The sequence below is a fragment of the Mauremys reevesii genome, linkage group 3, assembly GCF_016161935.1.
Source record: "Mauremys reevesii isolate NIE-2019 linkage group 3, ASM1616193v1, whole genome shotgun sequence".
NCBI classification, from domain to species: domain Eukaryota; kingdom Metazoa; phylum Chordata; order Testudines; family Geoemydidae; genus Mauremys; species Mauremys reevesii.
This window is the reverse complement of record NC_052625.1, coordinates 54,953,328-55,024,070: the sequence shown is the minus strand read 5'-3', so window position 1 is coordinate 55,024,070 and position 70,743 is coordinate 54,953,328. Positions and strand designations below refer to the sequence as shown.

At 43.9% G+C, this 70,743-nt stretch overlaps 1 protein-coding gene and 1 non-coding gene across 2 annotated transcripts; one reads left to right on the top strand and one right to left on the bottom strand.

The window, feature by feature from the left end:
- Positions 1–12,634: 12,634 nt before the first annotated feature.
- Positions 12,635–12,798, bottom strand: LOC120402489. Its single transcript, XR_005597270.1, has one exon. It is a non-coding gene; the product is annotated as a U1 spliceosomal RNA (small nuclear RNA).
- A 2,010-nt stretch (positions 12,799–14,808) lies between these two features.
- Positions 14,809–52,907, top strand: ACBD3 (acyl-CoA binding domain containing 3). The gene is made up of 8 exons (XM_039532164.1): positions 14,809–15,132; positions 31,076–31,217; positions 32,025–32,165; positions 33,521–33,679; positions 36,674–36,848; positions 38,435–38,624; positions 47,524–47,808; positions 50,928–52,907. The coding sequence occupies exons 1-8, from the start codon at positions 14,877–14,879 to the stop codon at positions 51,131–51,133; spliced, it is 1,554 nt and encodes a 517-aa protein (XP_039388098.1). The 5' UTR covers positions 14,809–14,876; the 3' UTR covers positions 51,134–52,907.
- Positions 52,908–70,743: the final 17,836 nt, after the last annotated feature.

Sequence of the window (70,743 nt, the reverse complement as noted above, 5' to 3'; positions counted from 1 at the left end):
CAGAAGCATCCTGGGTGTTGTGGCTGCACCTGCAGAGCTTAAAACCCAAGCTCTGTTCTGCTCTGGGTGGATGTTAAAACCCTGATAACACTGTCAAAGAGAGCAGACAAAGGGCTTGTCTATACACAAAAGTTGTTCTGCTTTAAGCATGCTGGTATAGTTAAAGAGGTACAACCCCTCTAGTGTGGACGCAATTATACTGGGAAAAGGTGCTTTTATATTGGCCAGTGGTTCTCACAGTGGTACGGCTGACCCTTTTCACACAGCAAGCATTGGAGTGCGACCCCCCCCCACCACTTTATAAATTAAAAACACTTTTTTTGTATTTAACACTATTATAAATGCTGGAGGCAAAGTGGGGTTTGGGGATGGAGGCTGAGAGCTCACGACCCTCCATGTAGTAACCTCGCGACCCCCTGAGGGGTCACACAGTCTCCAGTTTGAGAACCCATAGCTATTCCCGTATGGGAAGGGCAATAAGCAATACCAGTAGCAGGGGCGGCTCTAGCCGCGTGCGCGGCGTGCGCGAGTGGGGGCGTGTGGTGGTGGTCTTGGTGGTCGCGGTCGCGCCGGTGGGTGGACCCCTCATGAGCATGCCTGGGGCTGGTCTGGTGGTCCGCTCTGCGTCCTGCAGGCTGCAGGCATGCCTACACGATGCTCCACCGAACGACCAGCGGACACTCCCGCGGCAGGTCCACGGTCCACCGAGCCCCGGGACCAGGGACGACCCGCAGGCATGCCTGCGCGCGTGGAGTGAGCCCGCGCCGCGCCCTCCACGGCACACCGCCCCAAGCGCGTGCTTGGCGCGCTGGGGTCTGGAGCCGGCCCTGACCAATAGGCACATTCATACCAATATAACTGCATCTACACTATGTATCACTATTTGGGTAAAAAAAGCACACCCCTGACCAAAATAGTTATATTGGCACAAAAAACTTTGTATACTAGGCTGAATATTGCAATAGCATGGACTTTCACCAATATCTTTGGTCAGCATTCTCCCTTCCTGCACTATGGTGCAGCGGACAGTTGTGTTCCTCCCCAGAGGTGGCTGCATTTCAATGGTGTTCTATGTATATAATTTAGGAGTTGCTTTAGGATCCTTGAGCTGAAGGGTGCTAGAGAAAGTTACTGCTATCAAAGAGCAATTACACCCCTTGCACAGCAGATAAGGTTTTGTTCCCAAGAAAACAACAGACTGCTGCTAATGAAAAGTGTGTCTTATGTGGTGGGGTCTTGTTAGCACAGCCCTGTAAATGAGATTTAGAGTAAAATTTTCAAAATCCCCTAAGCGATTTAGGAGCCTAAGTTCCAGTGCCTTTTGATGAGATTTAGGGTCTGAAGTGCCTAAGTCACTTTTGAAAATAGGATTTAGGCTCCTTAGTTACCTGTTGGCCTTATCTACATTGGGGTTTTAGCCACTGGTGCGGCTGCAACAATGTATGATTTACACCAGTGGCTAACACTCCTGCTTAGATAAGGTCTAAACTGAAGGCAATGAAAGTGCAACTGACCCTCACAGAACTCATCCTGACACTCTTGTTCACACGGAGAAGTATTTATTCTACCAGTAGTTCCACTAGTAAGCTCTTTCATGAGAGTTTGGCAGAATCAGGGAATGGACACACACACACACTGAAGAATAAGGGAATGTTGTGTCAACAGTGCTGGGTTAAAACTGAGTTTGTAGCCACATGCTCTCGGGGAACTGGTGCACTGCTGGGGTCCAGTGATCCATACAGAATAGGATGGGCGGGGAAGCTAGGCTGCTATAGAACTGTAGAACATGGAGGGGGAGGGTTGCTTGGTTGGTTGTTTTTAGGACACTGGGAATAAGTTTTGTGCATTCAGTAATCTCCCAGCCAGAGACTGTTCTCATCCTCCCATCTTCTGTAGATTGTTCTGAGGCTGGCATTATCCTCTGATAAACATGGGCTCCATCCTGCAAGGCGATGAGCTCTCTCCGTTCTAGTCCCACACCTGGCAGGCATAGGGCCCAGTACTATGATGCTCCTCCATTTACCTCAGTCTCAAGCATTGAGGCACCAGAATGGCTTCCACACTCCTCAAAATGTGACGAGTAAATCATTGCCTGTGGGGACTGGTTGTCCTGAGAAGGGAAGACAACTCTATTGACATTCTGCAGCAGTGATAAGGGGAAGGTGTCTGTCTTGTACAATGGCCACAGTATGCCAGAAGTCTTGGCTTCTGATCCCATGTCTGTGACCCTCCACACTGATCAGGGAACCTATTTGACCTTTTCCGTGCTCTTATGCAGGCTTTGTATGTAAACTGGCGATTCAGAAGGATGGTCAGATTAATTGTCCCTCCACTATTTAGGTTTGTCTACACTGTAATTGGGAACGTGCCTCCCAGCCCGAGCAGACAGACTTCTGCTAACAGGGTTCAACTATCATGCTAAAAATAGCATTGTGGACATTATGGCATGGGCAGTGGCTTGGTCTAGTGGCATGAGGCCAAGTGCACCCAATCCCCTGGATCCTAGCTCAGGTGGCTAGCCAGAGCCACCACCTCTGCCGCAACAACCACACTGATATTTTTAGCACGCTACCAGTGCTGCTTTATGGCTTCATCTGTTCTTGTTTTGTTCTATTCTGTACAGGTTCTCAAACTATCCTAATCACTGTAGTACTTGAGCACCTTCCAATAGCATGTGAAATAACATGGCAAAGGCCACGTCTATCCTAGGAGTACGGTACTGGTATACGATACGGGCAAAGTGCCCCTAGGGTGAATGCAGCTATAGCAGCAAAGCTGCGTTTTGTACCTATAGTAAAACCACCCTCTGTGAGCAAAACAAGACAGTTTTGCCAGTATAGCTGCATCTACACTAGGGTCCTCTGCTGGCACAGCTATGTCAGCCAGGGATCACAGCTCATCACATCCATGACCAACATAGTTATGGCAGCAGAAGTCTGTAGTGTAGACCTGGCCTAACATTTGTCAGATGTGGTTCATTCACAACAAAATGAAATTCAACAAAGACAAATACGAGGAGCTACACTTAGGGAAGAAAAATTGGCGGCAGCAGCACTGCTGAGAAGGATCTAGGAGTTGTGGTGGATCACAGCCTCAACATGAGTCAGCAATGTGATGATGCTGTTGCAAAAAAAGCAAATGCAATTTTAGGTTGTATTAACCGAAGCATAGCATGCAAATCATGGGAGGGGATAGTACCGCTCTACTTGGCACTGGTTAGGCCTCAGCTGGAGAACTGTGTCCAATTTTGGTCACCAGTGTATAGAAGAGATGTGGAGAAATTGGTAAGGATCCAGAGGTGAGTGACAAAGATGATCAAAGGGATGGAACACAAGCCATATGAGTAAAGGCTGAAGGAACTGTGTATGTTTAGTTTGGAAAAGAGGAGATTGCGGGGGGGGGGGGGGGGATATGATAGCAGTCTTCAAATACTTGAAAGGCTGCCATAAAAAAGATGGAGAAAAGTTGTTTTCTCTTGCCACAAAGGGCAAAGCAAGCTGCAGTGGGTTCAAACTACAGCCTAGAAGATTTAGATTAAATCTCTGGGAAAACTTCCTAACTGTAGGAGCAGTAAGACAATGGAACAGGCTGCCTAGGGAGGTTGTGGAAGCTCCTTTTCCGGAGGTTTTCAAAAGGAGGCTGGATAGCCATCTGTCTTGGATGGTTTAGCAACAGCAAATCCTGCATCTCGGCAAAGGGTTAGACTAGACGACTCTTGCAGTCCCGTCTGACCCTTTGATTCTGTGATGCTTTCTAGCTTACAGTCCCCGGGGAGAGAATTGTGTGTGCAGTGTAGGGTTTTGTTTTAATAGCGTTTTTTTTAAATCTGTGCAGGAGCTGCTAGTTCAGACTGCAGATGTGCTCTACTGCTCAGCTGTAGATGTGTTGCTGCTCTAATGCCATGCTGGGAGGGGTAGCGTGTTCTCTTAAAGAGGGACATCTTCTGGCCAGTGAAGGGCGGTGTTAATGGAGCAGCATGCACACGCATACAGAAGTGACCACACATCTTTCAAGGGAGGATCTCAAATTGCTTTGCAAACATTATTTCACTAAATCTCGGCACACCTGTGTGAGATAGGGTGTCATTATCTCCATTTCACAGATGGAGAAACTAGAGAGCACTGGGTGGTTAACTAACTTGCCAAGGCCACTCAATGAGTCAGGAACAGAACCCAGGTGATCTGACTCTTGGTTCCCTGCTCTAATCATGCAGCATGTTGCCTCTTTTCACCTTGTTGTCAGTCCTCTTTGATGGGTGGGGAATTATGATCCTTTAAGAAGGAAAAAGTGAGTCTTGTCAAATGCTTAGTGCCCTTCATTTTTTATTTTTATTTTATTTAATGTTTCCCAGGAATTTATTCGTGTTTATTACTGCAACAACAAAAATAGATGAAAGTTGGTGGGGAAAAACATTCATAATTTTTCTGGGTAAATATCGGGGTTTATTTTGGTGGATGGAAGGACGAGGCGGGGGAAGTATTAAATAGACTGAATTCCATTCATCAAAGCATTAATGTAGTTTGCCACAGAACTAAAACAGGACTCAAAACACAATGCCACCTCTGCGTTTAAAGAAAACTATATATCTCTAATCCCCACATACAACTTTTCATTTGAATAAACAGTTTACTATTGCAGACTTAGAACTATTAGCCTATAAATATTTACATTTAATTATTGGGCCACACCATTTGCACTGCATACACTCAACTCCATCCTTTTCTCCTGTTGTGTTTTTTTTTAATAACTTTTTTGAATACTTCCGTATGTTCTGAAATGTATTCTGATACAGATTTTCATTTTCTTCCCATTTTAGTGTGTCAGATCTTTAAACAGTTATCCGCTACACATTTCAAGCTGTGAGGTGGTGGGCGTGAGATTCATCAGTACGTTCAGATATGCACACACTTCAGAGCTTGCGTGCGTGCCTGTTCGTTTTTTGTGCGTATCTTCTAGACTAATCCATAGCCTTACTTCAACAGGCAGCTTTTCATATACACACAGACTAATGTATTATCAGAATACATATATCTCATGCAATGTATTGTATTTTCCTAATAAAACAAGTTATTTTTAATATATATTTGAATGATACAAAAGAAGGGTGAAAACTGGAAAAAAACCAAATAATACGTTTTGTAAAACCTGGGATTTTTTCAGTAAAAATTGGTTTAAACTGAAAATGAAAGGACTTACTAATGCTGTAATTGGTGAGGAGGAGGGGGTGGGGGGAAGAAATGTTGGTGCCAATTGCCTGATCAGTGTGATGGAACTATCTGGTACTTGACTCATTCAAGTTCTCCTACTGCATTTCCAAAATTTTACTGCTAGCTCCAAGATCTTCTTGTCATGTCCTCATGCTGCTTTCCATCACGTTTGTGCATATTTAATTGCCCGATCATTGCATTCCACCAAGTCACTCAAGCAGCTGGCACTGCAGGAGATGCCCCATCTTTTGAGGCGCTCTGCCACAGTCCCAGATATTGGGGCCAATGAAGTAGCCCACTTGATCATTGCGTCTCTAGACTGTCCAACTCCAGTGTGGAGTCAATTAAAGCAATGCCTTATAGTCCAGGGCTAATCTGCACCGGGTGGTGGATGCTTGACTGGGAACTGGATCACACAGGCTACAGGGCCTTGTTTGTCATAACTGACCCCTTGTCTGTTTGTGTGACAAATCGAGGGGTTTAACGGTGGCAGGAGAACTTTGTCATGACTTCAGTCAACTCAGCATCAATGTTATATCATATAGCGGATGTCTTGGATCTGTGCATTGCCTTATGTGCTCAACTCTATTAGCAACTTCCCAGCATATATCAGGAGGAGCAAGGATGTAGAGGCTGTTGATGTGGATAGACTTAAGGCGTCCTGTAATATAGCAGCAGGCAGTGGTAAGTACAGAGTCTAGCTTCTTTGTGTGAGGGGATCCTGCCCACACTACGCAGGTGTATTCAGCAGAGGAGCAGCAAAGTGCTAATGCTGTTGATTGCAGAGAGAGTGGGTAACCAGTTTACTGAGAGTGTTGTTTTGCATTCTAACCTTAGCTTTCTCAATGTGGGCTCTAAAGGAGAACGTGCGGTTGAGAGTAACACCAAGATATTCGGGATTTATGGAGCGAGTAAGTTCCGTCCCAGCCCAGCTGATACTGAGTTTGTATTTGGCCTTTGTTTTTGAGCTGGAATGCACTGACTTGTGTCTTTGCTGGGTTTGCACATTGTTGTTTGGCGGCGTAATACCTTTCTAGGATGTTATGTGCATTCACCAGAGTACACTCTCTCTCACACCAAACTCCTTGTGTTGTGTGGTGATGCAGAGATAATGCACCTTGTGCCAGTGTAGCTTGGCTGGTTGTTTGTGTCTATGTTAAATAATGTAGGTGCTAAGACTCTATCTTGGGGGAGGCCATCTTTCTGTCATTGTCATTGGCTCTGTTTTCCACAAAAGTTCATGAAGAATTTTCTATTCTCTAGTGTGGTCTGCATTAGGTTTATGAACTGGTGGTTCTTTGTCACCATTAGTACCTTGGCAAGAAACTTACAATGATTGACTGAATCATAGGTGGCTGAGAGATCAACAAACACTGCTCCCAATCAACCCACCTTCAATATGTTGTGTCAAGTTCAGAAGCTGTCCAGTCCATCACTGACCTGGGTGAATGCCAGCCTGTTCACTGATAAGCAGTGGTTCAATAACTTGTGTAAGGTGACATGACCATAACCACTCAGACAATTTTTAAAATATCACACAGGAGTGAGATGGGTCAAAGGTTTTTGGGGCTGGATGGTTCCATACCAGGCTACAAAAGGGCTGCTAGCTTGGTTTGCCACCAGATTTTCGGTATCTTGAGCTGGATGAGAGAGAGATTGAACATATTTAGGAGCCACTTCCATGTGTGAGGGGTCGACATTTTTGATTTGTTTGGTTTGGATGTAATTTAAGCCTACTTCTTTTCCCATTTTCAGGGAACTGATGCCAGCGTCCAGTTCCTCCATGGTGAAGGGTGCTGTAAGATCTAGATTGCTGGATGTATCCAGGGGCATTTGCCTAAGTGATGACTAGTTGGTGGTAGTCTGCTTAACCTGCCTATTGAGTAGCATTTGGTGGGCAATCCGACCAGTCAAGATGTTGAAATATCCACCTATCTTTGTATTGTCAGAGAGTCTGTGTATGGTCGACCAGGCTTTTTTGCTGTGTGTGTGTGTGGAGTAATGCTGAGAAGCACTTTTATTTCCTACTGGTGAGAACATGGTCATCTATGGCTGACAAAATACTGTGGGGAGAGCAAAATGTTTAGTAACTTGACTATGTAAATACAGTAATTGAAGGATAACTAGTCGGGTGAAGCCACTTCTCAGGTTTTGTCTGCACCAATGTTTCTCAACCCATGATTTGTTTTATAATTATATGGTCAAAATGCAAAAGTAAGCCATTTGTCAGTAAGAGGGTGCTGTGACACCTCTATGCTTTTAAGTTTGATTTTGTAAGCAAGTCGTTTTTAAACCTGGGGGTACACAAAGCAAATCAGCCTCCTGAAAAGGATACAGTAGTCTGGAAAGGTTTAGAACCACTGGTCTGTACTACAGAGCCTTGGCTGGAATAGCTATGTTGGCAGAGCCCCCTAATGGAGATGCAATGTATGTCAACAGAAGCACTTTTCTGTCAGCAGAGTTGTCTACTCTGGGGGTTTTGCAGGCATAGCTATGTCAGCTGTGTCTGTGCGTGTGTCTGTGTGTGTGCGTGTGTGTGCTTTTTTCACATCCTTCACTGACGTAGCTATGTCGGCAAAACGTTATAGTGTAGAACAAGCCTCAGTTTACAGAGAAGAAACAGAACTAGTGTTGAATGGATGAGAGCCAGGATTGGTTGTACTATCCATCTCCATTGAAAATAACAAGGAGTCCACATGCCCTTGCAGTCATTTTACTGGAAAGGTAAGAGCTGTTAGGCCCCCAGCCAAAGGAGAAGAGGGAGGTTCACTGCAGTAGCTAAGAAATGTTTGCTAATTTTTACTTGCCTGAAAGAGGGGGGTGGGGTGTATAGTATAGACTCATAGACTTTAAGGTCAGAAGGGACCATTATGATCATCTAGTCTGACCTCCTGCACAAAGCAGGCCACAGAATCTTACCCATCCACTTCTATAACAAACCCCTAACCTATGTCTGAGTTATTGAAGTCTTCAGATTGTGGTTTGAAGACCTCAAGCTGCAGAGAATCCTCCAGCAAGTGACCCATGCCCCATGCTGCAGAGGAAGGCGAAAAACCTCCAGGGCCTCTGCCAATCTGCCCTGGAGGAAAATTCCTTCCCGACCCCAAATATGGCGATCAGTTAAACCCTGAGCATGTGGGCAAGACTCACCTGCCAGCACCCAGGAAAGAATTCTCTGCAGTAACTCAGATCCCATCCCATCTAACATCCCATCACAGACCACTGAGCATACTTACCTGCTGATAATCAAAGATCAATTGCCAAAATTAATTGCCAGAATTGGCTATCCCATCATACCATCCCTTCCATAAACTTATCAAGCTTAGTCTTAAAGCCAGATGTCTTTTGCCCCCACTACTCCCCTTGGAAGGCTGTTCCAGAACTTCACTCCTCTAATGGTTAGAAACCTTCGTCTAATTTCAAGTCTAAACTTCCTAGTGTCCAGTTTATATCCATTTGTTCTTGTGTCCACACTGGTACTAAGTTTAAATAATACCTCTCCCTCCCTAATATTAATCCCTCTGATATATTTATAAAGAGCAAGCATATCCCCCCTTCTTTTGGTTAGGCTAAACAAGCCAAGCTCTTTTAGTCTCCTTTCAGAAGACAGGTTTTCCATTCCTCGGATCATCCTAGTAGCCCGTCTCTGAACCTGTTCCAGTTTGAATTCATCCTTCTTAAACATGGGAGACCAGAACTGCACACAGTATTCCAGATGAGGTCTCACCAGTGCCTTATATAACGGTACTAACACCTCCTTATCTTTGCTGGAAATACCTCGCCTGATGCATCTTAAAACTGCATTAGCTCTTTTAACGGCCATATCACATTGGTGGCTCATAGTCATCCTGTGATCAACCAATACTCCAAGGTCCTTCTCCTCCTCTGTTACTTCCAACTGATGTGTCCCCAATTTATAACTAAAATTCTTGTTATTAATCCCTAAATGCATGACCTTGCACTTTTCACTATTGAATTTCATCCTATTACTATTACTCCAGTTTACAAGGTCATTCATTCCTGTATGATATCCCAGTCCTTCTCTGTGTTAGCAATACCTCCCAGCTTTGTGTCATCCGCAAACTTTATTAGCACATTCCCGCTTTTTGTGCCAAGATCAGTAATAAAAGGGTTAAATAAGATGGTCCCCAAACTGATCCCTGTGGATAGTATCAAGCACTATAGCCCAACCTTTTCCAAGAGAGGGGGTGGGCAGAGATGAAAGTAAGCCAGTACAGTGTGGTACAGCGCATCGGCAAGAGCCAGTACACAGCTGACCATACTGGCAGGGGGCAGCCTCCCCAGACCAGCAATTTAAAAGGGCCTTGGGCACCAGGCAGGAGCAGCTGGAGCCCTGGGCCCTTTAAATTGCCGCCAGAGCCCCACTGCCAGAGCCCCAGGGTAGTGGTGGCAGCTGGAAGTCATTGGCCCTTTAAATTGCCGCCAGAGCCCTGGAGCTCCTGGCCACCTCCGCAGCTACTGTTACCATGGGGCTCTAGCAGTGATTTAAAGGCCAGGGCTCTGGTGGTGATTTAAAGGGCCCGGGGCTGCCACTACTGTAGCTGGAACCCTGGGCCCCTTAAATCTGTATTTGAAGGGCTCCGAGATTTAAAGTCTTCTGGTTGAGGCCCCACCTCTTGCTTGGGACCCAAGCCCTGCGTACCTGTAAGTCCTTTAAGATACTTTCACCCTTTGGGGGGAGGGAAGCCACTAAATTATCACTCAGCCATATTATGTATACTTGTATGGTGCTTTGCAGTCAACTCTGAAGAAAAAGTCTCTACCCTGCAGAGTTTATAATCTGAATTTAATTAAAAAGAAAAGGCTACAAAGAAACAGAGTACAGGAGAAAAGAAGAAGCAAATGCAAAGAAAAGAGTAGGGAAGACATGTTTGAAAGCTGCTGTGTCTGGTACCAAGTGTTGTGTGGAGACCCCAGACACCAGAGTGAGTAACTAATATCCTGTTGCCATGCAATCTAGGAACGGACCCCAAAGGCTGTGAAACTTTTCAGCCCTGGCCAGCACCAGAGAAGTGGGCACCTCCCAGGAGACTGTGGAAGCCAAGGACTTAATGAAAGAGGAGCTGTCTGCATTTACCATGAAGGAGATTATAGTAGTGTTGTCCCAGCAAAGCCACTTCAGATGTTCTCTTGACAGCCCTTTTCAAATCCTGTTGATGGATGCTGTAAAAACCCTGCCATACAATCTTCCTTGATGGTCCCTCCTCCTCCTCTATGAGCAGAGATTTATTCAGATCTTTCAGGGCACAAACATGAAATTCAGGTTAGTCAATGAAAACAAGTGGAGGTGTCACGCCCCTTCTCAAGCTAACCCTGAGCCAGCACAAATGTGTCTCAAATCAGCAACTATAGGTGCTCAACACTTCAAGGGTGGAGACCATTTCCCTGGCTATTGATTCACAGAGTTGTTTCCGAGACAGACAGACAAACTATGCACTTGCTAACAATATTCATGTCAGTACCCGCTACTCCGTAAAGTCAACTCTATCAGAGGAGCTTCTTGCCTTACAGGAGTGTCCCAATGTGGTTAAAACATTGTTTGATCTTGTACTTGTTTAGCAAACTTCCTACCAGCACTAGCAACATTAGGCTTGTCTACTCTAAACGCTACAGTGGCATAGCTTCCCCCAGGGGCAGCTCTGTTTATGGCCGCCCCAAGCACGGCAGTCAGGCGGCCTTTGGCGGCATCCCTGCAGGTGGTCCGCTGGGGACGCAGATTTGACGGCATTTCTGCGGGTGATCTGCCGGTGCTGCGCCTTCAGCGTACCCGCCGCGAGGCTGCAGGACCGGCAGACCTCCCGCAAGCCTGCCGCCAAATGCTGCCTGACTGCTGCCCTCACGGCAACCGGCATGCTGCCCCAGGCACGCTCTTGCTTCCCCACTGCAGCTGTGCCGCTGTAGTAATTCATTGTAAACACTACTACATAACCTGGCAGGAGGGGTTCTTCTGTCAGCATAAGGTAATCCACCTTCCCAACAGGCAGTAGCTAGGGTAGACGGAAGAACTTCAGTCAAGCAAGCGCTGTCTCCACAGAGCATAGATCAGGCCATAGGAAAGTTTTACCAAAATGACTATGTCAATAACAGGTGTGGTTGTTTACTGACTTAGTTATGTCAGCAAAAGCCGGGGTAGAGCTTATTTCACATGGCCAAAGCAGACTAAACTATACTGGTATAAACAACAAGGAGTACTTGTGGCACCTTAGAGACTAACAAACGTATTTGGGCATAAGCTTTCGTGGGCTAGAACCCACTTCATCAGATGCATGGAGTGGAAAATACAGTAGGCAGGTATATACACAGTACATGAAAAAATAGACATTCTGTTGGTATAACTGGGTCTACACTAGGGTTCTTTTAAGAAAGGCCTTGGTGTAGATAGTTCTCCAGCTCCAGCAGCCACATTCTGCACTGTGTAAATTTACCCCATCTGTCTATGTTAAGGGACGTGGTATTGAAAACTTTTGCCAGAGCCTGAAAGTCATCTACATAACAATGGTGATTCTTCTGCACCTTGTGAGACCATTTTCACTAGGGCAAAGTGATAGGGTTACCCAGACATTGCCTCTTCTTTGAGCCTCCGTCCAGGCAGATTTTTCAAATAACAGAAAATGTCTTGGATTTTTGCAGAGTAGTCGCTGCAGCTCAGAAAGAGCCCCGCTTGGTCTGCTTCCTGATTAGTCCCGCCCCTGAACTGGCAGCTGATTGGTCCATTCCCCTGCAGCCACAGCTGCTGGATCCCACCCACCTAGGCCCCAGCTCCCAAACCTGGGGAGGGGATCCCGCAGGTAGGTGCTGACTGGTGGCTGTCTGTCACTGCGTCCTGGGCTTGCATTAGCTGCCATGCCACTATAACAGGGAATTACACTGCCCCCCACCTCCAGTGAGTCCCCCTGCTGCAGGTATCCCCTCCAGCTCCTCCACCTATACTCCTCCTCTAGCTCCCCCTCTCCCCTTCAGCCTCTCTCCTCCCATAGTGTCCTCTTTTGGGGAACCTGAAATATGGTAACCCTAGGAAGTGGATGCAAAATGCTTATCTGGTAGTGTTTTACACTCATTTTGCATTGACCTAAGTGAGTACATGAGCAGGGCAACAGTAAGACTGAACAGTGCTACCACCAAAATAGCTGCACTAGTGGGAATTTTGTCCTTGAATTTCCTCCCTAGAACCCAGAAAGGACTTAGGGTTGTCAACTCTGACTGAAGCTATTCCGGGAGATTTTTTTCCCCAACATGACATAATGTCATTTTCTTAAAATATCCTATTAAAATCTCCTGGATTGCTTTCAGTAGTCGCTGGGAGATTAATGCCAATTCTAGGAGACTCCAGGCCAATCCTGGAGAGTTGGCAACATTAAAGATTCTTAGCTAGTTTGCTCTAGCAGAGCTGACATATTTTTTTTTTCCAGGGGAAAGCACGAACGCAGTCCCCCACTACCACAAATTATGCAGTCATGTTTCCCGCATTTGGGGAAATCGCAGGGGTCAGCACACTCACAGTGCAATGGATGAGCCTCACTCTGGGAAAACCACCTTCATGATCATGGTATCTCCTCTACCAGGTAAGTACATATTAAATCACAGGAGTACTTCATGTCACTTCTTGTGGGGTAAGAGGAGGTCTAGACCCCTCCTCTGTTAGAAATTACTGGATGAGTGGAACATAACCCCCTTCCTTGTAGGAAGGTACAGACTGGTGGAGGAGCCAGTGTGTTCATTCTGACTGCTACCTTTAAATACAGGGCTTTCTTCTGCTTTCCCCCAATCCCACTGTCAGGAGAGTCATTTGGTGGAGTGATGCAGTCTTGTACAAAGGTATTTGATGGGATCTTGGGATGGAGGATGGGGTGGCTGGTCCCTTGATATAAAGCACCTAGTGAGCCTTTATCTATTATCTGTTTATATAATTAAATCACTTCTTTTGTGTTACATCTTGTGTTTCCAGGACTGTGCTTTTCTATGGATGCCCCTGCTGTTGCCCCCAGACCTCTCAGAGACTCTGATCTCTTCTGCATTTCTTTTTCTCTCCAGGATCAGTGATTACTAGAGCCGAGGGCATAATGTATTTGGTGGATATAGCCTTTCTATGCTATTTGTGAATTAGCCACCAATTGCTAATCATTTCCTCAAATGTATAAACTATTTGGAATTATTTTGTCAAATATTTATGGCAAACATTTATTAATTGTAAGTGCTTGGTATATGAAATTTGAGTTCTGTTATTTATGGCTGACTGGATACATAGCTGTCCGGGCAGGTTTATATTCCCTGACTGTATGATGTAACGTAACTATTAGAATTTTGGTGGGTTTTAGCAAAAAATGTGCATGTCCACGAATTGAAAAATTCACCTCAGGAGAAAATTCTCACCAATTTTCTAGTGCCAGTAGCTTCCTAAACTCTTTCATAATGTGAATCTGCAGCTTAATACCATATTGCATAGACACTTCTCCTTCTCTTTATAATTGGGCAGATCCCCATGTCACACAGTTGCAATTGCATAACATCTGCGGGGCACCTACAGCAATTGTTCACATGGAAGTGTAACATTAATAATTCCTCAATGTACTTTTACTTTCTTTAATGTAATTTAGCAGCTTGAAACAAAGGGGCATTAACTCAATGTGACCAGTAAACACTCAGTAGCTAGTTGGAGGTTCACAAACTACTAAAAATTGTAGAAAGGAGACAGAAGGGTGCATCTTCACTAGGAAAAAAGGGTGTCGTCTTCCCTCATGTCAGCTAACCCAAGATAAAATCCTACTGAAGACAAGGCACTTTGTACTTTTAATGAGGTGGCAGGTCCAGGTAAATTTTAGGCTTTCTTTAGTCTTTACCTTGACCTCCTAATGTGGGAAAACTACAAATCGCTTTGTCTTCACTAGGATTTTATCTTTAACTAACAGTGAGGTAAGAACACAACTTTTTTTCCTAATGTAGACAAGGCCAAAATGAGCAAGGAAACAAACTTATCTAAGAATGCAAAAAAGTATTTCTTCCCCTTTGGATAAAACATGGCAAACCTGACACGTCCAGTCACAAATTCAGTTACTTTTACACTGAGGATGTGTTTTACAATAAGGACTTCAAAGTTTCTTACACCAGACACTTAGCTTAATTTTTAGAAGGCTTAAGTCCTGCAGCTGCTGCTTAATAAAATATGTATGAAACACAAACACCGTGAATCAAGCACAAAATGTGGCAGATCAAAAACCTGAAAACTACATTTTATTACACTTAGTTAATAGGGTAGTTCAGCTATAAAATCATCAACAAGAGAAGCTGGCTCTGACGCTGACATTTCAAACTTGTAAAGCGCAGTGTACACACGTGTCACCTGTACTTGCAAATCAACTAATGTGCCTCCCCCCCCCGTTAGCTCAAGGAGAGCGAGCGCAGCTTCACAGGTAGCACAGGCAGTAGGTGGGTGACAGGGCGCCGAGAGAACGTTTGAAAGCGGAGATGGAACATCACCCGCCCCAACTCCCCCCACGTAAACATTCACAGCAGCCCACGCCCCATGGAGCGGGGAGGCGGGGCCCGCGGAGCCGCGCGCCGGCGCCGGAAGTTCCGGGTCGGAGGGGACCGGAAGTCGGGACGTGGCCGCCCCGCCCCAGCCGAGCCGAGCCGGAGGCCGAGGGAGGGAGGATGGCGGCGGCGGTGGTGGCGGCGCTGAGCTCGGAGCGACTCGAGGTCTCCATAGACGGGCTGACCCTGAGCCCCGACTCCGAGGAGCGCCCCGGGGACGCCCAGCCTCGGCAGCCGGATCCCCGGGCGGGGAACGCGGCGGGGTGGAGCCGGCCGGGCCCCGGGCCCCCGGAGGAGGCAGCGGCGCTGAGTCCGGAGCAGCGCTGGGGGTTCGGCCTGGAGGAGCTGTACGGCCTGGCCCTGCGCTTCTTCAAAGGTGACTGACCCCGACCCGGGATCCCGGGCTGCCGCCGAGCCCCGCCGCCTCCGGCCGGGTGGCCCCCTCCCGCGCCCCGGGGAGCGGCGAACGAGCTCGCTCCGCGCCCCCACGTGCGCTGGAGCCCCCGAGCAGGGCGCGCGAGGCGCCGGCCGGGTCCTGGTTGGTGGGACCGGAGCCGCGGCCGCAGCTTGGCTCGGACTCGGAGCCTTTGCTCACCACTTGGCCCACGGGTGATCCCTACTCAACACCTTCTGGGGCGGGCCGGGGCCGGGCCGGTGGGGCACGGAGACAGCGAGGAGCCCAGTGCGCGCTCGGGCGGGGGGGAGGGCGGGCAGCCGTCTGACTTAGCTTGGACTTAAAAGAAAACTACCGGTAATAGCATCTGTTGAGTGTTTCTTTGTAAACCCTATTCCTAACACCTCAGGTTACCACTCTAAATATTGTAACACTAGAGAAGGAAAGAGGCTACGCTATAGTAGTAAATTTATATTAATAAGGATTGTAACAAACTTCTAAAACTGAGGCTTTTTTTTACTTTTTTTTGTTTGTTTTGTTTCATGTTTAAAATGAAATTGTAGCAGCAATTTTATCTGTATATTAGGGACAGAAGCAGTACTGGCTCAAGACAACAGGCACTACTGGCTCATATTTAGTCCTCCAGCTCCTGGGGTCATGTGATGTGTTGGAATTTAAGTTTTAACTTTGTTTCTCATCTGCATGATGCAAAGAGAACCTTGAAAATGTGGACTGAGAATCACGATCTCAATGATGGTGCTTGAGTTTGCAGACAGCCGAACTATTGCTCTGAGGGCTATGAACTGCCCCATGCATCTCAAAGGGGTGTTAACTCAAAGGCTCACTACTCTGGGTGCCCTGTGAACATTGTCCCAGGAAATAAAGTATGGCTATGCTACACACTTATCTTCTTGGGTAAGTACTGGGGGACCCTTGATGGCACCTCTGCCTGTCTGAAAGATAGAGATGAGAGCCCTGTTGCCATCTTTATTGCTCCCAAGGGCAGAGGTTCTATCTTGGGGAAGAATGTAATTCTGCACAAGTTCTTTATACCATGATCATCACCATAGTATCTGAGTGCCTTCCAGTAGTGCATTAAGTAATGTGACAAACATCTGTCACATGTTTGTTCTTTCATCCTCTCCCTGGGGGGAGGTGTGTGGAGTGGAGCGTTTTGTTTTGTTTTGTTTTGTTGTTTTTAATAAAATGTTACTATATGTTAGAGAAGGCAAGGTCAGAGAAGTACTCCTTGCACATAGAATGGATGGTGGTGAAGTTTGTGGCGGTCCTTAGTTCCTGTGTGAGTTCATGGTTTCATGCTAGCCCCCAAGAAAGCTCTGTCTTCTGGACAGATAAGCTTTAACCTTATTGTACAAGTTCCATTGTGCCAAAGGAATTAAGTTGTTGAATACAGTCTTCATCCTGGAGCTTTATTGCTGATGCCCATGCATCTCTTCTAGGGGCCTGTGTTCTGGGCACTGCATTGCTTTAGGGGCTGGTCTTCACTAGGGACTTACATCAACTCATAGGTCTCTCAGGGTGTGAAAAATCCAAATCCCAAATATGTAGCTATGTTGACCTAACCCCATGTGTAGATAGTACTAGGTACCTGCACCCACAGGTGAACACCTCCCATCAGTGTAGGTAGTGTCTGCTGAACTGAAGCACTGCTGCAGCTGTAGTGTTTTAAGTGTAGACATACCCTCAGTCTGACCTGGGGAAGGAGATGTAGTTCTGCAGTGTTTTTCTTATTAAAACAATAACAAGTAGAGGCATTTCCTTAATTCTTTAAAATATGAGAGGCAGACAGTTTTTATCTAATTGTAAGTTTGCATGAATTGGGAATCAGGACTCCTGGGTTCTATTCCTGAGTCTGTCACTGTCACTCTGTGTTGTCTGGGACAAGTCATGTAATCTCTGCCTTATTTCTACCTGATAAAAAGGATATAATACTTAACAGGGTTCTTGTGTGGCTTGTTGAGCACTTTTTAAAGTACTTTGAAACTTGTGTGGAAGGTACCTTATCTTTGCCTTTCATTCTTGGCTATGGTTTTATTACTCTGCGTTTCCCCAGGCTATTTAAAAGACATACTGTAAAATCATACATTGTGAACAAGCTTATGTTTAAATCACCAAATGTAGTGCATCAGTTTAAAACTATTTGTCAACTTTTCCACTTGTGCTTCAGTTATTTTTTCGAAGAAAGGTAAATCAACATGCTTTAATGGTTATAACTAAATAGAACTTTTGCGCTAGGTTTGATGCATCTTTTGCTACCTAGGATGGTACACTATAAATATATACATTTAAGCAATTATATAGTTCAGTATTTTCACATTCTTATTAATTGTACATTTTAGTATGTTAGAAAATGGTGAAAGATGATTTACTAGATAATTAACATTTGGCTCATGATTTGTGTCAAGCTGCATTAGGATGGTAACTGCAATTTAATTAAACACAGAACAGCATATAAAATGTATTTTATTAAACATAACAAGCCCTTAATACAGTACATAGCCTATTGTGCCATATTTATAAAGCTTGACCTAAAAAATTAGATTTTCCCCCCCCCTCCACCTGATTCTTTGTATAGGAAAGCAGCATTTAAGTCCATTTTTGATGGAGGCTCCTGGATTCAGCATATTTATTTATTTTTATTTAAATGTTTTAAGAGATTATAATAAATTTATGCCTTAACAGCATTTTAAACAGGTTTATGTAGAGAAAAAACACTAGAATTTAAATAACAAAAAACTTTGGTTTTTATCCACCCTGTGTGTTACTGCTAATGGCCTACTGTCTTAAAAGTGATCTCTCTCAGAAAAAGACACTTATTTATGCTCTTAGGTACTGAGTACATTTCTCAGTTTGGACAATGGAAAATTAATTAAGCCAGTATCATTTTTGTGTTTAGTGTCTGGTTTCTTGTGCTGCAGTGTTTGAACTTTCAATATTTTTCTTGTTGGCCTTAGGTTTGTAAAAGCTTAATTTTGTAAGGGATAAACTTGGTTCAGTCTAAACTCATGTATTCTTTTCAACCAGCATTCATGGTTTAGTCTGTACTGTGGGATTGTTTTTCTTTAAAAAAAAAAAAAACCCAAGTCTAGAGAACCACCTCTGTCTAGGCATAGGGATGAACTTCATGACCTGAGGTTCCCCTTCTCCCTCAACCGCTGATGATTTTCATTCTAAGTCCAAATATTCCCTTGCAGTCATTACTACTCCTTTTTTTCTTTGCAAAACATTCACCATAATGTAGCAGTCTGAACATTGTCATTTAACATTTTAGTAATTGGCTACAGAGACTCACGTTCAGATCAATGATTCAGATATGAAATAGGATAGTGACTATGGAATGACTGAAATGAATTGGTCTCGGTTCCATTCCCAGTGGCTTAGGTATCCACATCGTAAAACACATTTTCACATTGGCACCATTTATTGGTAGTCTGAGAAAAGAGGCTAACAAGTGAATGCACAAGCTGTTGCTCCAGGTCAGAATTGAGGCATGCAGGAAGGCTAATGTTAGGAAGGCTATATGTTGCTTGCGATCCCTCTACAAAGGCTATACTATGTTGATTTAGAGAAGACTTAGGTGGTGGTTCTAGCAGTTTCCATGAACACTGAACTCTTAGGGAAAACATCTTCTATCCCTCTCTGAAGACTTGATGATAAGACGTCGCGGCCCATGATGCTCACTGTTCACACACCCAACACAAAGCAGGTAAGGGCAACCTTGTGTCATGAATTGCTACTCTTGATGGCACTGATACGGATATTGGTATGGAGAGGGCATAAGTTGGAATACCAGGGAAGTTGCCACAGAAGGCCAAAGAATAAGCAACCCTAGAGAATAGGAAATTACTTATCCCAGTGTTGCTCCTGATTGTACATGTCTGGTACATGATTAGCTAACCCTGCAGTCTTTGATTCTTCTTACCATAAAATTTAATTTTGATCAAAAACACTCCAAGGTATATCTGCACTGCAGCTGGAAGGTGTAATTCCCAGCTCAGGCTGACATACTTGTGCTAGCACTGATCATGGTAGTTTACCAAAAATAGCAATGCGGTCGCAGCAGAATGGGTGGTGGCTGTTTGGCTAGCCACCTCAGCACATACCTAAGGTCTCAGACAAGATTGTACTCAGGTGGCTGCCCATATTACCATGATCAGACTGCTGGTTTTAGAGCATTCGCTTGATCAGAGCTAGTGTGTTAGGCCAGTTAAAAAGCTGCAACTGATGCAGCTGTGCTGCTGTAGCACTTTAATGAAGATGCTCTAAGCTGATGGGGGAGAGCTCTCCTGTTGGCATAGTTAAACCAACTCCTCGAAAGGCGGTAGCCATGTTGATGGTGGGTTAGGTAGGTATAACTAAGTCATTTGGGGGTGTGGATTTTTTCGATCCCTAAGCAATGTAGTTATACCAATGCAGGTCTGTAATGTAGACTAGAATTTAGTCTCTGAGCTGGGAACTATAGCTCCCTGCTACAATGCAGATGTACCAATTGGGTAACTACACCTCTACCCTGAGTAATGTGACCTGATATAACACGAATTTGGATATAACGTATAATGCATCGCTCTGGGGGGACAGGGCTGCATGCTCTGGCGGATCAAAGCAAGTTCGATATAATGCGGTTTCACCTATAACGCGGTAAGATTTTTTTTGGCTCCTGAGGACAGAATTATATTGGGGTAGAGGTGTACTTATCACCATGATTGCCAAGGTTTTTCATTGTTGTGTGTTTATATAGATCAAAAAACTCTACCTGTATTTGTGATGTGATAGTATGTAATTAAATTAAGAGTGGTAAGGATTAAAATATTAAAGGCAATTTTGTTTACTCTTTACCAAAGAGAGACATTAGGGATGGACTAGATATAATCCCTTTTCCATCTCCTCTGTTACTGGCAAAATTGTTCCCTGTTATACTACTGTATATTCTACTGCTTTGTCCAATCTACTTTAAAATTACTCCTGTGTTAGGGCTTCCATCACTTTCGTTAGAAGAATATTCCATGTTCCTAGGCCAGGTCTCCACTCAAAACCTTTGTCAGTATAGCAGTGTCAGTTAGGAGTGTGAGAATTTTGAGACACCTCTATTCTGGCAAAAGCCCTAGCATGGTCACCATTATACTAGCATGAAAATGCTTCTGCCGATGTAGCTTATTTCACTCGCTGAACTCCTGTAAGCCATTGGTTCCCAAAGTGGGATCCCTGGATCTCTGCTGATCCATTGTTGTTATGTGGGGATCTGTACTTTGAGCCAGGGCCAAAACATTCTGGCACTTTTGCTATATGGATGATGCCATTTTATTCTCAAAATGGCATCCTGCACATAGCATGACCTCTCATGCACCAGGCATGAGTGGTGGGAGCATTCCAGTAGAACTGCCCTTGCCCATTAAGTATATGACACCCCCTCACTCCCCTTTGAGGGCTTAAAATTACTTTTTCTGCCACAGATGTCAAGACTCAACACTTCTACAAGATAAGAAAGTAATAATAACCCATTTAGGGGAAACAAATACAGATCAAGTGAAGTAGGGTTTCAGGACTCTATGGTGGATATGGGAACTGAGCCCAGGGAATCCTGAGACCAGTAAACTCAACTGTGTGTGGGCTTGTGCATTTGTGTCATAATAAACCTAGCTAATATACATAAGTTTCATGTTGTTGTTTTAGGAAATGAAAGGGATCTAGGATATTTAGGTGCCAAAGGGGACCTTGGTGAAAAAAAGTTTGGGAACCACTGATATATAAACTATATCAGCAAAAGACAAAAGCTCTTTTTTGCCAGTGTAAGCTGTATATATGTTAGGAGGGTTTGCCAGTGTAACTGCACCAGCAAACCTTTCTAATGTAGACTCGGCCTTATGGGATGGAAATCTCTCTGCCTGAAATGTCCATCTTTTCCCCCTAATCTTCAGTATACACCAGTCTGAGAGGAAGAGACTTGTTATCTTTCAGGAAATGATCAGCTGAACAGCACCATCTATGCATAAAGAAACGATACTCATTTTACTATCCGGAAGCTACAGTGATATCCCAAGGCCTGGTCTGCACTTAAAAATTTGATCAACTAGCTGCGTTGCTTGGGTGTGAGAAACCCCTTCCGTCACTGTAGGAAGCACCTTCACCATGGGTTCTGCAGCAGCACAGCTGCAGCAACCGTGATGTAGACGTGGCCCAAATCTGTTTCTTAATGTCATCTGACCACAGCTGTCTGTTCCCCCTCGAATCATGCTAAAGAAGTTCTCTCCCTGTCTTTAGACACACCCAGAGGCTTCAGGACAGGAGGTACGACCTGGTCTGTTCTGTTGCTTGGCATATAGCAATTGGTTACTAAAAATGGCTGAATTGTCCTGCCAATGAGTTTTGTGGGTACATTCTTGTTCTCTGGAATTTGAAAAGTGCTATCTGCTAGAGATCTACAGATGTACCGTGTATATACTTGATCATAAGCCGGTTCGTTTATAAGCCGACTCCCCCAAGATGGATAAGTAAAAATGGAAAATTTTTATGACCCATTCGTAAGCCAACCCTATAATTCAGGGATCGGCAAACTTTGGCTCCCGGGCCATCAGGATAAGCTGCTGGCGGGCCGAGACGGTTTGTTTACCTTGAGCGTCCGCATGCATGGAGGTAAACCTAAGTAAAAGTGTCCCGGCGCACTAGCTGCTTACCCTGATGGGCCGGGACAGCAACTGGTGGGGAAATTTGAGAGGGGGGTGAAGAGAAGCTGAGGGTCAGGGGAGTAAACCCTGTGACCACCCCCCACATGACCCCACCCCTAGCCTGGGACCCCACACTCTCCCCATCCCATCCCTTCCCACCTTAGCTGGGGCACGCCAGGGGCGGGGCCTGGCGGTGTTGCAGCAGCCTGCTCCAGTGGGCGGGGCCAGGCGGAGTGGTGGCAGCCTGCCAGCCACAGAGCTGCAGCTGCTTCAGAGGCTGCAGGGAGAGCAGCATGGCCAGAAGCGGAGAGACTCTGGCCCCACCTGTTCCCTTCTGTCTCTGTTGGCTGTGCTGCTTCTCCTTGCCCCCTCTGTTGGAGGGAGGGGCTGTGTCCCACCTTTCCCTCTCTATACCCGTTCATAAGCCAACCCCCTTCTCTGGTGATTCCCTTTTTTACTAAAAAAAAATTCGGTTTATGAACGAGTATATAGGGTAAGTGGAATGGTGCTCGGCCTAGTTGATAACCTTGATTAATTTTCCCTAACTGGGATTTTTATTTCTGCTTTTCTTGCCTCCTCAACATATTCTGGAAGGGTGAGTGCTAATAACTGTACATAGATTAGACAGTAGCTAGGTTTTAAGTCATTCTTGTAATGTTTTGGTTTGTCACTTCCAAAAAACACCAAATGAAAAACATATTTTTGAGGCGGTACTAACAACTCAGAATTAACTGTGTCCCATGGGACTCCTCCTTCCCATAGAATGGATGCAGTAATTGAATAGAAGCCTGAGAGGGAGTGTTATGAGTATATTGTGCAATGTTTCTCGGTGAAGAATTTTCAATATTTAAAGTTATAAAATGAAAAGCAATGGTCAGTCGTGATATTTAGCTATATATATATATATATATATAAACAATACGCCAATACTCCTTTCTTTAAGCATATTTCATTGCATTCTTTCTCGAGTCTTAATTTGCCAGCATATATTCCGTTTTAGATATACTACTTGACAATAATGAAACAGTAAATTAAATTTACTGTGATTATAAGTCTCTCTCCTCTCCACACCCTGCAGCAGCAGCAGCCTGCTCTGCCTGCCTGCCAATTCCACATTAAGGGTTCTGTGATTCACTCTGAATTCTCCCACAGCCTTCTCAGCAGCTCTGTGAGCTTTCCAGGCTGAGGAATGTCAACACTTTCTGAAGCTTTGAAAGGGTAGGAGTGCATGCCTGCAGGGTAGCAGAGTTCAAAACCATGAGCAGAGCAGTCACAGTGGGCATTGTGGGATCCTGGGGGAAGCCAGTTATGTCTACTAACGTAATGAACCGCAGCGTCTACACTGGCACTTTGACAATACTTTGTGCAAGAGGGGCTATGTCTCTTGTCAAAGTGGTTTTATTTTGTCACCAAAAGTGGGATTGCAGTGTGTACGCCTCCACTGTTTTACCTTTTGCCAACAAAACTCTGCAGTGTATACAAGGCCTAAGTATGATGGGTGGTTAGAGCTTGAAGCACACAAATGATTAAAACAAGAAACAGCTAGCATGTAATCTAGAAGCTCAGATTCTCTTGACTGACTCAGAAGAATACCATTTGCTAGGTACTTCTATTTATGTTATGAACAAGCCACTGAATATTCTCCTCCCCCCATCCTCTTAATCTCTCAGTGGAAAGTTGTCTGATCTTTTTTTTTCATTTAGCTTTTTATTTCTTTCTCCCTTGGGGAACTTTCTTTGTCAATACAGATTTCAGCTTCGCTTCATATTTGGAGCTTGGTCATTAGAGGGCTTATCTACATTGGGAAAATGTAGCTCTGTAATTCTCGACTCCTTGTAGAATTAGGCTTTATCAACCCTGCTCTGAACTGGGCTCAGATATTAATTCTAAGGGCAGGGTTAGACAATATATGGTAAAAACACCCACAATCTGTCTATGCTACAGCATCCAACAATGAAGAGTTACAGGTACACAGTTCCCCATTATTAGATTTGCCCGTGTTGTTTAGTGGTCTGAAAGTGTACTTTGCATATAAACCTAGACATAATGTTAGCTTAGTGCCCTTGTCCCTACCATGACCAAGGACAGTCATCTCCGTTTAAATTAGCTTGGATTTTCTGATCATTGTTGTATGTAAATAGCATTTTCAACATGAGTATTCACACTAGAAACCTAAGAGTCAAATTTATTTTATCTATTTTAACATTCAAATACTTGCAATAAAGTGCTCACAAATGATCCATGGACCAAGAGTTATTTTCAGAAATTATCTGGTGGATAATTACAATTAAAATCATATAGCTGGACTTAACATTTAACTTCTGTTTTTCCTACAGTGTTGCCTATCACAGTGGTATATCAGCCATGGTTCTCGTTTGTTTATTTAAGAAAAAACAATTTCACGGTAACTGAACTGATTTGAAACTGTGGGCATGTTTACACTAAATCAACCTAGGTTAGGTCAGCTTACAGCAGGGGAGGGCAAACAACGGCCCGTGGGCCAGATCCAGACAGTCAGTGAGCCTGCCTTAGCCCCGCTGTGCGCTGCTGCCACCCAGAGCCACTAGAGGAAAGCAGCACCAGGCTGGAGCCTGCACCCTGAACCCCTCCTACACCCCAAACCCCAGCTTCCTGCCCTGAGCCCCATACCTCCTGCTGCACCCATCCTGCACCCCAACCCCCTGCCCTGAGACCCTTCGTGCACACCCCACCCCACACTCCCTCCTGCATCCCAACCCCCCTGCCTCAGTCGTACATTCATAGCCCTGCATACAATTTCCCCATCCAGATGTAGCCCTCGGACCAAAAAGTTTGCCCACCCCTGGCTTACAGCCACTGCAGTAATTACTGTAGTGACTGATGTCCACACTACCCTCCTTCTGTCAGTGGTATGTCTCCTCACCAGGAGTGCTTCCACTGACTAAAGAGGGCCAGTGTGGGAGGCTGAGAGCCAGGGCCCCATGCAGCTCCCCGCCAGGAGCTCAGCTTCCCTCCTGCCAGGAGATTGGATAAGCCACCTGGAGTCCGATCAGCTGCCATGCTCCTGGTGGGGAACTTACAACCGGGAGCTTTGGGCAGCTGGGCTCTGAGCCGGAAGCTGTGCTTTCTTGTCAGTTTCACAGCTCCAACCTGTAAGTACTTTGGCTGCAATTCATGACTGTACAAGCAATACCAGTAAGCACAGATTTTGAGTGCAGTAGGCCTTTCACTTGAATTCTGTATTGTGGTTATCTACAGTAATGGCTCCCTTATACTAATCTTTCTAAAAAGAGAAAGATGTCATTCATTCGATCTTGTGTAAGAGGAAACAAGTCTCTTCAGCAAGCAGTATAATTCAAAGAATGGGTGTTCCTTTGCTTTGTTTTGACAGCTAGTGAAACATGCTGGGATAGTCCTAGTTGACTCTTTGTTTATAAATCTTCCCTGCAGCATTTTTCTTGTCATAAGTACAGCCATGCGTGGATACAAAATTTGTATCTGCAACCATCCACAAACATGGTTCGCTAATATAAAGCAGGTATCTGCAGATTTGCATGTCTCTACTAATAAGCGTTCAGTGTGATTGGACTAAGACAGCATCAAGATGTGATATGCAGAATTGATACAGAATCTGAAAGTTTTGAAATTAATTTTAATGCTATTTCTCCTCTGGCACTGAAATCCATTCAATTTAAACCTTGGTAATTGTCACCTCTGGCCTCTTAATTGTGGAGTAGTATCACATTTTGCCAATGTGGCTGGAGTAATTTAATTGCCTTAAGCAAGATTTTCCCCTTAAATTGTGGATTGTTTACTTTCTGCAGTCTTCCTTTATGTAGCATAAAGCTGTGTGCTGGGAGAGAAGCAGAGCCCTGATTAGGGTGTGGGGCTTCTCTGCTTAGGGATCCTATAAAGGTAGCCAGCCAGTCAGGCAGCAGCATAGACAGTTGCGGTGGCACAGGAGCCAGCAAACAGAGCTGTGAACAGGGGAGTTTCAGTGGGAGTTTGCAAGGGGAGTTTGTGGGGGAGATTAAGAGAGCTAGGCAGAGGAATAGACAGGCTAGTGAAGGGAGTGGGTTCTGTTCTGCTGGGGTTCTGGTGCCCGTTGGGAGTTTGTTTTGCTATGGGTGGTTGTGGTTTGGTTTGTGTTTCCTGGAGTAACAGGTTTTAGGAGGGAAGGTTATGATGGATACAGAGGCAGCAGTGAAAGACACAATGAGGATGACTGGATGTGGAAGCTGTGGTATGTACATGATCCTGGAGGGGGTACCTCATAAGAGTTTCATCTGCATGAAGTGCCGCCTGATGGAGCTGATGGAAGAAAAGATCTGAGGACTGGAGATGCAGGTGGAAACTCTGGTAGAGTTTTTAGAAGGGGGTTCGAGCAGATGATGGAGCACAGACATAAGGAGGCTGAAGGGAAAAGCTCAGACTTGCAGATGGAAGCAGGACCAAAGAATTCTGAGGGGAGACTGCTGGGTGAGGAAAGTGGACAGTGGAAGCATGTGAGTAAGAGAACCAGGCAGAGGAAAAGATGGACTAATGAAGGAGAAATAGAGCTCAGGAACAGGTTTGCAGAGTTGGAAAATGAAGAAGGGGCACAGCAGGTGGTTGCTGAAGGTGAGGCAAGAAAGAAGAAAAGAACAGCTAGTCCTGTAGGAAGAGAGGAAGAGTCAATGGAGATAACACCAAATATGAGTCCCAGGAGGATACGGGACAGGTTGCAGAGGATTGCAAGGGACAACAGAAATTGAGAGGACTTGCAGCCAGAGGGAACAGGGGATAGACCAGAGAATCGCACCATCACCAAGAAAAGGCAGGTCTATGTGATTGGGGACTCCTTACTGAGAATAACAGACTGGCATGTAACTAGAGCTGATCCGGAGAACAGAAGGGTGTGCTGTCTGCCAGGTGCTAAGATACGGGATGTGGACCTGAGGCTGGAAAGGATCCTAACGGGAGCGGGAAAGAATCCGCTGATTGTCCTTCATGTGGGAACAAATGATACAGCTAGATTCTCGCTGGAACGTATCAAGGGAGACTATGCCAGGCTGGGGAAGACACTTAAGGAAATCGAGGCTCAGGTGATCTTCAGTGGGATTCTGTCTGTTTCTAGAGAAGGGCAACAAAGGTGTGACAAGATTATGGTGATCAACAGATGCCTCAGGCAGTGGTGCTATAAGGAGGGCTTTGGGATGTATGGCCACTGGGAACCATTCATGGACAGAGCACTGTTCTCTCTGGATGGACTTCACCTGAGTAAGGAGGGAAATAGACTTCTAGGATGGAGGCTGGCATAACTGATTAAGAGAGCTTTAAACTAGGAATTTGGGGGAGATGGTTGGGAGATGTCCAGGTAATCTCCACACCAGAAGTTAACATTGAGAGGGAAGAAAACAAAGTAAGAGGGGATACAGCCGTGGGTATGAGAATGGACATGAGGAGGAAGGGTAGTGTAGATATCAGTCTAATAGGTGATACTGGTGGTAGAATGTCTGTGCCTAATCGGGTAAAGAATTGTCAGTGAAGCCAAACGGCAAAAATTAAGATGTTTTTACACTAATGCAAGGAGCCTAGGTAACAGAATGGAGGAACTAGAGCTACTGGTGCAGGAAGTGAAACCAGATATTATAGGGATAACAGAAACATGGTAGTAGTCATGACTGGAATACAGGTATTGAAGGCTATGTGCTGTTTAAGAAAGACAGAAATAAAGGCAAAGGTGGTGGAGTAGCATTGTATATCAATGATGAGGTACACTGTAAAGAAATAAGTGATGGAATGGATAAGACAGTCTGTCTGGGCAAAAATCACATTGGGAAAGAAAGCTACTAGAGCCTCCCGTGAGATAGTGCTTGATGTGTGCTACAGACCACCGGGGTTGGATTTGGATATGGATAGAGACATCTTTAATGTTTTTTATGAAGTAAACACTAATGGGAATTGTGTGATCATGGGAGACTTTAACTTCCCAGATATAGACTGGATGACAAGTGCTAGTAGTAATAGGGCTCAGATTTTCCTGGATGGGATAGCTGATGGATTCCTTACCCTCTTGTTGGTTCTTCAACTACTTGGTGATGCCATTTTAGATTTGGTTTTGGTGAGTAGTGAGGCCCTCATAGAAGAAATGGTTGTAGGGGACAACCTTCTTTTGAGTGATCATGAGCTAATTCAGTTCAAACTAGATGGAAGCATAAACAAAAATAGATCTGGGACTAGGGTTTTTTATTTCAAAAGGGCTAACCTTAAAGAATTAAGGAAATTAGTTAGGGAAGTGGATTGGACTGAAGAACTTGTGGCTGTAAAGGCGGAGGAGGCCTGGAATTACTTCAAGTCAAAGTTGCAGAAACTATCAGAAGCCTGCGTCCCAAGAAAGGGGGAAAAATTCATAGGCAGGAGTTGTAGACTAAGCTGGATGAGCAAGAATCTCAAAGAGGTGATTAAGAAAAAGCAAAAAGCCTACAAGGAGTGGAAGATGGGAGGAATTAGCAAGGAAAGCTACCTTATTGAGGTCAGAACATGTAGGGATAAAGTGAGAAAGGCCAAAAGCCATGTAGAGTTGGACCTTGCAAAGGGAATTAAAACCAACAGTAAAAGGTTCTATAGCCATACAAATAAGAAGAAAACAAAGAAAGAAGAAGTGGGACCGCTAAACACTGAGGATGGAGTGGACGTTAAGGGTAATCTAGGTGTGGCCCAGTATCAAAACAAATACTTTGTTTCAGTCTTTAATGAGGAGTTTAGGGATTATGGTAGGATGACAAATGGGAATGAGGATATGGAGGTAGATATTACCACATCCAAGGTAGAAGCCAAACTCGAACAGTTTAATAGGACTAAATTGGGGGGCCCAGATAATCTTCATCCAAGAATATTAAAGGAACTGGCACATGAAATTGCAAGCCCATTAGCAAGAATTTTTAATGAATCAGTAAACTCAGCGGTTCTACCGTACGACTGGAGAATTGCTAACATAGTTCCTATTTTTAAGAAAGGGGGAAAAAAAGTGATCCAAGTAACTATAGGCCTGTTAGTTTGACATCTGTAGTATGCAAGGGTCTTGGAAAAAATGTTGAAGGAGAAAGTAGTTAAGGACATTGAGGTCAGTGGTAATTGGGACAAAATACAATATGGTTTTACAAAAGGTAGATCATGCCAAACCAACCTGATCATCTTCTTTGAGAAGGTAACAGATTTTCTAGACAAAGGAACCACAGTGGATCTAATTTACTGCTATTTCAGTAAGGCATTTGATATGGTTCCACATGGGGAATTATTAGCTAAATTGGAAAAGATGGGGATCAATATGAAAATTGAAAGCTGGATAAGAAACTAGTTAAAGGGGAGACTACATCAGGTCGTACTGAAAGGTGAACTGTCAGGCTGGAAGGAGGTTACTAGTGGAGTTCCTCAGGGATCGGTTTGGGGACCAATTTTATTTAATCTTTTTATTACTGACCTTGGCACAAAAAGTGGGAATATGCTAATAAAGTATGCAGATGAGACAAAGCTGGGAGGTATTGCTAATACAGAGAAGGACCGGGATATCATACAGGAAGATCTGAATGACCTTGTAAACTGGAGTAATACTGTAGTAATAGGATGAAATTTAATAGTGAAAAATGCAAGGTCATGCATTGAGGGATTAATAACAAGAATTTTGGTTATAAATTGGGGACACATCAGTTGGAAGTAACAGGAGGAGGAGGACGACCTCGGAGTATTGGTTGATCACAGGATGACTATGAGCTGCCAATGTGATATGGCCGTTAAAAGAGCTAATGCAGTTTTAAGATGCATCAGGCGAGGTATTTCCAGCAAAGATAAGGAGGTGTTAGTATTGTTATATAAGGCACTGGTGAGACCTCATCTGGAATATTGTGTGCAGTTCTGGTCTCCCATGTTTAAGAAGGATGAATTCAAACTGGAATAGGTACAGAGAAGGGCTACTAGGATGATCTGAGGAATGGAAAATCTGTCTTATGAAAGTAGACTCAAAGAGCTTGGCTTGTTTAGCCTAACCAAAAGAAGGCTGAAGGGGGATATGATTGCTCTTTATAAATATATCAGAGGGATAAATATCAGGGAGGGAGAGGAATTATTTAAGCTTATTACCAACGTGGACACAAGAACAAATGGATATAAACTGGACACTAGGAAGTTTAGACTTGAAATTAGACGAAAGTTTCTAACCATTAGAGAAGTGAAGTTCTGGAACAGCCTTCCACGGGGAGTAGTGGGGGCAAAATCCACATCTGGCTTCAAGAGTAAGCTTGATAAGTTTATGGAGGGGATGGTATGATGGGATAGCCTAATTTTGGCAATGAATTCATCTTTGATTATTAGCAGATAAATATGCCCAATGGTCTGTGATGGGATGCTAGATGGAGTGGGATCTGAGTTATTACAGAGAATTCTTTCCTGGGTGCTGGCTGGTGAGTCTTGCCCACTTCCTCAGGGTTTAACTGATCGCCATTTTTGGGGTCGGGAAGGAATTTTCCTCCAGGGCAGATTGGCAGAGGCCCTGGAGGTTTTTCGCCTTCCTCTGCAGCGTTGGGGCACAGGTCACTTGCTGGAGGATTCTCTGCTCCTCAAAGTTTTTAAACATCGATTTGAGGACTTCAGTAACTCAGACATAGGCTAGGGGTTTGTTACAGGAGTGGGTGGGTGAGATTCTGTGGCCTGCCTTGTGCAGGTCAGACTAGATGATCATAATGGTGCCTTCTGACCTTAAAATCTTTGAGTCTATGAGACACACAGAACAGTGTTTAAAACTCTATGGAATGTAGAATTAAAATCTTAGTTCTTTTATACAGAAACCCATCCCCCTGCCATTATAGGGGACTTGGGAAGCATACTTGTGAAAAATTCACAATAAGAAGCCTCTTAAATATTTGAAAACTATAGATCCATATGATTCAGTGTTGGTCTATGTAACTTAAATATTTAGATGTTAATTACCATTTTTTTGCTAAAGATGCAATCTAGGATACATTATTTAAAACGCTTTATAATTATGTTGCAATAACTACAGCTGAGTGTTTCTATTCTGGACAAATTTGCTTAATTTTGACCAAATAATATGACTTATGACTTATATTTAACAAGTCAAGGGGCAGATAATTTCCTCTGGGGCAAAAAATTGAGAACACTTAAGGGATAGGTTACCCTATCCATTCTGTGAGGCTTTTTCATATTGGTGTAAATGTATCTCTTAATAAATAAATTGTAATACCAAATTGTTCTCTTTGCTTTGGCAGAGAAAGATGGCAAAGCCTTTCATCCAACATACGAAGAAAAACTTAAACTTGTGGCACTACATAAGCAGGTTCTGTTGGGACCCTACAATCCGGACACTTGCCCTGAAGTTGGATTCTTTGATGTGCTGGGAAATGATAGGAGGTAGTTTTTGTCTCTTTCATTGGCCCATACTTCAAACAGACAGTGAGAGAAATGCAGTTAACATAATCTTGGTTCAACAGTAGCAAAACAAATATATTGTACTGTCTGGAAATGCAAATAAATTGGTGGAAGGGGGAGTTCTTCAGATACATGCACCTGACATCTGAGTTACTAGACAAATATAAGAATTGAATTGTTTAGACTTGAAACTCAGCATCTTCTAATTCTTCATGAATCTAATGAGATTTTTGGGGCATTAACTAATCAAAATAGTGACATGTTATAATAGAAATGGCTTAGATAAATTGTATAGATCTAGCCAGTTGAAGATAATCAGTCATAACATAGAACAGAAGCAAGAGGGGGATAATACATCAAATGCCTGTTTCCAGTTTATCTGAATTTTGGAATTTTCAAAGTATAATGTGAAGTTATAGTTAAGTTTAATGGTGTGCGTTAGAGAATTGCTTGCAATATTTTAACAAAATCCCTTCATAAACGTTACACATTAAAAAAAGGGATGAGCAGAAAAAAACCTTGTAGGATAGGGAGAAAAAACAGCTATGAAGTCTTCTGGTTGAAATGTCGTCAATTGTAAGAAGAAAAAAACTGTTTTCTCCAGTTAGTATGAGATAGACACACTTGGTCCCAAGTCTCTTGTGCACCATAGCTTAAAATGTGACTAATTTCAGCCTTGGTTCCTTTTGTGTTTATTGGATTGGGAATTGACTAGTAGCTTGAGAAGATGGTTTTATGTTCTTCTAACATTATATGCTCTTAGGCGTATTTTTTTTTTGTTTCTCCCAGGAAAGAATGGGCAGCCCTTGGAAACATGTCAAAACAGGAAGCCATGGCAGAATTTGTACAGCTCCTTAATAGGTGTTGTCATCTCTTTTCGACATATGTCACCTCCCATAAAATAGAGAAAGAAGAACAAGAAAAGAAAAGGTGAAGTTGTGTTTTTGAGGGGTTTTTTTGTGCGGAAGGGAGCTGTCTTCCTCTGTGTGCAGGCAAAGTTACAGCTAGCTTCAGTTGCGGGCCCTTAGCTTTGTCAGTGATCGGCTTCCAAATTGCCTTGTACCATTCACACTCCTTAACCCTTTTTACCATTTCAGTGATAAGTGAGTATTTGAAGGAAGGAGGTAAAAAAACTAAACCTCTCTAGAGTGTCTTAGGAGTGCCTGGCTATTTCTACTGACATTTGTAATATCTTTGTGAGGATCTGAGTCTGTCTAAAAATAACTTTCCAACTATCTGACACACTGAACAACTAGAATATAAAATAATGAGCAAATGCCTAAAATCTCCTATCCTACCATTCTCCAGTGGGCATGGGTGGCAGCTGAAATCCCTCTTTGGGGAGGCTAGTCCACCGGGCCCACCCCTACCTTGCTCCTTCCACCCCCCCACCATGGCCAGGGGATCCCAGTCTGGCCTGAGCCCCACCCTGGACTGCTGGCCTAGGTGTCTGCCTCCTAGGGTGACCAGATGTCCCGATTTTATAGGGACAGTCCTGATTTTTGGGTCCTTTTCTTATATAGGCTTCTATTACCCCCCACCCCCAGTCCCGGTTTTTCACACTTGCTGACTGGTCACCCTACTGCCTCCATCCCTCCCCGGCCACCAGCTTCCAAGGAGAGGGGGGTGACGAGGAGGTTACGCAGCGTGTGGTTTTGCGAGAGATGAGGATGGAGGTGAAGAGGGATGCGGCAGGTGTGGGGGGGGGTAGTGGAGGGGAAGAGAGGAGGGACAGACTCACCTGGTCAGTGGGTCTCGGGGGAAAGGGAGTGGAAGAGGCAGAGCGCAGCAGGGCCTCCCGACCTATTGGGCAGCAGGTTTATACAGCAGCTCGTGTGTTATTAAATAGACTCTGTAGTAGTTTCTAAGTCGTTGGCAAACATAGGGGAGGGAGGAGTGGTTGTGGCTGAGCTCAAGTTTCCTGCCATTTAGCTTCAAGTTCTACCACAGTTTGCTGACAAAAGTAACTTAGTGGGTTAGAGTGATCATCAAATTGTTTCTAAATTTTACCTGTGGCAAATCTGGTGACAGCTGAGTAAAGCTCAGACAATAGAGTCTTTCTTCTCCATATCTTCAGAAAGATGTTACGCCTGTCAAGTTAGAGGGGATGGGGCAATGTGTGAAACACTGAATGCCTTATACATATGAAAAGGAACACTAAGCCATGTACCCCAGTGAGGGTCATGTAGACATAATATTTGACTTTCCCGCAGATGACAAAATGGTAAAAGTAACTAAATTTAGGATTGTGGAGATGCTGAAGTGTCATTGAATGGATGTCACAGGAGGGAAGAGGAGGAACAGAGGCGTCGTGAAGAGGAAGAGCGAGAGCGTTTACAAAAAGAAGAAGAGAGACGTAGACGAGAGGAGGAAGAAAGACTGAGACGGGAAGAAGAAGAGAGGCGGCGAATAGAGGAGGAAAGGCTCCGGATGGAACAGCAGAAGTGAGTTGTTGGAATAGACAAAATTTAAGAAAACTGCTGTCTATGCTATTGGAACAGTTCCCTTTCATTCTGTGCTTGCTTTGGAATAGTTATACCATAAACAAATGCCAAAAGTTTTGGTCAGGAGCAGACTGTGTGTGGATCAAATATGGCATATGGAGTTCTACAGTGAGAACTGCAGCTACGCATCTTACAGAGGTGCAGATTTGCAAACATTGCAGATCCTAGCATGCAGTGCCGCGTTTTGAGCAAAATCATTGTTTAGTTTGCCTTAAAAACAAGATTTGGACTATTAAGCATTTAACCCAATGGTAGATGCCTTGCCCTCTTAATTTGACATGGTTGCATCAGTGGCTCTACAGAGAGAATGAAGGGGGAAAAGCAGCTGTGAAGAAGGGCGATTCATTCTGGGCTCTGAAGTTTCATGGGCTGCATTTTATGCAAATTTGCAGCCCTCTGGTTCTTGGCAAGTTGCTAATGCTACCAACAGTTGAGGAAAGTTTGAGTGTCCCTATGAAAAGGTTCCTTGAATTGTGATTTGAAGCCCTGTCTATACTAAGTATTGAACCCAGGTTGTTAACTTTCAAGAGAGTGTTATATAATCATGTTTCTCAATTTCAATTCTGTGCGTATGTGCACCAAAATTTTCAAACCTTGTTGCCTAAAATGGCTTGATTTTTTCAGGGGTGCTGTGTCTGCAGCTCCTGTTTACTTACATTGAATTTATGTGTGCTCAGTTCTTCTAAAAATCAGGCTACGAAAGAACCGAAACTTTGTGCCCAAGATTAAAATTTGGTCAAATTCTATGATGTAAAGCTTTAACTTTTTTTAAAATGCTAATATTTCATTGTATTTACCAGCACAAACGCGTCAAAATCCTCAGAACATGGATCCATCCATCATATAATCAGGGCATGAGAGAATACTAGTTAATTAAAACTTCTTCCCCCTCTCTTTGATTAAAAATGTCTAATTTTGTCATGCCTCCATGTTCTGTACAAGGTTCTGTGTTTAATATATTTATGACTTGGAAAGGGGAGTGAGTAGTGAGGTAGCAAAATTTGCAGATGTCAGTTATATAGGTTTGTCAGTACCAGAGTGGACTGAGAGGAACTTCAGAGAGATCAAAAAAGCTAGGTGAATGGGCAACATGACAAACAATATTCAGTTTCCATAAATGCAAAGTAATACACGTTCGAGAGAGAATTTTTCAAGGCCAGGTCTACGCTACAGGCGTATGTTGATATAAGTACATCGCTCAGCGGTGTGAAAAATCCACACCCTGAGTGACATAGTTATACTGACCGTAATTCCTATGTGTAGACAACGCTTTGTTGATAGGAGAGCTTCTCCTGTAGACATAGCTATCCTCTCTTAGGGAGGTGGATTAACTATGGCGATGGGAGAGCAACTTCAGTTAAGCACTACAGCTGCGCAGCTACACCAATGCAGTGTTTTCAATGTGGACCTGCCCTGACACTTTACAGGATTCTAAAGTAACTGTTAACTCAATCACTGTATATTAAGACCTCTGCTCACTGTGCAGCTGTGGTCAAAAAGCAAACGAGATGTTGGGATGCATGAGGAATGGGGTGGTGAATAATAGAGATAATTATTATGCCTTTATATAAGTCAGTGATATAGCCTCATCGCATATGCTATGGGCAGTACTGGGCATCTATTTCAAAAAGTATAATCTAGAAGTAGGAGGATTTAGAGAACGGTGATGAGAATGATCAAAGGCCTGGAAAAATCTTTTGTATGAAGAGACTGAAAAGACTGGGATTGCTCATCTTACAAAGGAGACAAATAAGAGGGAGCATCATAAAAGTGTGTAAAATGATACAGAGAAGTTAGATCAGGAGTTTGTTCTCCCTGTCTCATAACCCAAGAATAAGGTGACTTTCAGTAAAATGTAAAGTGGGAAATTCAAAACCAGTAAAAGGAAATCTTTGGTTACATACCATGTAATTAAACTGTGGAACTCCTGGCTTCAGGAAGTTGATGCAAATAATTTTAAGGGGGCAGGGAAAAGGAATTGAACATGTATATTGATATCAAGAATATCCAGAGGTGTCAAACATTTTGTGGAAGAGACATTAACCTCATCCTTCAGGGTTTAAGTCAGTCTGTAACTATTAGAGATCAGGATGAGACCTAATGGGTTGGGACAAATTATCCCATGTCTACCTACTGCCAGGTTCTTTCACCTTTCTCTTGAAGCATCTGGTGCTGGCCACAGTTGGAGACAGGATATTGGACTAAATGGACCATGTGTCTGATCAAATTCCTATTTAATTCCTGTAGAAAAGGAAGAAAGTACAAATCCACTCAAGTAATAATCCTAAAGTGTTACCAATTAAACCTGCTATTGTGTCAGTGTTCCATCTTGCAATGTTCTCTGTCCTCCCCTGAATCTGGCCAGTCAGTTATACTTTCCCTATCTGGTTGAGTACAGGTTGTCCAGAGAATTTGAGGCAGATCTAGTATTACAATGTATGTTCTCCTTTTGTACAGAACTCTTGTCTTCACCACAAAGCATTGACATAGGACTACTTTGGCACTCTGTCCTTGATGCCTTCTATGTTGGAGGACTATTGGGATTGTGTGTGTATATTTGAAGACCAAACCCTTTTTTCTGGCCTCAGAATCTGAAAAATGCAATATTCTGGCTTTTTAGCGCTTCCTTCTGGTTTATCAGACTTCAAATGGTGACTCATGGTGTGCCTTGCAAGACAGCTCTTGATTTAACACTTTAAATGGGGTTTTCAAGCATTCAGTAGAAAATAACAAGCTGGCCTCTTGCTAATACTTTTCTCAACTGGCATATTTTAGATGGTAGAAATCTCACTTGCATTATTTCCTGGCTTTGTCCCATCTGTATTAGTTGGCACAAGGAATTGAGTTCACTGTATTTGAGGCCAGTTAAAAATAGTGAACTTGCTGATACCTCCAGCCATTTGTAATCTTCATACTCTGCTCCCGACAATTTAGGCAACAAATAATGGCAGCACTGAACTCCCAGACTGCTGTTCAGTTCCAGCAATATGCAGCCCAGCAGTATCCAGGCAACTATGAACAGCAGCAGATCCTAATTCGCCAGCTTCAAGAACAGCACTATCAACAGTACATGCAGCAGTTGTATCAAGTCCAGCTTGCACAGCAACAGGTATAGTAGAACATTTTGAGATATACAGGGTTATTGGTATCCCTGATCCAACCTTTCTATCAGAGGTGCTAATGCACTTTTGTTATCCTGGGTCAAAGAGGTAGTGACTCATAAAGTTTAAAAAGTGGCGTTTGGTTGGCTGACACTGTATCCGATTCAAATACCGGAGCTTCTTTGTTAATCTCTTCCTGTAGTTTTCTAAAACAGCCATTGACTAAAAATATTCTAAGTAGACAGTTTAACCTCTGACTTGTCTGAAGTGACTTTGCCAATCACTTAATCCTTGTTAGAGTTCTTGGAGGTCAAATGTTAAGCACTCTGCAATAATGTGTGTACTTCAATAGTTTAATGTGCCCGTATCAATGTTATCTGGGCTCAGATGGCAACAAATATACATTAAAATGCAGAAATTATGGAAATGTAAGACATTAGTTCAGACCCATTCATGGGAAAGTCTTTTAAGGAATTAGAAGTCAGATCACATCTCTGTTGCTAGCCATCTCTTGTTTTTCTTTGCTTTTCATAAAGGCTGGTACCATATGAATCTGATCCCTTGATGAGCATAAATATAAATACATCTGCTCTTCCAACCAATTATAGAATTGGTGGGGTTTCCAATTTTTCTTCAGGAATAAACCTTCCTTGCTAAATCCAAAAGACTTCCCCATTGGCTAATTCCAAATGTAACTATAAATTATTTGAATTATTACATGGTACAATTCTCCCTCTCTTTCGGTGAATTAAATCATTTGCAAAGGGTCCACACACAATCTATGTACCACTTTCGTCCCATTGAGACCTTTTTTGAAGCTGGTAAAGTGCTTAGGCTTTGTTCTGTGTGCAAAGCATCCTCAGTCTGTGCCTTGGAATGCCATTTTTCTGGCTTGATTTCCATAGCTGCGCTCTTCTTTAGTTCTGTGGGCTTCTTTTGCTCTTAGTCTCAAATTCACTCAGATTTGATATTGTAAACCCACAAACTGGCAGGGGATTTAATATAGCCCTCAAGTACTACTTCTGCTTTTAAAAAGTTGACTAGATTTCAAGATAGACCCTTTCAATAGGCTAAATATTAAAGGCCAGTAAATGTGATAAATTCTGTGCATGCCTTTTCTAAAAACAATTTTTTTGGTGAGCAGAATTACTATAATAATTACTAAAAAAGAACAGGAGTACTTGTGGCACCTTAGAGACTGAGAAATTTTTTTGAGCACAAGGTTTCGTGGACTAAAGCCCACTTCATCATTTCTCCAATTAGTTGTGAAAACAAATTACCACTAGCTGCCTCCAGTCAATTTGAAAATGGTCAACGTTTTCAATTGAAATCCTTTTTTCAGCATCTGGATCCAAATGGCCTGACTTCAGAATGCCTGACTCCATGTAACTCACTGATTGCAATGGGAGCTGTGTATGCTCGGCACACCTGAAAATCAGGCCACTTGATTTAAATGCTTAACTTTAGGTCCCCAGATTGGAAAAATGTTGGCCTACATTCTGAAGTGTTAATTGGTTAAGATATTTTGATAGTGAAGGAAGAACTCCCAAGACGACTACCTTGTTTTTACTGAGCTTAGTGTCTCTAACTGTAGGCAGCCTTACAAAACCAGCAGGAGGCGGTGGCAGCAGCAGGGGCTTCTATGACTACTATGCCAAAGGTGAATGCAGCTGCCCCAGGAGAAAGCCCATCTATTAATGGACAAGCCAGTGCTCATACAGACAGCCCAGAAAAAGAGTTGGAGCCAGATGCTCTGGAAGAAGCACTAGAGAATGGACCAAAAGGTATGACTAAAACTAGATTCCTTAATTTAAACAAGAAACCAGAGAATTTTGTTAGAGCCTAGTTCTTTGAGTGTTGGTCCCTATGTGTATTCCCCCGTGGGTACACGTGTGCTACATGCACCTGGAGTTGGAGAATTCCTGCAAGCAGCATCCATTGGTCTGTGCATTCACCCTTGCTCTCCTCATGTCTCAAACTGAGGACATAAAAGGCAGAACAGACCGACCGCCTCTCCAGTTCCTTCTTGCCACCGCATAGCCTGGGTCAGAACCTCCCGGGTCCAGAGCTGCTGCTTTGTCATTATTCTTCGATCTGTAAATATTTCAGATTTGCCTTCAGTGAATTTTGTACATAGTTTTTAATATTTTTTCAAAGTTTATACTTTGAGTTTTTCTAGTTTGATACGTTCCCTGCCTTGGGGAAACTTCCCATATATCCCATTACAGGTATTGGACTATTCCCAGAACTCTGGGCTTCAAGCATGGTTTCCTGCCCACATTCTCTCTGTCAGTGATGACCATCATGCTGCCTTTACTGCCTTGGCGAGGCACCCATCGTGGCTAGGTGCAATATCTGCCTCTGTCTCTATCTTTACAAGTGAGGCGTAGGAGCTCTGCTTAGAAAGCACCTCATGGAGAAGGCCACAATACCTCCCACAATGAGGTCTGATGCTGGTGTGAGGGAATCCATTCCCACAGACCCTTGTTAGCAGGCAGGAAATGCTCTCACAAGCCTAAGAGCAGGTCTTCCTCTAACTGTGCTTCAGATGACCACTGCATCTCTGCTTAAATTGAGCAAGTCTGCGTATTCAGCCTGTGAGGACTTAGATCATCCTGAGGTCCCAAGATCATGACACTAGAGCCCTGGTTCTATGGGCTTTTTCAGTACCAGACCCCATACCAGTGACACCAATTTCACTGGTACTGTCCAAGCTAAAACATCTACTGGGGGGAATTATGCGCCAAAAAAAAATTATGCACACAATATTTTAATATTCTGCAAAAATCTGCATATTTTATTTGTCAAAATAACACACTATAATCACACCAGTTTCAATTATTTTGGTAATTTATTTCAATATACCTGTCAGCAAGTATGTCTGTAATAATACAGACAATGAAAAAGATTCAGGAAATGTTTTTTAAACAATAGATTCCTTACTAGCATATTAATACAGAACTCTGAGTAATAATTCATTTAAACTACAATACAGAACCGTATTTCCCATACCCCTCAGAAGCAGAGCAAAGGCTTTGGGGAGTCAGGAGGAGCTGATGGAGAGGGAAGTAATTGCTGGGAAGGAGCTGGGTGTGAACTTGGAGGGTTGTTTGTTATGGGTGGGAAAAGTATGGAACAGATTTGGTCTTTTTGTGGGGAGGGGGAAGAGGGATCGTTAGGGAGCTTTCCCCATGCAGACCCTGTCTGACCCATAGCCTCTCCAATTCAATCAGGCACATCTGTCCCTGTCCCCATGTGTGTCTGTGCCCCCACTCAGGCACCTCCCTGTCCCTCTGTGGCCCTGCACTCCCTCTTCCAGCCCCTGCCTCAGTCTGTCCTCCCTCATTAGCCCCTGTCTGGCCCCCCAGCAGCCCCACACTGTCTCCCCATATTCCCTGTCTCTTAGCCTGGCCCAACAGGCACTATGAAGAAGGCAGGCTCTTTTCTGCATAAATAAATAAATAAGTGGCACATGAATTATGCACATACGTAGTGGTGCAGAATTCCACCAGGAGTAAACATCAGGATACATCAATTCCAGCAAGGAACACGTGACCAGAGCCTCAACCACTGATGGTACCTTCCCTGTCTCTCACAGCGCCTCCTTCCTCCAATCCCATCAGCACCAGTGGATCAGACCCTTCACACCCAGGGAGGGCAGAGACTTATACTACACCAGAATGTGTTTTGCTATTCCCATGCCTCAATTTCCCCCATCATCTGGACCGTCTCTCACTAGGGAGATTTTAATTCTACCAGGGGATGTTGGCTATGGCAGAAGTCTGTCCCCTCTTCCATCTACCGATCTGGCTTTTACTCCATTGGAACTGTTAGTATCACTGATGAAACCGTACCCAAATTTCTCTTCCTTGGGAGTATCTGAAACCCCCAAGAAAATCTAGCTCAGGCAAGAAATCCAGAGCTTCTTGGTACTAACCTCCACCTTTGCATTTACCTCTGGACTGGTGGTACCCCCGTGCATTGAGGACCTCTGCAACCCCTTCCTGACCCAATTTATTGGTCAAACTGGGGAATATGGGACCCAGATGCAGAGCCTGTTTGTCCTATTAGGCAGTCACTCCACCATTCCCCTCCAAGGGAACATTTAGAACTTCCTCGTGACCCTATGGAAGAGGAAGATTATGATCTGATTTAATTGGTTCTGCTGGTAATGACAAGATTGTCATCTTCATCTCCTGATGTAGTCACTCCAGTGTCTCCATCCCTTCCAGATGACCAGAAACAGTTCCAAGAATGATTGTGCAGAATGACAAAGGAATTCCTGATCTTCATAGTAGAGGTCCAGATCCCTCAAACTCTTGGATATACTGCAAACTACTGGATCTGGTCAAATAGCGCTTCTAGTTAATGAACCTGTTAAGCAATCTGGCATGTACCAGCCACATGCACCCCTACCCCTACGACGGCAGAGGAACAATATTTCATTCCAGCCAAGGGAGCCAAATTTCTTTTTACCAATCACATGCCTAACTCTGGTCATCAGGCTGCCATCGAGAATCTAGATGACAATATTCAAAATCCTTCTGATAAGGAGGCTAAACGTCTAGGCTTGTTGGGAAGAAAGGTATTCCCATCCACTAGCCTTCAGTTCAGAATATCAAGAATATCAAGCACTGTTGGTTAAGTATGACTATCTGAAGTATTCCAAGTTTACAGACTTTGTAGACGAGCTGCCATAGCAAGACAGAGCTTAGTTTCAAGCACTTATTGAAAAGAGATATGCTGGTGGCCAGAACCACACATCTATCAGTGGTTGATGCCACAGACACATTATCAAGGTTGATGTTAACAACCATTATAATGTGCTAACTCGTAGCTAGACACCTCAGGATTTTCCAGGGAGGTGCAAAACGCTGTAGAGGACTTGCCTTTCAACTAAGCCCATTTTTTCAATGAAGACAAATGAGTCCTTACTCTGAAGGACTCCAGAGCCACTCTTCACTCCCTGGGAATCTGTACTGTCATGCTGTCTGGAGTGACTCACGAACGTGAGTGCCAACCTCAGGGCAGACACTTCAACTGGTGGTATGTTCTTTAATTAGATTTAGTCAACCCAGTATCAAATATGAATTCCCAAAGTAGTCTTACAACAGTCACAGAGTCCCGTTAGACACTATCTCGCCACCCAGGCAAACTGGACTATGTGATAAGTGATCACACCAAAAATCACAGAACTTTCAGGTTACACCTAGTCCCAAGAGACCAGTCATTCATCCAAGTTGATTTGCATCCCAGCTCTCGCACCAAAGACAATTCTGGTATCCAGTTCTGTAGTAAACTAACTAAAGAAGGAATGAAGATAAGAAAAAGGAATGAGCGTTATTGAAAGGTTAAAGCAGGTAAAAAATACATATACAGTTGAGAGAGTTTACTGTGTGTCTGCTACTTTTTGGAATTATAAACTGCCAGCTTCCCATAAGCCTTTTAGGGCTACCCAGAGTAACTTTGGGGAATTCGGTCTTCTCATTTCTTTATTCTGCCCTGTTAGAATCCAAACAGTCCAGAGATGAAGAATTCTTCCTTGTGTCCATATGTATAGCTTCTTCTCTCAGAAACCCAGCTGACAGCAACAGTTGTTACACAGGTCCCTTCTTCATGAGAAGTTGAGGGAGGAATGCACTTAGTCGTTGATCCTTGAACTAGCACAATGGCTCACTGGTATTTAATGAACAGGATTTAACATCTTTTTAAGAGACTATTTGCATTACACAAGGCTTCTTTCTTGTTTGATGGGTTACTTAGTTACAGGGCTATAATACAATGCAAATATTTGCTGTTATAACATAGGGTATAGTTGAGAGAACAATACATGCAGTATCCTGTAAGCATTTTATAAAATATTAAGCACATTCTTATCAACTTAACATCCAATATTTATTTTGATAATGCTAACACACAGGTAAGCAAGACTGGTTTCCAACTATGCATTTAAGTGTTCAGTGAGGCCTTGTTATGAGCTGGCAGTTGGCCTGCCAGGATCATATATACACCTGCCCCAAAGAGAAAATATCACAGGCAGCCATATAAATCTAGACCAGTGACTTAACATTTTTATCAGTGATTTTATGATACTCCTCATAAGAGCCAGAGGATGCAGAAAATCTCATTCATTTCCCTGCACCTCCCATATCTTCAGTACCATCTCAGTCCCATCCTCTAGCTAAAAGATATTTTTGATGTCCGTTTAAGAACTGCAAACTCAATGATGCCACTGCTAACCAATGCCCACCTGTCCTTCAGGAGTTGTTTGGCAGTTTTTCAACAACTGGAGTGCTGTAACAATGGATAAATGTGTATTAAATATCATCCAGTCTGGCTAAGCAATCAAGTTTACTGTTCTGCTTCCTCTGAAACCCCCTCTTCAGGGATCATTCTCACAAGAGTATTCTCAGGCAGAAAGTGGAGTCCCTCCTCCAACAAGGAGCAATAGAGTAGGTAGCTCTCCAACACCAGGGAAAAGGCTTTTTACTCAGTGTACTTCCTTGTATCCAAAAAGAGAGGGTGATTGGAGACCCTTTCTTGATCTTTACAGTCTCCACCACTTTTTTCATAAACTGAAATTTCACATGGTCACATTGGCATCAATAATCTCATTCCTGGAACAGGACATTTGGTTTACAGCTCTTGATGTGAAGGACACATACTTTATGTGGATGTTCACCCAACCACAGGCAGTTTCTCAGATTTGTGGTGGGTCCCAACCATTTCCAATATAGGGTGCTCCTATTCAGCCTTGCCTGCACCCCAGGGTCTTTACCAAAGTCAGCTCACTGGAATGGCCTCACTGTCTTCCCTTATCTCAATTATTTGCTTCTCGTTGTGAGGACACGAGGCCTCATTAATGCTTCAGCACCTATCCTCTTTAGGAGTCAGTGTAAACTTGGAAAAATCTATCCTCCCTCTGACATACACCATAGACTTTACAGGGGCGACCCTGGATTCAGTCATGGCAGGAGTTTATCTACCAATGGATAGGTTTTGCTCCATGAGTGGCCTGATAGACCAGGTTATGCGCAAGTCTTGAGCACCACTCAAAACTTGTATTTCCCTCCTGGGGCACATGATTTCATGCACTCGTTATCCCATTCACCAGACTCTTCTTACATTGCCTACAGGCATGACTCCAAACAGCATGTTCACCAACCAAACACAACACAAATATCTTAATGACAGTTTCTTCCAGAATAACATCATCTCTAAATTGATGGAAGGGATCCCAGTCAAGTACGTGTGGGTGTTCTCTTCCTATACCCCACACTGGAAAAGACAGTCATTAGATGCCTCCCTCTTGAGATAGGAGTGGGGGCCCGTGTGGACAGCCAGACAGCACAGGGCAGTTGGATGCTCCAAGAAGCCAGGATGTGCATCAATCTCTGGATCATCATTCAATGCAAGAAGCTTGCAAGACCTTTCTGCAACTTATCCAGTCCCAGCATGTCCTCGTAATGTCAGATAATATGGCAATTGTCTGTCTTTTACATCAGCAAACTAGGAAGGATAAGATCCATTTCTCGCTGTGTGTAACCTATGGAATCAAATTACCTTGTTGGCAGCTTACCTTCTGGGAACTCAGAATGTGTTGGCAGATACCCTCACAGGCATTTTGCCACCGATCACAAGTCGATACTGAACGATTCAGTAGTGAACAGTATCTTCACTCAGTAGGGAAGTCCCACCTGGGATCTGTTTGCCTTCAAATCAAATGGAAATGCAACATTTGCTGTTCTAAAGGTGTTCTAGAGCTACACACTCAGGGCAATCCCCTCCTTCTCCTCTGGTCAGGGCATCTGGCTGTGAATTTTCTCCCTTACCACTCCTACATTGAGTCCTATGGAAAATTTGACAGGACAGGGCATGAGTCAGCCTCATTGCCCCCACTTAGCCCAGACAGTTTTGGTTCCCAGATTTCCTTATATCATATCACCCTCTGATCAGCATCTCTTGACCCAGGAGAAGAGCAAGATCAAGCATCCCAACCTATCTGATGGCTTGGTTTTTGGATGGGCATCAACCTAGAATGTTCTTGCTCTGAAGCCATGCAAACCATCCTTAGCAGCAGAAAAAAGTACACTAAGAAATGCTGTTCAGCCAAGGGGAAGTGTTTTCCCATATGGATACAGATGAAACACATATATGAGTCAGCAGATTTCCCCTTATTTTGAGCTATCATCTCACTCAAAACTGGGCTCTTGCTCAGTCCTATAAGAGTCTACCTGGCAGCATTCAGTGCATGCCATCCACCCTCAATGGTTACTCAGTTTTCACTCACCCATTGATTAACAGATTCTTGAAAGGCCCAATCAGAACCTTTCCACCTGTAAGGAAGCCTACCCTTCACTGGGACTTGAACCTTGTTTTCGGCACTCTGAAACCACTAGAAACACCCTTCAGACCACTAGGAACATGTTCCATCTATCACCTATCAATAAAAATTATGTTCCTTTTGGCCATCACCTCAGCCAGAAGGGTGAGGAAACTCAGAGCCCTAATGGCGGATCCGCCATACTCTATATGCAATAAGGACAAAGTCCTATCATGACTACATCCGAAGTTCACTGCCAACGTACTTTCGGAGTTCCTCTTAAGCCAATCAGCTGTGGTTTTCCATAACCACATACATCTGAGGAGAAGACAGCATTCCGCTGACATTCAACAGGCCTTGGCTTTTTACCTACAAAGGACAAAACCAACTAGAAAATCTAAGATTTTCTTGCTATAGCAGAATGACTTTGAGGCCACGCTGTCTCTTCCCAGCGGATTTCTAAATGAATCTCAGGCTGTAGCCTACTCTGCTACCAGCTGTCACTTCTTCTTTCTCTTCCTCCTGAGGTAAGGGCTCATTCTACAAGAGCACAAGCTACATCAGTGGCAGTGGTTCAGGAAGTACCTATACTGGATGTTTGCAAGGCAGCCACATGTAGTTCCAGCCACACATTCATGAGACATTATGCTCTGGTACAGGACTCCTCCATTGATACATCCTTTGGGAAAGTCTGCTGTCTGCATTCTCACACCCTCCTCCTACTTGAGTACTGCCTGACAGTCAACCACAGCGGAATGCACGTAGGGGCCAGCACTGGAAGAAAAATTACTTACCTTATAGTAACTGGAGGTTCTTTGAGATAGGTGGTCGCTATCTGTATTTCACATTCCCCTCTGCTTCGTAGCATTCCTGGATTCATAGTAGAGAAGGGACTGGAGAGGCAGTTGGTCTGCTCTGCCCATTATATCTTGGTCTGAGGCACAAGGAGAAGGAAGGGCACATGCATGGACCAACGGACACTGCTTACAAGAATCCTCCAACTCGGGATGCATAGAGGGCATGCGCCCCTACAATGGAATACAGATAGGGACCACACAGCTCAAAGAACTCCCAGTTCTATAAGGTAAGTAACTGATCTGTTGCTTTCTCTCTCTGGTATTGTGGTTGTGGCTCTGTAGTTAGCACTCCCTACTACCATGTCAGAACTAGATTTGGTTCTTGGGCCCACTCTCTCCCTTTCCCAGAGCAGAAGGGATTGGGTATAAAGGCAGTGTGCTCAGTTCCTATGAAAAAAGATGAATATGCAGCAACTCCAGTACCTAAACTAGGAGAGGGCTGGATGGGTTCCAAAGAGCCCCATCCAGTCCCCTTCGGCTGAAGATAACTGACACACAAGTCCATAGAGGGAAGGAATGTAAGGTAGAAGTTCTGTTGCAGAGCTTCTCTCTGTATAGGATAGATTGCACAAGTGGGTCTTAAGGGGGTAGGGGCCTGTTGGTTGAATGTGCCGGGGGGCATATTCTCATGGACACTAGGACCAAGTGTCTAAAGGAGTAACTTTTGTTCTCTCCTTTCCGCCTGCCTCTGCTGCTCTCTCCATGATCCAGATCCATCCTCCTTCCAGCCAAACAGACTGCAGCTCCTCACTGTTCCCTGGGCTCACAGGGACAGCCCTGTTGTAAGAGTCTGTGGAGCTGGAGGGGGAAAATCAACTCACTACCAGCTTCCCTCCCCCACACCCCAGTTCTGTCTATCACTATTCCTGGCCTTATCAGTGGCACTTGCCCACCTTCATCCAAAATCCTTGCAAGATTTGGGCAGGCCCTAGCAAGAAACTGGGGGGTGGGTTTTGGGTCCTATGTGAAAAAAATGGAGCAGTTCTACTGAGCACATATCAAATAAAACAGCTTGCATGTTTAGGAGTTAAATTTCAAGGATTTGTTTAAAGGGTTTATGTAACCGTGTGTAGCTGTCATAGAAGCAGTGCCTTTGACTGAAATAGTAACCCATATTGCTCTGCACTGAAGTGATGTCTTTGAATGAAATTTTGCCTAAATAAAGATAGATAGTATTGTCAGTCAGCTTAGATGTGCAGGCAGCTGCAAATTGAATGAAATGCTCAGCCAGACTTAGTTCTAAGGGGCAGATTTGTAATATGTACCGTGTTACAATGCAGGCTTCATGATGTATTGCATGTGAGTTTGCTAGACCTCTGTTAAAAGGGCATTGTCCTGTAGTAGCATGAAAGCTCAATTTAGGAAGCAACCTGGAGACTTGTCCTGCAGAGGATGCATGGTGCCATGTCTTACAGAAGTGACATGTTATTACATAACATTAAAATAGCAGTAATTTTTAGAGGCAAGTCATTCACCTTCCATGCTTTTTTCCCTCCTTTTTAGAATCGGTTCCAGTGATAGCAGCTCCATCCATGTGGACACGACCCCAGATAAAAGACTTCAAAGAGAAGATCCGACAGGATGCAGATTCTGTGATCACAGTAGGCCGAGGAGAAGTGGTTACAGTCAGAGTACCAACTCATGAAGAGGGGTCGTATCTCTTCTGGGAGTTTGCTACAGACAATTATGACATTGGTTTTGGGGTATATTTTGAATGGACAGACTCCCCTAACACTGCAGTCAGTGTGCATGTCAGTGAATCCAGTGATGATGAGGATGAAGATGAAGGTATATTTGCTTATTTTATATACGCTTTTAATGGTGTCTGTTGGCCATACTCTAATGTAAGGGTCTTTTGTGTGTGTGTGTGTGCGTGCGCACTCTGCACAGCTGGTATCCCTCTAAAAACGAAATCTATCCCTTCCAAATCTTAGTTAAGTTGTTTCAAGTACCACATCTGCGTGGGGCCAGGCTAAGGCAGTCATGGCCCTAGTTGCATCCACATGTGTTGGTCCCCACAACCCCTTGGCAGGGGCCACCCATATGGCTTAGGGAGGAGTCACTATTACTCCTTCTTCTGGCAAGATAGAGCCTCCCTCCTGTCCTGACCGCTGCTGCTTAAGCAGGCTGGGGAAACTCCCAGAGGACAGAGGAATGTTCTTACCCACCCAAGCAAAGAGGTCCTGCCATCAACACCCCAACAGAGCTGCAATGGGGGCTGACAGCAAGGGTACTACACAATGCTCAGTGTGTAGGGGGTCCTCTCAGAGCAGTAGGGCTTTGAAAGTTAACACCCCATTGGAATAAATGAGGAGGTTAATACCTCTTTAGAACCATTTCTTCAGGCTGTCTGCAGACACCACTGCCGTGGTTACACTTGGCTTACATTTCAAGCTTTTTATCTTGCAACCACAAGGTCTGAAATACAACTTTTTAAAGTTCAATTCTGGTAATTGTTTGGCTTCAGGAGCCATGGCTCTGTGCATGTCTCTGTTGTGCTTATGCCTTGGTCCTGTTGCCAGTTTTTATGGCTCTATTTTACTATCTTGTCCTCTTCTCTTTTGGTGTTAAAGACATACCAAGGGAAACAAATGTTGCTGCTGTTAAATGCTCAACTGATAAGCTGATTTTTTTTCCCCTCTAATCTGGGGGCTGTAAGAGAAGTGATTTAAAAAAAAAAAATTCCTTAAACACTGTAGCGGTGCTCATGTAGACTGTGGGAGTTGGTATGCTCCATCTTGAACAAGGTGCTGAAACATTGCATGCTGGGGTGGAAGGATGATCTTGGTCTTGTGATCAAGGCAAAGGGGAGAGGCCTGGATTTTGTTTCTCATCCTGATACTTTGTCACCTTGAGCAAGTCACTTAACCACTCTCTTGACTGGCTAATCTGTAAAACATACTGTCCTGGATGTGGGTATTGAGAGGCAAAATTATTTCTGCACTGAGAGTTCCTTGATAGAAGGGGCTGTAAAGTGCAATGCCTGTAATGCTGGGACCTGCGGGGCTGCATCTGCACATTGAAGGTTAAGGGAAACCTTTGTTTTAGGACATGACCTTTAGGCTGTTGAATTTCCTAATATATGACTATGTGGTAGGCAGATCTGGACATCCCTGCTTCTGCTAGATACCAACCCAGATAACACTTGGTGCCAACTAGGGTAATAAGATAAGCCACTGCTAAGTGAAACGCTCCTTCATGGAACTTAAAAAAAAAAAATCTTAAACACAACAGGTCACAATGCCAAGTGTCAGTTTGAGAAGTAACTACACAGTATGGTGAAAGCATTCTTTGTAATTGATCTTTGGACATTGCTCAAGCTGATGGTTTCCTGCCTTTCCCTATTGGCATTGTGGGCCTTATGTGCAGCGATTTGAAACCGAGAAAAGGAGCCTTTTGTACATGTTCACATAGCAATGGAGGTTGGGTAGAGAGGCCCCTTTGAAAACTTCATCTGTAGATGATATGGCATGATTAAAACGGGTGATAGTGCAAGTGAGTTAAAGTAGCCTGATGTGAGGGAGAATGAGAAATACCACTCTTAAAAGTCAGAGATGGAAAAGACTTACTAGGTTGTCTTTCACTCTCCTGTCTCTGATGTATGAGTATTCTTTACTGTCTAGTCTCCAGTGCTTTGTCCAGTATCAAATGACTCAAGCAATGAAATACCCACTTCCACTATTCTATATGTTAGATCAAAACTCAAGACATGGTGGTGAAAGTCTCCATATATCTTTAATACTCCCCTAAAGGATGCAATTCCTGCCCTGCTGACATATTTTCCAGGAAGGAAATTAACCTCAATATCCTCTCTTCCAAGGCCTGATGTTGCAATGACCTGGATGGCCAAAGGCTTGGACCCAGGTCCTTTCCTTCAGCCACCGGGGAGTCTGGCATGCCATTGCAGGAGCTTGTGACCCAGCCATCTGTCCTCTGCCACTGAACTGCTAGGCCACCTTTGGGTGTGCTGTATCCTGCCTGCAAAAATTGTGCACAGGGATTTTCTTGCAGGTGCACCACTGCTCTGCATAGACAGGTGAACAAAATGACCTGTGAATACTTTTCAACTGAGTGAATCACATCTGGAAATGCCTCAGGCTATGACCTTAATTCAGCCAGCTGTGGTCTAGTCATTAGGTTAGGCCACCCCACTTAATGGGCTGTCCTTCAGCTCACATGAATAACAGGAGGTCAGCCACCCTAACTGTTGTCAGGAGTTCAACAGTTAGCTCAGCTAACCTTTTTTTTACTGTGCCAACAGTTCCTGAGTCTTTTCATTATGTTCTATTAGCTCTGATCTTGAGCAAAAAGCAGCTCTCAAGAGAGGAGTCTGAAATAGCTGGGCTTTGAGATCCTCTGACAAGAAGCTGTAAAATTGCTTATGATTCAACTCTGAGATGCTGACCACCAGTTGTTCTCATTGACTGTCATGGAAGCTGTGGAGGCTCAGGACCTTTGAAAATCAGGCCCTGGCTCTGTTTATCATTTAACATTAGTGGATTCATAAAGTGCATGATTGATGAAGGAAACCCATGATCAGACTGAACTAAAAGCTGGTTTTCCCCTTCTTAGCAATGTAATGTCACCACAAAGTACCACTTATTCACTTTTGTAAAATGGATAGAGACTAATTTCCATGCTTCATTGTAGAAATCTTACCTCTGATCTTCCTCATGAATGCTTAGTTCCTCAGTCTCCCTCCTCCCCCCTAAAAAATAAATTAAAAAAAAAAGTTCCCAAATAGTTAAACATACTTCTTATTTTGTTACTGAAATAACTTTGATTTGTGTCTTCCTGGTCCCTGTTGGACTAGCAAAACAAAAAACAAGCCAAGAATTTTTTTATTTCTTTATTTGCATAAAATTCCCCAGTATATTTAATGACTGATCTTTATTTTTCCACTACAGAAAACAGTGAAGAGAAAGCCAAAAAGAATGCCAGCAAGCCTCAGCTAGATGAAATAGTGCCTGTATACAGACGAGACTGTCACGAAGAAGTGTACGCTGGCAGCCACCAGTACCCAGGGAGAGGAGTTTACCTCCTTAAATTTGACAACTCCTACTCATTATGGAGATCAAAAACAGTTTACTACAGAGTTTATTATACTAGATAAAGGTGTTGCAGTGTCGGAGGCTGGGGCTGTGCAGAAGACATCATTTTATTCGGAATTTTCTTCAAACATAATGGATCTTTTGAGTCTGTATTTTACCCTGTCTGGTGTATCTATACGGTTTGTGTGTGAACTTTAACATTAGAAGCTGGGATTTTTCTGCTGCACAATTGTAATGAAGATCATGTTGGGCTTAGTACAGGATCTCCCAGCCCTTAATGGCATCAGGAGGTTAGCCAATGAAATCACTGGCTCCCAGTGCTTAGACGAAAGTCACACTAACTGCATATACAAAACCTCCAAACTGTTACTTACACACGCAAGCACGTAGTGTCTGAACAGTTGTTGGTATGGTGTTGCCTGGTCTATGTGCTTTGGGAATTTATGGTAATTTGTTATTAGAGGGGGTCTCATCCTTAATGGGCAGAATCAGATACGATTTGCAATGTAGCAAGTCTCTCCCTTAAACTGTATTCAGATGTCAAATTTTTACACCATTAAAATTTGAAACAAGTTGTCTCTCTTCTGTCGTCATGCAAGAGGTAACTTATTCCCTCTCCTAAAACAGTGTAGTGAATAAAAGATGAATGGCATTTGTTTTCAGTGGGGCTGCATAGTCTAGATCAATACAACAGTACTGTAAAAATGGAGCCCCTTGTCTGACTTCAAAATTGGAAGATATACCCTGGATAGCAAATTAAAATATATGTAACTAGTGACACAAAGCAGAATCTGAGTGCCTCCTCCACCTACTGCTAGCCCTGGTGGGATTCTGGCACTGAACCAGGGGATGAATAAGTTCTTATCTTGTTTGCTGATTTGCTGCATGGGTAGACTTCAAAGTGAAATCAGTTTTCTGCACAACTCTCAGCTTTGCTTTGTGTTTTTTGTAAACCTAAATCTGCACATAGTGCATTTAAACAATTATCTGAATCATTTTGGTGAAGTGTAGGGATTAATGTTGCACTAATATTATGGAAATCACTGCCAGGAACAACCCATTTTAGTTTAATCTGGGGGTACTTGTGTGCAAACCCTCCATGCTTTAATTCTAGTTTGTAATTATGTTTTTCAGGGAAAAGCAGAATGTCCCTGCAGATCCTTAACTAGTTTAGCTTTAATCTCTCATGCCATATTTCATAGATACTGTTGAAGCATTTTCATAGTTTGTGCTCTGAAAACAAATACCGATGGTTAACTGGTGCATATCTGCAGTAACAGTGCACTTTCTATGGAGCTTTGCTTTGAAGGGGTGAGAGGGGGTTCGGGTATGCTAAAGATGAACTGCGCATTCTGCATGGATAATGCACTTGATTACTGTTGCATCTTTCTCAAATCACTTATTGCAGTAGGATTTCCATTGATTAGTTGCAGCTTGTACAGTTCCATAACCAATAGGGATGGTGGAGTTTGTGGGGGGGGGTTGTTTTGAATGTGGTTTGTATGTACATGATTCACTTTTTTTTCCTCATACCAGCTGTGGAGAAAAAAGCTATAGAATGCTTAACTTGTCTTGGCATTTGGTTCAGCAACACACTACCAGCTTATAGCTAGCTAGTGCTGCTCCATCCAAAACACTTGTAAAATGTTCTGCTCGTGTACATACAGTATATAGGCCATGGAGTTAGGAAGTACCTTGCTTTTTAAAAAAACAACCTGTATTTAAAAATGTAAAAAATAAAGGCAGGCACTAATATTTCTTCCAGTTTTTGATTTAGATTTTGTCCATACAAAAAAGTTTGACTTTTTTCTCTAAAATAAAAAATATATAATTGTTCTTGGGAGCGGTGTATGTCGCTTTAAATGGCAGCATTTACTGTCATGTGTTGGATGTCAGAACTTTTCAGTTTCCGAACTTTTTTTATTGCCTCTGGCTGTTTAGTACAGTACAAGTGCGATTTAAAATACCTTGGAATAATATATTTAATCTTAATTAAAATACATTTATCTGTAACCTTGTTGGCTTTTTATTAACTTTACCTCTGTAGATGGCTCTTCAAGTAGAACATGCTAATTTTTTTAAATGCCCTTCCTGTCTATAAAGATTCACAGTATACAGCAACCTTTTCTCCCCTACTTTTCAGTTCTGCTATACTTATACCCTGCCCTGTGCCTGCTAATAGTTATCAATTAAAAACCACAAGGCTGTGTGGACAGTTTGCTTGAGGATGTGCATTGGAGAAGGTTAATGTCCCTCTGGGGTGGAGCTTGTCTGCACATAATGAGTATTTTCATTACAATGGTCGTGGCTAGGGTGTCCTACTATGCTAGACACTGCGCCAACCATTCCTGCCTTGAGGTGTGTAAAGTCGCTAGAGACATGGATTTAACAGAGTAAGCATGTGATGGTGTCAAATAGCATGTTTGTACCATAATTTTTTTTAAATGTTGAGTGGATTAGGCAAAGAAAGGGAGCACGAAGGGCTCACAGAGTGCGGTTAAGATGAAGAGAAACTGCTTTGGGAGGAGGGTATAAAACCAAGCCAGAGTGCGTCTCCACTTAAAACTTTTCCCTCGAGTCCCTGCTCCAGCACCTACTGGGGGTACTGTACCTGCTCTTTGCCGGTTTGTCTGAGCTCTGGCACTGAAGCCTTGCTGGAACTTTTCCTCCCCATAGCCCACATTATCTTAAGGAAGTAGCACTGCACACATCCTAGTTTGGTTTTGAAACCTTCTGTCCCTTTAAAAAATACCCCAAATCTGACTCAACCCCTCATGATTCAGCAATCAAAGTTAATGTTTCTACCCCAACATTAGCTTAAAATCTCTCTGAATATGAATTTAGAAGGACTGCTGTAGTATTGAGAAACTTGTCCTAAAATATATATTCCTCCAGCAACTGCTAATACTACTTTGTAAGTAATTGAACCAAAATTAAAATGGTTTTCTGTAGATTCTGCTACCTGAAGAGATACTTGTGCAAGACCCTGCTGTGAATGAGAGGTTAGTTGTTTTTTGTGTTTACTTCCTATGAAACAATGTCAAACATACTGAGGGGTAAAAATAAATGTAGCTTTGGGGGGATTAAAATTACATAATGTAAAGCAGAAAACTTCCTCTGTATCTTAGCTGATTGGATTGATTCCTGCTGTGTACAAACTTGATCACTGCTCTAGCAGGTACCCAAAGAGAAATATCTGCTTGGAACTACTCCTTTTCAATTGCCTCTTGCATTATGCACCATGATGTAGTGTGATCCTCTAGCTTACCTTGCTTCTGTATACATGCTCAAGCCTGGCCTACACTAGGAATTTACATGGGATAGCTGTCTCTCTCAGGGGTGTGAAAAATCCACACCCAAGAGATGAAGCTATACCCACCTAACCCCCAGTAAGACAGTGCTACATCAATGATGGAAGAATTCTTCCATCAGTCTATCTACTACCTCTACTGGCATAGGTAGTGTCTACACTGAACCAGTGCAGCTGCACTGCTGTAGTGTTTTTAAATGTGGACATACCCCTACTGTATGTGGCTCCAGCCCCATACTTCACACTGAAGCCTAACCTTGTCTTACAGATTTAACATTTTCATGAATAAACTGTTTGTGTTTCACCTTTATTGATGACAAGTCTGAACCAGTGTCTCAATCATCCTGTTAAAACTCAGTTCAGTAGGAAGCAGCACTGTCTGGTAGTTATAATGCAGGAGTCCTAGCTATGCCCAGCCTTAATGCAGCTTTCATGTATTAGTCACCAGCTTCATAAATGGATTTGGGCATCTACCTCCAAAATTTAGATCCTCAAAACTCTTCCTTAACTACCATCTAACCCTGTAGGCATCAAAATTCCCTAGACCCCTAAGGTTCTGCTGGTGGACATACTGTGCCACCTGATCCTGGTAGGTGTTCCCAGGGCCCACTTAAGAGCATGCCTTGTGAATTAGGTCCTACACAAAACCTAGCTGGGGGAGATGGAGGAGCCCCACCACTCTCCCCTTTCTGGGCAAGACCCTAGTGCTCACCCAGGACCTAGGAGACCAAGATTCAGATCTTCCCCCCTCTGCTCTGGAGCAGGGTCTTGAACCCAGGCCTCCCACCTGCCTGGGTGTCCTTGGGTAATCTCACTGTCTCCTGTTGAAGCTGTTCCAGATGTATGACACAGACATTGCTGCTGGGACTGGAGACAGGTTTCCTGGGAGTGTGCGCTAATCACTAGACTAAAATCCATCCCTCTGTATAAATTAGTCATTGGGCTGAAGTGGTGCAGCTTCAATAGGAGAGCTTGAGAAATACCCTCTGGCACCATCATTCTTCATGAGAAAGGGCTGAGCTGGCTTAGGTACCTAAATCTGGGACAAGGGTCACAGCTCTGATCTCCTCAGCATTTCCTACTGCCTAGCTTAGGCAGCTGCCCAGTCAGCAGGCTGGCTTGTGAAGTGCTTTGACGCATAACTCTGTCCATGCAGTGTACAGGGAGCCTAGGCAGCTCTTGGTAACACTAGCTCCATTTCTCCAACTGTAAAATGGGGTCAACAATAGCCACCTCCTAGGTGGCTTGATTGGCTATTTGCTTTGAGCTCGTTGGATGGGAAGCACTATAGAACTAATGTGTTTTTTATCTACCTATCTAGTAGATGGACCACCTCCTGTGGCAGATAATTTTACTGAGGTTATGGTTGTATGTGGAAGGACTCTTCATGTTTGCTTAACATTGTAATTATACAGAAGTCCAGCTAATTCAAGAGGCAGGCAATAAACATTGGTGGTTACAATGCACTGTATGTGCAGCATTGTGGCTAAAAATTGAAAGGAAGTGACTGACTCAGAGGTCCCCCTGAAAGTGACCTTTCAGTCCCTCCCCCAAGGGAGCTGAAGAACAGTTCAAGTTGATTCTACCCAGTTGTTGTTAACCAAGGGGCTGGCCCATGGATAATGAGTTGGTCTCAAATTCTTAGTAGACAAACTTGTATCAATTAAATGGCCAATATTATTTTGACTCTATATAGGCTCATCCCTAACTGTGGAGCTGCCACTAGTGCCTCCATAGTTAGAACAGCTACATTAAAGAGGATAGAAAATTTTGCAGAAGCAGTAAATGCTGATGGCTTCAGGGCATAAGCCAGCCTGTAAGGGAAAGTTGTTAGCGGCTACCAGCACAGCCAGGATAGTGGACTGGAAATGACCACTGCTCTGAGAGGACTGCATAGGCCAAGATGTTGAACTATCCTGTCATCCCTTACCTGCCCTGGCTCAGGGTCAGGCATTCTGACAGTTTCTGCACAGTAAAGCCTGCAGGAGGCCAAGTTATACCCAGGATGTGCTTGGTCCAGCACAGATGGGAACCTGTGTTGATACCATGTCCTTTAACCAAGAATGTGTTTACAAGGGCTGACGAGTCATTTAGCATTCATAACTGAGCCAGAAACTGCAGGCAGATGTAATCACTAGATAATTTTCACTATAACCCTGATCCTGTGACAACTGAGGTCACTGGTACAGTCTCAGCCCTTCAAGAGGCAGGAGGAGCCGGAGCTTCTCGCTGCTCTGTAGGCTAGACCCATACTAACCAAAGTCCAAACAGTCCATAAGGTATTTCTAGGGTGCCTATCACTCTAGGTGCCTCATATAGATGAAGTTTGTGCACCACTCCTTTCAAAACCAATCAGAGTTGGAGGGTGAGGTTAAAAATGTAACACTTTAGTTTTAGTGTGTGTGAGAGAAAACTAAAGATTGCATCTCAAAGTAGAATAGCCTTGCCTGTGACAGAGACAAATCAAGCTGCTTTCTCATTGTGCCCTAAACTCATTGAAAGAGATCACCTCCCCGCCTCAAGCTGTCCCTATCAAAATCCTCTCTGAAATCTGTTGGGGGAGGGACAGTCTAACTCCAGAAATACGAAGAGTAGTTTATGGTAAAAATACAGATTAGAAAATTACAAATAGACCAGCTTAAAGACATAAATAAAACGTGCAAAAGTCTTTTTTGGCAGAAAGCCTAAAACTGGATTCCAACATTCAAAACTGAAAAGGCTTCTCCCTTGGGGCAAGAAGCTCAAAGATTAATATCCCAGAGATAAAGATTTAAATAATGTCCCCAAACAGCGGGGGGGGGAATGACCATTTTATGTAACCATAATAGGGCGAAACTGAAGGAACAACTCTCCCCCTCCCCCCCAAAATCTGCATTTATACACAGCTGCATTCAAAGCACTGTATAAACCAACCAATTTTTTTTTTTTTAATACTAGTCGCCTGTACTTATTTGAAGTTATTCAAGGCGAAGGCACTGAAGTACAGATATTCTACTCTTAACATGCTGAACTGTCTCCTGAAAACTGCATGAATGTGCTGCCACCCAGGGATTCCCTTTTGGAAAGGGCCATTCCCTGCTAGCCACTGAGGCTGGCTTTCAGGTTCTGACAAGACTCTAGCCCTGTGTGTACAGTGAGCAAGAATTAGCAATTTTATCTTGCACCTTCCATCTTTTGTCTGGAACACGTTCGTGTTGGGCACACCACTGAGTACACTACTTTGCCGCTTTCGCCTGCTGAGTAACCTACAGCACTGACCTGGCCCACAGACTTGGAGAAAGGTTGCACTCACTTAATTCATGGTACTACCCATGGCTCTGTGGGTATTTTGCCAGGGTAAAAGCCTGCTGCAGGACTGGGCCCTGAAGTTAAAACAACTTTCTGGGCCTGGTATAATCCTCACTGTCTGTGGAGTTACACCAGGAATGATTTGGCCACACTAGTGTTTCATTCCTTTTACCCCAACACATTATGTTTGATGCAAGTTAAAGGGGAAGACTGTCCCTTTACACAATTCTATCTTGGAAACAGGCAGATTTCAGTACTTCTGTTCCTTACAGTTCCTCCGAGAGAGACAAGTGGGGGGGGGGGGGGGGTGAGGAAATATCTTTTAGTGGACCCACGTCTGCTGGTGAGGGAGACACGCTTTTAAGCTTCAGGTCTGATGAAGAGCTCTGTGCGGCCCAGAAGCTTGTCTCCCTCACCAACAGACGTGGGTCCACTAAAAGTTATTACCTCACCTACCTGTCCCTTCATATCCTGGGCCCAATACAGCTACAACTACACCCCAAACGCCTTCAATAGCAAATCCTTAAAAGCCAGCCTGTCACCATTCGTTTGTTTACCTTTTGCCTTTTCCTTTCTGCATGAAAGTCAGCAAGGTCAGTCTCCCTTTTGTTTATCAGGAGTTTGGCTTGCAGGTTCTCAGGGCTATAAAAAATTCTTCATATACTGTCACCAGACTGACCAATCTTGATAACACACATTGCTTTACACCAGGGGTTCTCAAACTGGGGGTCGGGACCCCTCAGGGGGTTGTGAGGTTATTACATGGGGGGGGGGGGTCGCAAGCTGTGAGGCTCCACCCCAAGCCCCGCTTTGCCGCCAGCATTTATAATGGTATTAAATAAGTGTTTTTAATGTACAAGGGGGTTGCACTCAGAGGCTTGCTATGTGAAAGGGGTCCCCTGTATAGAAGGCTGAGAACCCTTGCTTTACACCTTCAAGGCATTTTACCCATAACTACCTAATCATACCTGTAAGAAGGTAACGGAGTAGCATTATCTCCATTTTACAGATGGGAAACAGAGAGGGATTAAGTAATTTGCCAGACGCAAGGGACTGAGCATTCAAATTTGTGAATTCCTGTCTCTGATCAAACCACTTCTCTAAAGTCCACATGACTCAGACATGCCATATAACCCTGCTGCCATTAACTTCAGCCCCAGTGTCAGTGCCTGGAGCCCGTGTGAGCCTGAATGATGCTCTCTAAAGGCCACATGACCAGCATGGAAATACACTGCTATTCTTGGGAAAGAATTACAGGTAAGCAGTGAGACGTCCCCTCATTCCCAATCCCAGCTGTAACTGATTGGTACTTATCTCTGCTCCTGTCATGCTGCAGAGACAGCTGCAGCCGATAACTGAACAAGTGTCAGATATTTATTACACAGGCAGCATTTTGTCTTGTCTAAAGCCAAACATGGAAGGTGCGTGCCTGTGATAGCTGCTTCTAGAAGCCTGCATGCTGCCCTCTCTCCATTCCTCCCCCTCCCACACCCCCTGCTATGAACAAGGAGAGGCCTTTCTGGCTTCTCCATCTAGTGAATACCTCCACTGGCTCTTCCTTTGGCTGCAGCTCTTGGCACTCGCACTCTTCCTCTGCTGGAAAGAGCAGGCCAGCAATGCCACTCACAGCTGACCATCAGCAGTACAATACCCTTGGCCATCAGCAGTCCAATACCCTCCTCCCCATGGGACCCAGGGAGAACAGAGTCCTCTACCATAAAAATGGCTTGCTTGGTGCCATTGCTGGCACCAGATACCCATGTCTAGACCCAAGCAGCAGCACAAACTTGTGTTCACTGTACCCCCAAGCTGTTCTCTGCTGAAATTTATTCATTTGCACTTTGAATCCTACTTCTGTTAAAGTCAATAGGGGCAGGATTCAATCCTTCACTTTACCCCTCAGTCCATTAGCTTCCAGCCGCCAAAGGTGAGCTAGCAAGCAGTTAGGTTGGTGCCTTTCCTTGCTTCTTTAATTCATAGTTCACAGCCACAAGGAACCATTAGATCATCTAGTTCAGTGGTTCTCAACCAGGGGTATGGGTACTCCTCGGGGTAAGCAGAGGTTTTCCAGGGAGTACATCAACTCAACTAGATATTTGCCTAGTTTTACAACAGGCTACATAAAAAGCACTAGTGAAGTCAGTACAAAACAAATATCATATAGACAAATGACCTGTTTATACTATTCTGTGCCCTGAAATGTATGAATAATAGTTATATTCCAATTGATTTATTTTATAATTATAAGGTCAAAATGAGAAAGTGAGCAATGTTTCAGTAATAGTGCGCTGTCACACTTTCAAATGTTTATGTCTGATTTTGTAAGCAAGTAGTTTTTAAGTGAGGTGAAACTTGGGGGTACACAAGACAAATCAGACTCCTGAAAGGGTACAGTTGACTGGAAAGGTTGAGAGCCCCTGATCTGGTCTGACCTCTTCCCTAACACCCAGTTAGCCCGGTATTACGCACAATTACTTGTGTTTGACGAAAACCACCTGTGTTTGGCTAAAGCATATCTCCGAGAAAGGCATGCAGTCAATTTGGGGACAGCAAGAGACCATCAAGTCCACACTTCACCGGGTAGTTTGTACCACTGGTTAATCACCCTCACTGTTAAGAATTTGTGCCTGATTTCTCCTCTTTTTTGTCTGACTTTAGCTTCCTGCCATTGGTTCTTGTTATGCCTTCTTCTGAATTAGAGACATTTAGGGTGTGTCTACACTGCAATTAAACACCTGCAGTGGGGCTGGTAGCTGACTTGGGCTAAGAGGCTATTTAATTGCAGTGTAGACATTTGGGCTCAGGCTAGAGCCTGAGCTCTGAGACCCCCAACAAGCAGGGAGGGTTCCAGAGCTCGGGTTCCAGCCCAAACCCAAACGTCCAATTAAACAGCCTCTTAGCCGGAGCCTTGTGAGCTCAAGTCAGCTGACACAGGCCAGGCACAGGTGTAATTGCAGTGAAGACATACCGTTCAGAGTCAGTATTTTCTCCTTGGGAAGGTACTTACACACTGTAATCAAGTCACCTCAATCTTTTGCCAAACTCACAGACTGAGCTCCAAGCCCCTCACTATAAGGGGTCATCTCCAGCCCGTCAAGCAGTTTTGGTGGTTCTTTTTGGTACACACTCCAATATTTTAACATCCTTTCAAAAAATGTGGACACCAGAACTGTACACAGTATTCCAGTATCGGTCCCACCAATGCCACACACAGAGGTAAAATCACCTCACTGCTCCCACTTACCATCCCCATTCACGGATTCAAGGATCGCATTAGCCTTTTTGTCACAGCAGCACACTGGGAGCTCATGTTGAGTTGCTTGTTCGCTAAAGGCTGGGATTCCCGAGGGGCACTGTAACACTGAGCACGGCATTGCCTGACTTCTAGGTACTCTGGGGCCTAGTGGACTTCACAACCCAGTTTAGGCACCCTGACTGCCTGTACAGTTCACGGGGAGAATGGGATTCAAAAACGACAGCATGCTGTGCAGGGAGCTGCCTAACCTAGCCAATAAGAAATCCTGAGGAAAGGGGTGTGGCCTACACCCCACCCCTCAAAGGGAGTTAGGTGCCTACCTCTGGGGGCCAGAGAGAGGTGCCTCCTCCACTCAGGATTTACAGCCTTGAACCATCTCCTGGAGTGAGTTCCTGTGGGGATCTGGGAATCTGTCAGTGCAGCTTATGAATTCTAAATGACATTACAAAGTTATTATGGAATTGCTGTATCATGGAACACCCCGGTCTCAATAAGTATTCACCATTGCTGACAGGGCCTGTAGCAGGTACACACAAACTGGAGGCCAGTGAGGGGAACTTAACTTTAGCAACTGGGTTTTGACTGGATGATAGGTATGCTAAGGGAATTTGCTTGAGCTGGAAGGAGACTCATCCTTCTCTGTTTGATGGGAGGGAGGAAGTGAAGCAGTGCAAAGTTTCCAAAGCAGGAGAAAGGGAGCAGGTGATGACTGAAGCAAAGGGTTATGAAAGCACTCACAGGAAGAAGACTTGGAGAGACGTGCTCAGGAAGTCTGGGCAGGAGGAGGGAAGCAGACAGACTGACCAAGGTCAAAGGAAGCAAGCTGACCTGGGGGAAGAGAAGGCTCCAAGTTTCAGAACACAAGCCATGCACTGGAACAGAAGGATGTTGTACAGAGCAGGCCTAAAGGACTCCAACCCCAGCCTCAGGACTTCCCTGAAGCGGTGAGGAAACCGAGGCAAGGAAATGCATGTAGGGTTTATTATTCTTGTGTAGATCTGCGTATTTCTCATATGATTAAGTAAAGAGCAATAATGTGTTAGACTTCTGTGCAAAGTGTGTGTGTGTGTGTGTGTGTGTGTGGGTGTGTGTGTGAGAGAGAGAGAAACCAATGGTCTGAAATCTTTGGATGAAGTTCTGGGAGAAGGCATGTTTAAGCTACAGGGGGAGGCGGAGGAATCAGCACTACTTCCAGAGAGTGAACAGCGGGACTGTGTAGTCACACTCTAAGGAGAGGGTGCTAGATAAAAGGATCTTCTCCCCAAACTTGTGCCTTGGGACAGTGCCCGGGCTCTGTTCTGACCTTGGGGTTTAAAACACCCAGGGATTCAATGACTTGATCCCCTCACAGCAATCCGGTGAGCCATGAACAGTGGGTGCCCAACCAGGTCTGTGACAGGTGATTAAGTCAGGTCATATATCACATACACAAATTATGGAGGAGGAAGTGGGAGCAGGGCCAGCTCCAGACCCCAGCGCGCCAAGCGCGTGCTTGGGGCAGCGTGCCGCGGGAGGGCAGCAGGCGGCTCCGGTGAACCTCCCGCAGGCATGCCTGCGGAGGGTCCACTGGTCCCCGCAGCTTCAGTGGAGCATCCGCAGGCGTGCCTGCGGGAGGTCCACCGGAGCCACGGGACCAGCGGACCCTCCGCAGGCACGTCTGCAGAAGGTCCACCGGAGCCGCGGGACTGGCGACTGCCAGAGCGCCCCCTGCGGCGTGCCGCCCTGCTTGGGGCAGCGCAATTCCTAGAGCCGCCTCTGAGTGGGAGGAGTTACAAAGGGATCTCACAAAACAGGGTGACTGGGCAACAAAATGGCAGATGAAATTCAGTGCAGGTAAGTGCAAAGTAATGCACACTGGAAAAATAATTCCAACTATACATATACAATGCTGGATTTTAAATTAATTTTCATTATGCAAGAAAGATCTTGGCATCACTGTGGATAGTTCTCTGAAAACTTCCGCTCAATGTGCAGCAGTGGTCAAAAAGGCCAACAGAATGTTAGGAAAGGGATAGAAAATATCACAATATCATTATGTAAATACCTGGTGAGCACCTCCCCTTGAATACCGTGTGCAGTTCTAGGCACCCCATCTCAAAAAGGATATAGTGGAAATGGAAAAGTTTCAGAGAAGGGCAGCAGAGGTGATAGAGTCAGCTACTACAGAGGACAGAGGATAAAGATGAAGGCTGTTCAGCTGAGAAAAGAGATTACCAAGGATGGATACCACTGAGATGTATAAAATCATGACTGGTGTGGAAAAAGTGAATAAAGACATGTTATTGACCCTGTCGCACAATACAAAAACTAGCAGTCGCCTGGTGACATTTTTAGGCCGCAGGTTTGATACAAACAAGAGGAAGTATTTTTCACGCAGTACATAACTAATCAGTGGAGCTCATTGCCACAGGATGTTGTGATGGCCAAAAGTGTAAGTGAGTTCAAAAACAGGACTGGATACGTTCATGGTGGTTAGGTCCATCAATGGCATTTATCCAAGATGGTCAGGGACGCAACCCTATGCTCAGGGCAACCCCCATAATGGTCCTGTTCTGTACACTGTCCCTGAATCTCTGGTACAAGCCACTGTCAGAGGCAGGATCCTGGGCAAGACGAAGCATGGTTTGACCCAGTATGGCAGTTCTTATATTCTTAAGTGCCACTGTTCTTTTACCTAATAGCTTAGTGGTTAAAGTACGTACCTGGCATGTGGGAGACCCAGGTTCAAACATCTAGCCTTCTGAATTTCTTAGAAGCGTGATAATGTTGTGCCTGTATTCCAACAGGACAAGCAAGATAACCCCGGGCAACCATAGGCCAGTCAATCCCAGGCAAAATAATGAAAAAGTTGATAACGGATTCTATGAATAAAGAATTAAAGGATAGCACTAGAACCAATGCCAGTAGACATGGTTTTATGGAAAATGGGTCTTGTCAAATAAACCTGATTTAATTCGAGGAGATTATAAATTTAGAGGATAAAGGTAACTGCATAGATGTCATATGTTTACACTTCTTAAGGCCTTTGACTTAAGGAATCATGTTTTAACCCCAATAGACTGAATGTCACGGGTTTATAATAGAGACGTTAAGCACATTTTGCTCCTTCAGCGCCTAGAAGGTTGCTATAGTCCAGTGCACTATTTTTCTCAGCACTCAGAACTGTTGTGGAGTAAATCACATTGCACACAGTGTTTTTCCTATTAATCCATGCCCACTTTTCCCCTTCACTGCATTCTATAGCCACAAAGACTTGTTGCACCAAGACAGGGGAAAAACCAACTACTCCTTCCTTCTCACTGGTTCAGATTTAATAGGCTCTGCCTTCCCATTTTATTAAACAACCAGTGGCATAAGGCCAAGAGTTTGTTTTGTCCAAGAAATACTGGGTGGCAGGTTATTCACTTTAAGGTCATTTACCACAAAGCCCTGAATCATATCCAGAGTATGATTTGAGGGCCAAACAAGAAACAAATGACATCTGTAGTATTAATACCTTACAGTTGGGTACAGTGTTCTCGCTAATTTTTTATGTCCATGTGTGGAATGAATTTTGTTATGTGCACCAATATGGAGGTGATGTGTCACACAGGCCAATTGATTTAGTTAAACCAGTGGTCCCCAACCTTTTTGTCTGGCGGGCGCCAGACGAAGGACCAGGGCAGCAGTGGAGCATCCGCGGAAATGCGGCCGAATTTCAGCGGCGTTTCAGCGGCGGCGCCTCTCGATGATGTCAGTTGTCGCCACCAAGTGACGTCATCGAGAGGCGTCGCTGCCAAAATGCCGCCAAAATTCAGCGGCATTTCAGTGGATGCTCCACTGCCGGCCAGGACGTGGGTGCATTTAGATGCCCCTGCGGGTGCCATGGCGCCCACGGGCACTGCGTTGGGGACCCGAGTTAAACCATTGCAAATTCTGTTAGACAAACTTTGCTTCTTCCTCTGGTGGAAGAAGCCGCATCTCACTTTTGCTCAATATTCCTTTGCTTCCCTCACAATGTCCAGGAAAAAAATGTTTTCCTCCTCTGCAATGCTCTATAAACAAAAGCAACTTTCAATACTGTATTGCCAAAATATCCTGTTATGTTAGCTATGAGCAGCAGAGGGCGCCAGTGTTTTTCTTACCTAAGGGACCAGGCGACATTCTGTGATAAAAAGTGGGAAAATGAGGGTTGAAGAAGTAATACCAGAAGAGTTTGTGATGGTGGACGTGCTGCAGAGTTATTCCAAGACTCAAGATGTATAATAAAAGTGTAATATTTGTGACCACTTAGGAACTTCACAGCTGTCATTATACCACAGACTGTGGCCACCGAAATACAATGGCAGGGCTAGGATTCAAATCACACTGGTCCTAAAGCACAGACCTCTGCCATCGAAGCTAAGGCAGCTGCTCTATGAGCAGCATCAGTGCTATGGCCCAAAGCCGAGCACATCCAGTTCTAACAGTCTGGTAGTACGGCACATACCACGTACCCCCTATGCAGCTTGTCACATACTCTAGGATCTGTACAGCACTTTCATGTTTGTAAAGCACCTATAAAAAAAAAATTCTAACCAGTTAATCCTCACCACAAGTCTACAGCAATTGATGAAACCCATTTTTAAAGAAAGATGACATTCCCAAAGCTGAGCCCCTTAGCCTGGCTTTCTGATCAACTCATATTTCATTGAGCCGTGATGACTTCCCCCTCTTAACTTGTTCATGCTGTCTCTGCACACGGCTCAACCCCTTTGCCATTAAATACAGAAACAAGACAGTCTCCACCTCCAGGACAAACTTGCCATCACCCCATTGTGATTTGACAATGAAACATTATTGTAGTTCCCTAGGGACCTTTTGGGTCCTGCAAGCTTGACCACTGTTCCAAAATGGAGAGGATCTCGGAGGCAGAGGAAATGGGACAGCTGGCAATCCAGGTACATTGATAAATGGGTATCTTAAAGCAGACTGCAAGATCTTCTAGGGAACTGATCACCATCAACACATTACCTGAGATAGCCCTTGAATGTTAAGATAGGAGGCAATGGCTAGGGGTTGAATAAGGGACTGATACACAAAGCTGCAGTCAGGAGTTCTTTACACAAAGGTTGCTGAACAGAGAACCAACTGTCCAAAGCAGTCTGTGACAGAAATAAGCAGAGACAAAAGTGAAGCGGAACAGAGGTTTGGAAATAATGATAAATTAGCCCACTGGGTCTCTGGATGGAGGAACCAAAGGTGGGGGGAGTGGGAGAATTAGATTTGTACCTCTCACCAAAAACTGTATGATGTTTGAGAGACTTCGGTTACCCCCCTTCCACTCACTCTAGTATTTTAACATTTCTGGACCCTTTGAGTGTCTGGATTTAGTAGAGCTAGAAGCAGAAGTATTGAAATACCACAAATAGGGCTGTTAAAGAGATTTCCCCCACGGTCCCTCTCAGTTTTGAAGACCGGAGTGGGTTAAAGTTTTCAAACAGTGTATCCCTGGATGGGTCCCATTGGCTTTTATAAATCTTGTATGGCACCTAGATAAGCAATGCTTAAATAACCCAGCTGAACTCTATCTATATCTCCAAGCTTTTGTGATGTAGGTGAGTATGTCTTGGACCCATACACCAGCCTTGATAGAGCTTAAAGTCATGGTCTGGTTCTGGCCCTGCTAGGGACTGTAATTTAACTCTCTCTTTACTGGCACGCCTATACCCAATCTTTGGTTTAGCCAGCAGCATGGAATATATTATTCTGGCTGATACTTCAATCCTCAGAAATACACTCGAGCATGCTAATGTGGCGAGAGGATTGGGGAAGACCAAGCATTTCCTGGCACACCTGGGGAATTTCCATTCTTTTGCTCATATAGCAGAACATAGTAGCCATGAATACGGCAAAGGGAGACGACTCTGCTGCTGCTGGCCACGCATGTCTTTTTGCCCACTGAGAAAAGGACACATACTGGATCTTTTCATGGCAAGGGGAGTATTATAATTGAAAAATCCCAGCACACATTATGGGTCCTGAGTTTCTACCATGATTTCGGAGAAGGGTGGAGGTAAGCTAGGAAGTGCTCTTGCTGTGGGAGAAGTCTTTTCTAAATGTAATTAAAAAGTAAGGATATTTTCAGACCATATGCTATGTAAAAATGGCACTATTGAACTCAGCATATCTGCTGCCTGTGGATCCGTGGCATGTGGCTAGACACCAATTGGATAATCAGTTCAAATTCTTTTAGGCTGGAAGATCTTCCGGGAAGGGAATCTATATTGTTGATGTTTGAACAGGGCCAAATAGTCACCATATAATTAGTATCTAACTCACTTTGCTAACACAAACTAGAATTAACCGCTGTTAGCCCTGTAGGTGCCATGCAGCTATGGGAGAGCAAGGAGCTCTATTCAAGCTTTCACAGTCCACAACATTCCAGTTAAGTTCTGATAGCTGAACTTTGGCACTAGGGAAGAAATCTGTGGTGCTGGAAGCTAGAAAGTCAGGCTTTCACTTGATACAGCGATACAATGAGTGTCTTGCTCTAGTCATTTTTCCAGTTACTTTTCTGACGTAGGCCTCTGTTCAGCAAGATGCTCTCAGCACATGCTTGACTTTGGCTTCATTGAGACGGCTCGTGGGCATGAAGATGGGCGTGTACTTGAGCACCTTGCTGAAATCAGGGTCCATAAGTCTGCTTTTAAAACATTATTATAGACCCATATTTATCAGAGATGGAGAACTGCACGAGCGCCAAGCCTTGCCTACGCCCACAAGTTGTACCAATGTGACTAAAAACTAGTTAAATCAGCGTAGTCCACTTGTATGAACACTATGAAATGGGATCACTTTCTAAAGCTATTTTGTTAAATTGGTACATGGATGTGTCAGTGAACATGTTTGCAGGGCTTGTCTAGACCAGGATAAAAGTGCATTTCTGAAACATGTCAGTTAAAAGGCATTAGCTAACTTGTCTTCCTACACACTCTTACAGAAAGGCAAGTTATAGTTTAAAACATGTCTGCTGGTGGAGGTGAACCCTCCGAGGTGGAGCCAGTGCCACAACATGACCAGCTAATGCATGTCAAACACAAGTTGCCTGTCTATGCTAAGGTATTAAAACTTATTAGCAAACATCTTTTAAAACTCTCTCTTCTTGTAGTCTAGACAAGCTCATGTATATAAAATAGGAAACTAAGGGGTAGTTCTGAGATGGAGGCTCTTCTAGTTTTCTATAGGAGAAAAGCTTATAGCCGGCTTTATAAGAAGCTGACAGCATGTATACAGTTGGCACTCTGACAAATATAAAAGGAATAGCTGTGCATAATCTTTCCAGTGTACACTGGTAGAGAAAAGTGCTCTGAACTAGAAGAACTTCATTGTAACTCTTTGCACTCTCAGGCACATGATAAGGTGCATACAGCAAAGTGATCAGAAAACTATTCTCCTGCCATCCCAATTCTGAAGTAACTCTGGGCTGACTCGGATGCATGGCTGCTGCCATAGTTGGGGTCGCTAGCTGATAAGAAGTTAACAAATAGCTTACCAATTTTTCCTGTATCAAATACACCATGCTATCACTGTGAGGAAATTCTTAAGTCTGTTCAATGTAATAGAAAACCCAGTAGAATATGTATATAAACATCAACAGTCAATACCAGACCACGGCAATTACATTTTGTAGCGGCTTTTTTTGTAATTGTCTTATAATTGCATAATATCGCTGTAGATATTTGGTGTTGAACACAGGCTTCAAGTGAATTTTAAATCTCGAGTTACTCAGCTGTACAGACAAGTGCCTATATAAAGTTTTTGTTTCACAAACCTAACTTTGCAATGGGCTCATATTTATTTTTTCACAGTAGGTAGGTAAACAGTTGATTTCTACAAACATCTGTTGCTCTTTGCTTGGGGGGGTTGTGCTTGACTGACTAAGTGGTGTTCTTAATATAGTGTTGAATGCACTTATCTCATAATAGGTCTCCAGAAAGAGTTACATGGGACTAGGGATTCCCATGCCAATTGGAGTGCTGAAAAGAGTGCCCATGTTAAAATGTTACAGTTTAAGAATGCAAATTATTTTTTTTAAGTAATTGCATGTCTTGCTACTTCCATTTTATAACTTTTCAGTTTTGGTGGTAGCGTAACTTCTTGCGGTGATGTAATTGAAGAATTTGATGAAACAGTATTTCTTTGAGAAGTACTCAGAAAATCTGTATCTGAGGGCTTGATGACTGACATCTTTCTACAATTCTAACAGTAAGTGGCGTGCTACAGTTAGGTATTATGGGGAAGATGACATTATCCAGCATCAAATGGTAGATCTCCAAATGTAATTGTAAACGGGGATTCTTGGAACAGGTGTTTTTCTAGCAGAGTCCCACAGATATCGATGCTTGGCTCTACACACTGTTTAATATTTTTATCAATGGCTTGAAAGAAAACAAAATCATCACTGATAAAGTTTGCAGATGACACAAAAATTCGGGGGAGTAGTCAATAATGAAAATAAAGGATCACTGACACAGAGGGATTTGGATTGCTTGGTAAACTGGGCACAGGCAAACAATATGGATTTAATAAAGCTAAATGTAAATGTTTACATCTAGGAACAATGAACGTAGGCCAAACTTACAGGGTAGGGGACTCTACCCTGGGAAGCAGTGACTCTGAAAAAGATTTGGGGCATGCTGGACTATCAGCTGAACATGAGCTCTTAGGACGCTGTGGCCACAAAGGTTTTTATGTATCCAAGGCTCACAAAGGGGAATCTGAAGTAGGAGTAGAGGGGTTATTTTACATCTTTATTTGGCACTGGTGTGACCGCTGCTGGAATAGTGTGTCCAGTTCTGGTGTCCACAATTCAAGAAGGCTGTTGATAAATTGGAGCGAGTTCAGAGAAGAGCTGTGAGAATGACTGAAGGATTAGAAAATATGCCTTGTAGCAATAGACTCAAAGAGATCCATCTAATTAGCTTCATAAAAAGAAGGTTAAGGCAGGACTCAATTACAATCTGTAAGTATTACATGGGAACAAATATTTAATAATGGGCTTGATTTTTAAATCAAGACTGGCTGTTGTTCTAAAAGCTCTGCTCTAGGAATTATTCTGGGGAAGTTCTGTGGCCTGTACTATTCAGAAGATCAGATTAAATGACCACAATGGTCCCTTCTGGCCTTGGAACCAATGAATAACTGAACTCCAATACCCCAACTACTCCCTGTACCAATAAAGGTCTGATTGAGATTGAAACTTTCACAACATGACCTCCCCCCTCCACACCCCGCTGGTTTCTAAATTTTAAAGGTATGCAAGGCCAGCTATATTCTGGATCCTCAACATTTCAATACATCTGAAGCTCTAGACAATCATCTAGGCAGCTGTCTCACTCCAGAACAAGGAGGAAGAACAAATATTTTCAAGAAAGTATTTAACTGAGCAAGCGTATCACAGGGCTGCATTTCAGTGGCAGATGACATGGTCTGTAGCTATGGTTTATGTATAAGAGTTCAGGGATCTTTTTGAATGGAAGGCATTACCTACGTGTAAGATATTAGGATATGACTTCTATAGCCTTTTACCACTGCTAGTTTGTTTTACTGCAGCACTTAAGCACCATGCAAAAGGATGAAGGAAAAACATGAGTATCTTTAAGACAGCCCAAATCTGGAATGCATCAAGCTTGTAACCCCAGATATAGAGACAAGTAACTCCAGAAGTCAGTCCTACAGTCAAGGCAGAGCTGTATCCCATTATTACAGGGTGCTCAATGGTATATCTGATCACTTTATAATTCCACTGCAATCATTTTAAAGACAAGCCCCAAGTGAAATCAAAAGTAAAGGATAGG

Bases quoted from the DNA above. Each gene is read 5' to 3' on its own strand.
- ACBD3 (XM_039532164.1), top strand. From the start codon at position 14,877: ATGGCGGCGGCGGTGGTGGCGGCGCTGAGCTCGGAGCGACTCGAGGTC. The intron at 33,680-36,673 runs GTGAGTTGTTGG...CCGACAATTTAG, and splicing joins CTCCGGATGGAACAGCAGAA to GCAACAAATAATGGCAGCAC. The intron at 38,625-47,523 runs GTATGACTAAAA...CCTCCTTTTTAG, and splicing joins ACTAGAGAATGGACCAAAAG to AATCGGTTCCAGTGATAGCA.